Source organism: Hippichthys cyanospilos, chromosome 1 (assembly GCF_059441005.1).
Source record: "Hippichthys cyanospilos isolate Australia breed blue-spotted pipefish chromosome 1, RoL_Hcya_1.0, whole genome shotgun sequence".
Lineage (NCBI taxonomy): Eukaryota > Metazoa > Chordata > Actinopteri > Syngnathiformes > Syngnathidae > Hippichthys > Hippichthys cyanospilos.
The window spans coordinates 4,118,471-4,185,141 of record NC_142369.1 but is presented as its reverse complement, the minus strand read 5'-3'; the positions used below and the strand labels follow the sequence as shown (position 1 = coordinate 4,185,141).

General features: G+C 46.1%; 4 protein-coding genes across 5 annotated transcripts in view; 1 reads left to right on the top strand and 3 right to left on the bottom strand.

Annotated features, from left to right (window-relative positions):
- Positions 1-16,997: 16,997 nt before the first annotated feature.
- Positions 16,998-26,653, bottom strand: LOC148428668 (uncharacterized). Its single transcript, XM_088422435.1, has 7 exons — positions 26,519-26,653; positions 22,784-22,846; positions 18,926-19,024; positions 17,876-18,004; positions 17,722-17,786; positions 17,157-17,402; positions 16,998-17,106 (listed from the first exon to the last, which is right to left on the bottom strand). The coding sequence occupies exons 1-7, from the start codon at positions 26,651-26,653 to the stop codon at positions 16,998-17,000; spliced, it is 846 nt and encodes a 281-aa protein (XP_088278561.1).
- A 5,413-nt stretch (positions 26,654-32,066) lies between these two features.
- LOC148428667 (uncharacterized) lies at positions 32,067-57,996 on the bottom strand. Its single transcript, XM_088422339.1, has 68 exons — positions 57,966-57,996; positions 57,711-57,877; positions 57,578-57,642; positions 57,338-57,504; positions 57,019-57,245; positions 56,876-56,940; positions 56,623-56,792; positions 56,207-56,430; positions 56,064-56,128; positions 55,811-55,980; positions 55,395-55,618; positions 55,252-55,316; positions 54,999-55,168; positions 54,583-54,806; positions 54,440-54,504; positions 54,187-54,356; positions 53,771-53,994; positions 53,628-53,692; positions 53,375-53,544; positions 52,959-53,182; positions 52,816-52,880; positions 52,563-52,732; positions 52,147-52,370; positions 52,004-52,068; positions 51,751-51,920; positions 51,335-51,558; positions 51,192-51,256; positions 50,939-51,108; positions 50,523-50,746; positions 50,380-50,444; positions 50,127-50,296; positions 49,711-49,934; positions 49,568-49,632; positions 49,315-49,484; positions 48,899-49,122; positions 48,756-48,820; positions 48,503-48,672; positions 48,088-48,311; positions 47,945-48,009; positions 47,692-47,861; positions 47,276-47,499; positions 47,133-47,197; positions 46,880-47,049; positions 46,464-46,687; positions 46,321-46,385; positions 46,068-46,237; positions 45,652-45,875; positions 45,509-45,573; positions 45,256-45,425; positions 44,840-45,063; positions 44,697-44,761; positions 44,444-44,613; positions 44,160-44,251; positions 43,700-43,834; positions 43,023-43,087; positions 42,776-42,945; positions 41,096-41,218; positions 40,642-40,828; positions 38,853-39,405; positions 38,387-38,451; positions 38,143-38,312; positions 36,951-38,050; positions 36,805-36,869; positions 36,556-36,731; positions 35,233-35,447; positions 33,778-33,839; positions 33,561-33,709; positions 32,067-33,491 (listed from the first exon to the last, which is right to left on the bottom strand). The coding sequence occupies exons 1-68, from the start codon at positions 57,994-57,996 to the stop codon at positions 33,403-33,405; spliced, it is 11,193 nt and encodes a 3,730-aa protein (XP_088278465.1). The 3' UTR covers positions 32,067-33,402.
- Positions 57,997-62,191: 4,195 nt separating this feature from the next.
- The window catches only part of zcchc4 (zinc finger, CCHC domain containing 4), a 6,300-nt gene continuing 1,820 nt past the window's right edge, over positions 62,192-66,671 (bottom strand). For both annotated transcript variants that reach the window (XM_088416448.1, XM_088416438.1), the window contains 10 exons: positions 66,486-66,671; positions 66,269-66,343; positions 66,089-66,161; positions 64,742-64,892; positions 64,549-64,649; positions 63,563-63,684; positions 63,412-63,487; positions 62,777-62,828; positions 62,454-62,592; positions 62,192-62,298 (listed from right to left, as the gene is read on the bottom strand). The exon at positions 66,486-66,671 is cut by the window's right edge and continues 87 nt beyond it. In XM_088416448.1, the coding sequence (XP_088272574.1) occupies positions 62,199-62,298; positions 62,454-62,592; positions 62,777-62,828; positions 63,412-63,487; positions 63,563-63,684; positions 64,549-64,649; positions 64,742-64,892; positions 66,089-66,161; positions 66,269-66,343; positions 66,486-66,671 (1,075 nt within the window). In that variant the 3' untranslated portion in view covers positions 62,192-62,198. The remainder of the gene's footprint in view (positions 62,299-62,453; positions 62,593-62,776; positions 62,829-63,411; positions 63,488-63,562; positions 63,685-64,548; positions 64,650-64,741; positions 64,893-66,088; positions 66,162-66,268; positions 66,344-66,485) is intronic.
- Positions 63,339-66,671, top strand: part of ablim2 (actin binding LIM protein family, member 2) — a 33,366-nt gene continuing 30,033 nt past the window's right edge. Inside the window, exons 1-2 of the mRNA XM_088416409.1 lie at positions 63,339-63,519; positions 64,699-64,902. The gene's annotated coding sequence lies outside the window, so the exon portion shown is untranslated. The remainder of the gene's footprint in view (positions 63,520-64,698; positions 64,903-66,671) is intronic.

The following is a 66,671-nucleotide window of genomic DNA, read 5'->3' as shown; positions in this document are numbered from 1 at the left end:
GCGTCGTGGCTGCTGTTGTGGTTTCAACAGGTTTCGTGGCTGCTGTTGTGGTTTCAGCAGGTATGGTGGCTGCTGTTGTCGTTTCAACAGGTGCCGTGACTGCTGTTGTCGTTATAACAGATGTTGTGACTGCTGTTGTCGTTTCAACAGGCATCATGGCTGCTGCTGTATTTTCAACAGAGATCATGGCTGCTGTTGTCGTTTGATCAAGTGTCATTGCTTCTGTTGTCGTTTCAACAGTTGTCACAGCGGCTGTTGTCGTTTCAACAGGTGTGATGGCGGCTGTTGTCGTTTCAACAGGTGTGACGGCGGCTGTTGTCGTTACAACAGGCGTCATGGCTGCTGTTGTCGATTCAACAGGTGTTGTGGCTGTTGTTGTCGTTTCAGTAGGTGTGGTGGCTGCTGTTGTCGTTTCAACAGGTGCCATGACTGCTTTTGTCGTTATAACAGATGTTGTGGCTTTTGTTGTTTCAACAGGTGTCGTTAACACTACTGTTGTTTCAGCTGGTGCCGTGATTGCTGTTGTTGTTTCAACAGGCATCGTGGCTGCTGCTGTATTTTCAATTGAGATCATGACTGCTGTTGTCATTTCAGCAAGTGTCATTGCTTCTGTTGTCGTTTCAACAGGTGTCATGGCGGCTGTTGTCGTTTCAACAGGCGTCGTGGCTGCTGTTGTCGTTTCAACAGGCGTCGTGCCTAGTGTTATTGTTTTGATAGGTGTTGTGGCTGCTGTTGTTGTTTCAGCGAGATTTGTTGCTTTTGCTGTCGTTTCAACAAGTATCGTGGCTGCTGTTGTCGTTTTGAAGGGCGTCATTGCTGCTGTTGTCGTTTCGACAGGTGTCGTGGCGAATGTTGTTTCGACAGGCATCGTGCCTGCTGCTGTAGTTTTAGCAGTCGTTGTGACAGCATTTGTTGTTTTGACAGGTGTAGTTTCTTTTGTTGTTGTTTCAAGAGGTGTCATGGCTGTTGTCATTTCAACAGGCGTTGTGACTGCTGTTGTTGTTTTGGCATGTGTAGTTACTATTGTCGTTTCAATGGGTGTTTTGGCTGCTGTTGTCGTTTCGAGAGGCGTCATGCCTGTTGTTGTCTCGAGAGGCGTCTTGCCTGCTTCTGTCGTTTCGAGAGGCGTCATGCCTGCTGTTGTCATTTCGAAAGGTGTCATGACTGCTGTTGTCGTTTCGAGAGGCGTCGTGCCTGCTGTTGTCGTTTTGACAGGTGTAGTTACTTTTGTTGTCCTTTCAATAGGCGTCGTGCCTGCTGTTGTCGTTTCGACAGGCATCGTGGCTGCTATTGTCGTTTCTACAGGCGTCGTGACTGCTGTTGTCGTTTTGGCAGGTGTTGTTAGTTTTGTTGTCGTTTCAATGGTCGTCGTGCCTGCTGTTGTCGTTTCGTCAGGCGTCGTGACTGCTGTTGTCGTCTCAGCAGGTGTAGTTACTTTTGTTGTTTCAAGAGGTGTCGTGGCTGCTATTGTTGTTTCTACAGGCATCGTGACTGCTGTTGTCGTTTTGGCAGGTGTTGTTAGTTTTGTTGTCGTTTCAATGGGCGTTGTGGCTGCTGTTGTTGTTTCGAGAGGGGTCATGCCTGCTGTTGTTGTTTCCAAAGGCGTCATGCCTGCTGTTGTTGTTTCCAGAGGCGTCGTGCCTTCTGCTGTCGTTTCGAGAGACATTGTGCCTGCTGTTGTCGTTTCAAAAGGCGTCGTGGCTGTTGTCGTTTCAAGAGGTGTCGTGGCTCCAGTTGTTGTTTCAAGAGGTGTTCTGGCTGTTGTCGTTTCAAGAGGCGTCGTGGCTGCTGTTGTGTTTTCGATGAGTGTCGTGGCTTCTGTATTTGTTTCTTCAGTCTTGGCTGCTGTTGTCGATTCAACATGCGTCGTGCCTGCTGTTGTCGTTTCGACCGGTGTCGCGATTGCTGTTGTTGTTTCGGCATGTGTAGTTACTTTTATTGTCGTTTCATTGGGCGTTTTGGCAGCTGTTGTTGTTTCAAGAGGCGTCATGTCTGCTGTTGTTGTTTGCAGAGGCGTCGTGCCTGCTGTTGTCATTTCGAGAGGCATCGTGCTTGCTGTTTTCGTTTCTACAGACGTTGTGACTGCTGTTGTCGTTTTCGCGGGTGTAGTTACTTTTGTTGTCGTTTCAAGAGGTGTCGTGGCTGTTGTCGTTTCAACAGGCGTCGTAGCTGCTATTGTCAAGTCAAAAGGCGTCGTGCCTGCTGTTGTGAGTTCGACAGGTGTCGTAACTGCTGTTGTCGTTTCGATGGGTGTCGTGGCTTCTGTTGTTGTTTCTTCAGGCAACTTGGCTGCTGTTGTCGATTCAACAGGCGTCGTGCCTGCTGTTGTCGTTTCGACAGACGTCGTGAGTGCTGTTGTCGTTTCGGCAGGTGTAGTTACTTTTGTTGTCGTTTCAAGAGGCGCCGTGGCTGTTGTCGTTTCAAGAGGCGTCGTGGCTGCTGTTGTCTTTTCGATGGGTGTCGTGGGTTCTGTTGTTGTTTCTTCAGGCGTCTTGGCTGCTGTTGTCGTTTCGACTGGTGTCGCGATTGCTGTTATCGTTTCGGCATGTGTAGTTACTTTTATTGTCGTTTCAATGGCCATTGTGGCTGCTGTTGTTGTTTCAAGAGGCGTCATGCCTGCTGCTGTTGTTTGCAGAGGCGTTGTGCCTGCTGTTGTCATTTGGAGTGGCGTCGTGTCTGCTGTTGTCGTTTCAGCATGTGTAGTTACTTTTATTGTCATTTCATTGGGCGTTGTGGCTGCTGTTGTTGTTTCAAGAGGCGTCATGCCTGCTGTTGTTGTTTGCAGAGGCTTTGTGCCTGCTGTTGTCATTTCGAGAGGCGTCGTGCCTGCTGTTGTCGTTTCTACAGGCGTCGTGACTGCTGTTGTCGTTTTGACAGGTGTAGTTACTTTTGTTGTTGTTTCAATAGGCGTTGTGCCTGATGTTGTCGTTTTGGGAGGTGTAGTTACTTTTGTTGTCGTTTCAACAGGTGTCGTGGCTGTTGTCGTTTCAAGAGGTTTCGTGGCTGCTGTTGTTGTTTCAACAGGCGTTGTAGCTGCTGTTGTCGTTTCGATGGTTGTCTTGGCTTCTGTTGTTGTTTCTTCAGGCAACTTGGCTGCTGTTGTCGATTCAACAGGCGTCATGCCTGCTGTTGTCGTTTCGACAGACATCGTGAGTGCTGTTGTCGTTTCGGCAGGTGTAGTTACTTTTGTTGTCATTTCAAGAGGCGTCGTGGCTGTTGTCGTTTCAACAGGCGTCGTGCCTGCCGTTGTCGTTTCGACAGACGTTGTGACTGCTGATGTCCTTTCGGCAGGTGTCGTTACTTTTGTTTTCGTTTCAAGAGGCGTCGTGGCTGTTGTCATTCCAACAGGCGTCGTAGCTGCTATTGTCGTTTCAACAGGCGTCGTAGCTGCTGTTGTCAATTCAAAAGGTGTTGTGCCTGCTGTTGTGGGTTCGACAGGTGTAGTTACTTTTATTGTCGTTTCATTGGGCGTTGTGGCTGCTGTTGTCGTTTCATTGGGCGTTGTGGCTGCTGTTGTTGTTTCGACAGACATCGTGAGTGCTGTTGTCGTTTCGGCAGGTGTAGTTACTTTTGTTGTCGTTTCAAGAGGCGTCGTGGCTGTTGTCTTTTCAACAGGCGTCGTGCCTGCTGTTGTCGTTTCGACAGACGTTGTGACTGCTGATGTCCTTTCGGCAGGTGTTGTTTCTTTTGTTTTCGTTTCAAGAGGCATCGTGGCTGTTGTCATTCCAACAGGCGTCGTAGCTGCTATTGTCGTTTCAACAGGCGTCGTAGCTGCTGTTGTCAATTCAAAAGGTGTTGTGCCTGCTGTTGTGGGTTCGACAGGTGTAGTTACTTTTATTGTCGTTTCATTGGGCGTTGTGGCTGCTGTTGTCGTTTCATTGGGCGTTGTGGCTGCTGTTGTTGTTTCGACAGACATCGTGACTGCTGATGTCCTTTCGGAAGGTGTCGTTACTTTTGTTTTCGTTTCAAGAGGCGTCGTGGCTGTTGTCATTCCAACAGGCGTCGTAGCTGCTGTTGTCAATTCAAAAGGTGTTGTGCCTGCTGTTGTGGGTTCGACAGGTGTAGTTACTTTTATTGTCGTTTCATTGGGCGTTGTGGCTGCTGTTGTCGTTTCATTGGGCGTTGTGGCTGCTGTTGTTGTTTCAAGAGGCGTCATGCCTGCTGTTGTTGTTTGCAGAGGCGTCGTGCCTGCTGTTGTCGTTTCTACAGGCGTCGTGACTGCTGTTGTCGTTTTGGCAGGTGTAGTTACTTTAGTTGTCATTTCAAGAGGTGTCGTGGCTGTTGTCGTTTCAACAGGCGTCGTGACTGCTGTTGTCGTTTCGACAGACATTGTGACTGCTGATGTCCTTTCGGCAGGTGTCGTTACTTTTGTTGTCGTTTCAAGAGGCGTCGTGGCTGTTGTCATTCCAACAGGTGTCGTAGCTGCTATTGTCGTTTCAACAGGCGTCGTAGCTGCTGTTGTCAATTCAGAAGGTGTTGTGCCTGCTGTTGTGGGTTCGACAGGTGTCGTGACTGCTGTTGTCGTTTTGGCAGGTGTTGTTACTTTTTTTGTCGTTTCGAGAGACATTGTGCCTGCTGGTGTCGTTTCAAGAGGCGTCATGCCTGCTGTTGTCGTTTTGACAGGTGTAGTCACTTTTGTTGTCGTTTCAATAGGCGTCGTGCCTACTGTTGTAGTTTTGGCAGGCGTCGTGACTGCTGTTGTCGTTTTGGCAGGTGTAGTTACTTTTGTTGTCGTTTCAAGAGGCGTCGTGGCTGTTGTCGTTTCAAGAGGCGTCATAGCTGCTGTTGTCGTTTCGATGGGTGTCCTGGCTGCTGCTGTTGTTTCGACGGGTGTTGTGGCCGCTGTTGTCATTTCAAAAGGCGTCGTGGCACCTGTTGTCGTTTCCACAGGTGTCGGGGCAACTGTTGTAGTCTTGAAAGGCATCGTGACTGCATTTGTCGTTTCAACATGTGTCGTGGCTGCAGTTTTTGTTTCAACAGGTGTCGTGGCTGCTGTTGTCATTTCAACTGGCATGGTTGCTGCTGTTGTCGTTTTGACAGGCGTCGTGCCTGCTGCTGTCGTTTCAATAGGCGTTGTGGCTGCTGTTGTCATGTCAACAGGTGTCGCAGCATCTGTTGTCGTTTCATCAGGCGTTGTGCCTGCTGCTGTTGTTTCAGCTAGCGTCTTGGCGGCTGTTGTCATATGGGCAGGCTTTGTGTCTGCTGTTGTCGTTTCAATACGTGTCGTGCCTGCTGCTGTCGTTTTGACGGGTGTCGTGGCTGCTGCTGTCGTTTCGACAGGCGTCGTGGTTGCTGTTTTCGTTTCGACAGGCGTTGTGGCTGCTGTTGTCGTTTCGACAGGCGTCGTGGGTGCTACTGTCGTTTTGACTGGCGTTGTGCCTGCTGCTGTCATTTCAGCAGTCGTTGTCACTGCTTTTGTCATTTCAACAGGTGTCGTGGCAGCCGATTGTGTCGTTGACGCATCTGTCGCTGTTGAATCAACAGTAATGGAGGCTGTTTCGATGTCAAATCCAGAGACGGTTGTAGCGGCTTGGGCCAAGACGTCCGCAATTTGGGTGTTGCTTGGCGCAGATGTTGCCTTGAAATCCGCATCCATGATATTGATAACTGAGCCACTCCTGCAGAAAATAGTTCCACAAAATTATTTGTAAACTGAAATCCTTTTAAGATTTACTAGGGGCGGCACGGCTTAGTGGTAGAGTGGTCGTCTCCCAGCCGAAAGGCCGTGGGTTCGATCCCCCGACCATCAAGACCATGTCTAAGTGTTCTTGAGCAAGACACTGAACCCCCAGTTGCTCCTGATGCTGCGTCATCAGTAGGTAAATGACTAGTTAGTGTAAAGCGCTTTGAGTACCTAAGGTAGAAAAGCGCTATATAAGTGAAAGTCCATTTACCATTTACTTCACCACTTGTGACAAATTAATGACAGAAAAGTACCTGAATGCGATGATGACCAGGATCAAGAAAGAGGAAGGAAATTCATCCAAAAATCGGCCTGTAATCTGCGTTTGGAAAAAAATTAGTTGGGGTTAGTTGATCATACTGTAACTTTGTTGCAGTACGTTACATTTTTTTAAAAAACATTTCTTACTTGCTCCCTGATCATGGTTGCTCTGTTTCGGAAAGCTGTGGAGGTTGAATCCTCTAAATCACTCGAGAATGTGCTTTGAACAGATCTGAAAGTAATTCGTTTGGTTTTTGTAGCAACTGTTGTTGTAACAGTTGTGACAGCCCTTGTTGTTTCTGCTGCTTCTGTCATTTTGACGGGTGTCGTTGCTTCTGTTGTCGTTCCAACAGTTGTCATGGCTGTTGTTGTCGTTTCAACATGTGTCATTGATGCTGTTGTTGCTTCAGCAAGTGTCGTTGCTCCTGTTGTCATTTCAATGGGTGTTGTGGCTGCTGTTGTGGTTTCAACATGTGTTGTGGCTGCTGTTGTCGTTTTAATTTGTGTCGTGGCTGCTGTTGTTGTTTCTGCTGGTGTTGTTGCTGCTGTTGTCGTTTCAACAGGTATTGTTTCTGATGCTGTTTCAGGAAGTGGTGTTGCTTCTGTTGTCATTTCAACAGTTGTCATGGCTGTTGCTGTCATTTCAATAGGTGTCGTGGCTGCTGTTGTCGTTTCAATAGGTGTCGTGGCTCCTGTTGTCATTTCAATGGTTGTCGTTGCTGCTGTAGTTATTTCAGCCTGTGTTGTTGCTCCTGTTGTCGTTTCAAGAGGTGTCGTGGCTGCTGTTGTCGTTTCAATAGGTGTCGTGGCTCCTGTTGTCGTTTCAAGAGGTATCGTTGCTCCTGTTGTCGTTTCAATAGGTGTCGTGGCTGCTGTTGTCATTTCAAGAGGTGTCGTGGCTTCTGTTGTCGTTTCCAGAGGTGTCGTGGCTGCTGTTGTCGTTTCAATAGGTGTCGTGGCTGATGTTGTCGTTTCAATGGTTGTCGTTGCTGCTGTAGTTATTTCAGCCTGTGTTGTTGCTCCTGTTGTCGTTTCAATAGGTGTCATGCCTCCTGTTGTCGTTTCAATAGGTGTCGTTGCTGCTGTTGTCGTTTCAACTTGTGTCGTGGCTGCTGTTGTCGTTTCAATAGGTGTCGTGGCTCCTGTTGTCGTTTCAATTGGTGTCGTGGCTGCTGTTGTCGTTTCAAGAGGCGTTGTGGCTCCTGTTGTCGTTTCAAGAGGTGTCGTGGCTCCTGTTGTCGTTTCAATAGGTGTCGTGGCTCCTGTTGTCGTTTCAATAGGTGTCGTGGCTGCTGTTGTCGTTTCAATAGGTGTCATGGCTGCTGTTGTCGTTTCATTAGGTGTCGTGGCTGCTGTTGTCGTTTCAATAGGTGTCGTGGCTGATGTTGTCGTTTCAATGGTTGTCGTTGCTGCTGTAGTTATTTCAGCCTGTGTTGTTGCTCCTGTTGTCGTTTCAATAGGTGTCGTGGCTGCTGTTGTCGTTTCAATAGGTGTCGTGGCTGCTGTTGTCGTTTCAATAGGTGTCGTGGCTCCTGTTGTCGTTTCAAGAGGCGTTGTGGCTCCTGTTGTCGTTTCAATAGGTGTCGTGGCTCTTGTTGTCGTTTCAATTGGTGTCGTGGCTGCTGTTGTCGTTTCAATAGGTGTCGTGGCTGCTGTTGTCGTTTCAATAGGTGTCGTGGCTCCTGTTGTCGTTTCAATAGGTGTCGTGGCTCCTGTTGTCGTTTCAAGAGGCGTTGTGGCTCCTGTTGTCGTTTCAATTGGTGTCGTGGCTGCTGTTGTCGTTTGAAGAGGCGTTGTGGCTCCTGTTGTCGTTTCAAGAGGTGTCGTGGCTCCTGTTGTCGTTTCAATAGGTGTCGTGGCTCCTGTTGTCGTTTCAATAGGTGTCGTGGCTCCTGTTGTCGTTTCAATAGGTGTCGTGGGTGCTGTTGTCGTTTCAATAGGTGTCGTGGCTGCTGTTGTCGTTTCAATAGGTGTCATGGCTCCTGTTGTCGTTTCAATAGGTGTCGTGGCTGCTGTTGTCGTTTCAAGAGGTATCGTTGCTCCTGTTGTCGTTTCAATAGGTGTCGTTGCTCCTGTTGTCGTTTCAATAGGTGTCGTGGCTGCTGTTGTCATTTCAAGAGGTGTCGTGGCTTCTGTTGTCGTTTCCAGAGGTGTCGTGGCTGCTGTTGTCATTTCAATAGGTGTCGTGGCTGATGTTGTCGTTTCAATGGTTGTCGTTGCTGCTGTAGTTATTTCAGCCTGTGTTGTTGCTCCTGTTGTCGTTTCAATAGGTGTCATGGCTCCTGTTGTCGTTTCAATAGGTGTCGTTGCTGCTGTTGTCGTTTCAACTTGTGTCGTGGCTGCTGTTGTCGTTTCAATAGGTGTCGTGGCTCCTGTTGTCGTTTCAATTGGTGTCGTGGCTGCTGTTGTCGTTTCAAGAGGCGTTGTGGCTCCTGTTGTCGTTTCAAGAGGTGTCGTGGCTCCTGTTGTCGTTTCAATAGGTGTCGTGGCTCCTGTTGTCGTTTCAATAGGTGTCGTGGCTGCTGTTGTCGTTTCAATAGGTGTCGTGGCTGATGTTGTCGTTTCAATGGTTGTCGTTGCTGCTGTAGTTATTTCAGACTGTGTTGTTGCTCCTGTTGTCGTTTCAATAGGTGTCGTGGCTGCTGTTGTCGTTTCAATAGGTGTCGTGGCTGCTGTTGTCGTTTCAATAGGTGTCGTGGCTCCTGTTGACGTTTCAAGAGGCGTTGTGGCTCCTGTTGTCGTTTCAATAGGTGTCGTGGCTCCTGTTGTCGTTTCAATTGGTGTCGTGGCTGCTTTTGTCGTTTCAATAGGTGCCGTGGCTGCTGTTGTCGTTTCAATAGGTGTCGTGGCTGCTGTTGTCGTTTCAATAGGTGTCGTGGCTGCTGTTGTCGTTTCAATAGGTGTCGTGGTTGCTGTCGTTTCAATCGGTGTCGTGGCTCCTGTTGTCGTTTCAAGAGGCGTTGTGGCTCCTGTTGTCGTTTCAAGAGGTGTCGTGGCTCCTGTTGTCGTTTCAAGAGGTGTCGTGGCTCCTGTTGTCATTTCAATAGGTGTCGTGGCTCCTGTTGTCGTTTCAATGGGTGTCATTGCTGCTCTAGTCATTTCAGCAAATGTTGTTTCTTCTGTTGTCGTTTCAGCCTGTGCTGTTGCTCCAGTTGTAGTATCAATAGATGTCTGAGCTGCTGTTGTCGTTTCAATAGGTGTCGTGTCTGCTGTTGTCGTTTCAATAGGTGTCGTGGCTGCTGTTGTCGTTTCAATGGGTGTCGCTGCTCCTGTTGTCGTTTCAATAGATGTCTGAGCTGCTGTTGTCATTTCAATAGGTGTCGTGGCTTCTGTTGTCGTTTCAATAGGTGTCGTGGCTCCTGTTGTCATTTCAAGAGGTGTCGTGGCTCCTGTTGTCATATCAAGAGGTGTTGTGGCTCCTGTTGTCGTTTCAAGAGGTGTCGTGGCTCCTGTTGTCGTTTCAAGAGGTGTCGTGGCTCCTGTTGTCATTTCAATAGGTGTCGTGGCTCCTGTTGTCGTTTCAATGGGTGTCGTTGCTGCTCTAGTCGTTTCAGCAAATGTTGTTTCTTCTGTTGTCGTTTCAGCCTGTGCTGTTGCTCCAGTTGTAGTATCAATAGATGTCTGAGCTGCTGTTGTCATTTCAATAGGTGTCGTGGCTTCTGTTGTTGTTTCAACGGTTATCGTTGCTGCTGTAGTTATTTCAGCCTGTGTTGTTGCTCCTGTTGTCGTTTCAATAGGTGTCCTGGCTGCTGTTGTCGTTTCAATAGGTGTCGTGGCTGCTGTTGTCGTTTCAATAGGTGTCGTGGCTGCTGTTGTCGTTTCAATAGGTGTCGTGGCTCCTGTTGTCGTTTCAATAGGTGTCGTGGCTGCTGTCGTTTCAATAGGTGTTGTGGCTCCTGTTGTTGTTTCAACGGTTATCGTTGCTGCTGTAGTTATTTCAGCCTGTGTTGTTGCTCCTGTTGTCGTTTCAATAGGTGTCGTGGCTGCTGTTGTCGTTTCAATAGGTGTCGTGGCTGCTGTTGTCGTTTCAATAGGTGTCGTGGCTGCTGTTGTCGTTTCAATAGGTGTCGTGGCTCCTGTTGTCGTTTCAATAGGTGTCGTGGCTGCTGTCGTTTCAATAGGTGTCGTGGCTCCTGTTGTCGTTTCAAGAGGCGTTGTGGCTCCTGTTGTCGTTTCAAGAGGTGTCGTGGCTCCTGTTGTCGTTTCAAGAGGTGTCGTGGCTCCTGTTGTTGTTTCAACGGTTATCGTTGCTGCTGTAGTTATTTCAGCCTGTGTTGTTGCTCCTGTTGTCGTTTCAATAGGTGTCGTGGCTGCTGTTGTCGTTTCAATAGGTGTCGTGGCTCCTGTTGTCATTTCAAGAGGTGTCGTGGCTCCTGTTGTCGTTTCAATAGGTGTCGTGGCTGCTGTTGTCGTTTCAATAGGTGTCGTGGCTGCTGTTGTCGTTTCAATAGGTGTCGTGGCTGCTGTCGTTTCAATAGGTGTCGTGGCTCCTGTTGTCGTTTCAAGAGGCGTCGTTGCTCCTGTTGTCGTTTCAAGAGGCGTCGTGGCTCCTGTTGTCGTTTCAAGAGGTGTCGTGGCTCCTGTTGTCGTTTCAAGAGGTGTCGTGGCTCCTGTTGTCATTTCAATAGGTGTCGTGGCTCCTGTTGTCGTTTCAATGGGTGTCGTTGCTGCTCTAGTCGTTTCAGCAAATGTTGTTTCTTCTGTTGTCGTTTCAGCCTGTGCTGTTGCTCCAGTTGTAGTATCAATAGATGTCTGAGCGGCTGTTGTCGTTTCAATAGGTGTCGTGGCTTCTGTTGTTGTTTCAACGGTTGTCGTTGCTGCTGTAGTTATTTCAGCCTGTGTTGTTGCTCCTGTTGTCGTTTCAATAGGTGTCGCGGCTCCTGTTGTCGTTTCAAGAGGCGTTGTGGCTCCTGTTGTCGTTTCAATAGGTGTCGTGGCTCCTGTTGTCGTTTCAATTGGTGTCGTGGCTGCTGTTGTCATTTCAATAGGTGTCGTGGCTGCTGTTGTCATTTCAATAGGTGTTGTGGCTGCTGTTTTCGTTTCAATAGGTGTCGTGGCTCCTGTTGTCGTTTCAAGAGACGTTGTGGCTCCTGTTGTCGTTTCAAGAGGTGTCGTGGCTCCTGTTGTCATTTCCAGAGGTGTCGTGGCTCCTGTTGTCATTTCAATAGGTGTCGTGGCTGCTGTTGTCGTTTCAATAGGTGTCGTGGCTGCTGTTGTCGTTTCAATAGGTGTCGTGGCTGCTGTTGTCTTTTCAATAGGTGTCGTGGCTCCTGTTGTCATTTCAAGAGGTGTCGTGGCTCCTGTTGTCGTTTCAAGAGGTGTCGTGGCTCCTGTTGTCGTTTCAAGAGGCGTTGTGGCTCCTGTTGTCGTTTCAAGAGGTGTCGTGGCTCCTGTTGTCGTTTCAAGAGGTGTCGTGGCTCCTGTTGTCATTTCAATAGGTGTCGTGGCTCCTGTTGTCGTTTCAATGGGTGTCGTTGCTGCTCTAGTCGTTTCAGCAAATGTTGTTTCTTCTGTTGTCGTTTCAGCCTGTGCTGTTGCTCCAGTTGTAGTATCAATAGATGTCTGAGCGGCTGTTGTCGTTTCAATAGGTGTCGTGGCTTCTGTTGTTGTTTCAACGGTTGTCGTTGCTGCTGTAGTTATTTCAGCCTGTGTTGTTGCTCCTGTTGTCGTTTCAATAGGTGTCGCGGCTCCTGTTGTCGTTTCAAGAGGCGTTGTGGCTCCTGTTGTCGTTTCAATAGGTGTCGTGGCTCCTGTTGTCGTTTCAATTGGTGTCGTGGCTGCTGTTGTCATTTCAATAGGTGTCGTGGCTGCTGTTGTCATTTCAATAGGTGTTGTGGCTGCTGTTTTCGTTTCAATAGGTGTCGTGGCTCCTGTTGTCGTTTCAAGAGACGTTGTGGCTCCTGTTGTCGTTTCAAGAGGTGTCGTGGCTCCTGTTGTCATTTCCAGAGGTGTCGTGGCTCCTGTTGTCATTTCAATAGGTGTCGTGGCTGCTGTTGTCGTTTCAATAGGTGTCGTGGCTGCTGTTGTCGTTTCAATAGGTGTCGTGGCTGCTGTTGTCTTTTCAATAGGTGTCGTGGCTCCTGTTGTCATTTCAAGAGGTGTCGTGGCTCCTGTTGTCGTTTCAAGAGGTGTCGTGGCTCCTGTTGTCGTTTCAAGAGGCGTTGTGGCTCCTGTTGTCGTTTCAAGAGGTGTCGTGGCTCCTGTTGTCGTTTCAAGAGGTGTCGTGGCTCCTGTTGTCATTTCAATAGGTGTCGTGGCTCCTGTTGTCGTTTCAATGGGTGTCGTTGCTGCTCTAGTCGTTTCAGCAAATGTTGTTTCTTCTGTTGTCGTTTCAGCCTGTGCTGTTGCTCCAGTTGTAGTATCAATAGATGTCTGAGCTGCTGTTGTCGTTTCAATAGGTGTCGTGGCTTCTGTTGTTGTTTCAACGGTTATCGTTGCTGCTGTAGTTATCTCAGCCTGTGTTGTTGCTCCTGTTGTCGTTTCAATAGGTGTCGTGTCTGCTGTTGTCGTTTCAATAGGTGTCGTGGCTGCTGTTGTCGTTTCAATGGGTGTCGTTGCTCCTGTTGTCGTTTCAATAGATGTCTGAGCTGCTGTTGTCATTTCAATAGGTGTCGTGGCTTCTGTTGTCGTTTCAATAGGTGTCGTGGCTGCTGTTGTTATTTCAATAGGTGTTGTGGCTGCTGTTGTCGTTTCAATAGATGTCGTGGCTGCTGTTGTCGTTTCAATAGGTGTCGTGGCTGCTGTTGTCGTTTCAATTGGTGTCGTGGCTGCTGTTGTCGTTTCAAGAGGCGTTGTGGCTCCTGTTGTCGTTTCAAGAGGTGTCGTGGCTCCTGTTGTCGTTTCAATAGGTGTCGTGGCTCCTGTTGTCGTTTCAATTGGTGTCGTGGCTGCTGTTGTCGTTTCGAGAGGCGTCATGCCTGTTGTTGTCTCGAGAGGCGTCTTGCCTGCTTCTGTCGTTTCGAGAGGCGTCATGCCTGCTGTTGTCATTTCGAAAGGTGTCATGACTGCTGTTGTCGTTTCGAGAGGCGTCGTGCCTGCTGTTGTCGTTTTGACAGGTGTAGTTACTTTTGTTGTCCTTTCAATAGGCGTCGTGCCTGCTGTTGTCGTTTCGACAGGCATCGTGGCTGCTATTGTCGTTTCTACAGGCGTCGTGACTGCTGTTGTCGTTTTGGCAGGTGTTGTTAGTTTTGTTGTCGTTTCAATGGTCGTCGTGCCTGCTGTTGTCGTTTCGTCAGGCGTCGTGACTGCTGTTGTCGTCTCAGCAGGTGTAGTTACTTTTGTTGTTTCAAGAGGTGTCGTGGCTGCTATTGTTGTTTCTACAGGCATCGTGACTGCTGTTGTCGTTTTGGCAGGTGTTGTTAGTTTTGTTGTCGTTTCAATGGGCGTTGTGGCTGCTGTTGTTGTTTCGAGAGGGGTCATGCCTGCTGTTGTTGTTTCCAAAGGCGTCATGCCTGCTGTTGTTGTTTCCAGAGGCGTCGTGCCTTCTGCTGTCGTTTCGAGAGACATTGTGCCTGCTGTTGTCGTTTCAAAAGGCGTCGTGGCTGTTGTCGTTTCAAGAGGTGTCGTGGCTCCAGTTGTTGTTTCAAGAGGTGTTCTGGCTGTTGTCGTTTCAAGAGGCGTCGTGGCTGCTGTTGTGTTTTCGATGAGTGTCGTGGCTTCTGTATTTGTTTCTTCAGTCTTGGCTGCTGTTGTCGATTCAACATGCGTCGTGCCTGCTGTTGTCGTTTCGACCGGTGTCGCGATTGCTGTTGTTGTTTCGGCATGTGTAGTTACTTTTATTGTCGTTTCATTGGGCGTTTTGGCAGCTGTTGTTGTTTCAAGAGGCGTCATGTCTGCTGTTGTTGTTTGCAGAGGCGTCGTGCCTGCTGTTGTCATTTCGAGAGGCATCGTGCTTGCTGTTTTCGTTTCTACAGACGTTGTGACTGCTGTTGTCGTTTTCGCGGGTGTAGTTACTTTTGTTGTCGTTTCAAGAGGTGTCGTGGCTGTTGTCGTTTCAACAGGCGTCGTAGCTGCTATTGTCAAGTCAAAAGGCGTCGTGCCTGCTGTTGTGAGTTCGACAGGTGTCGTAACTGCTGTTGTCGTTTCGATGGGTGTCGTGGCTTCTGTTGTTGTTTCTTCAGGCAACTTGGCTGCTGTTGTCGATTCAACAGGCGTCGTGCCTGCTGTTGTCGTTTCGACAGACGTCGTGAGTGCTGTTGTCGTTTCGGCAGGTGTAGTTACTTTTGTTGTCGTTTCAAGAGGCGCCGTGGCTGTTGTCGTTTCAAGAGGCGTCGTGGCTGCTGTTGTCTTTTCGATGGGTGTCGTGGGTTCTGTTGTTGTTTCTTCAGGCGTCTTGGCTGCTGTTGTCGTTTCGACTGGTGTCGCGATTGCTGTTATCGTTTCGGCATGTGTAGTTACTTTTATTGTCGTTTCAATGGCCATTGTGGCTGCTGTTGTTGTTTCAAGAGGCGTCATGCCTGCTGCTGTTGTTTGCAGAGGCGTTGTGCCTGCTGTTGTCATTTGGAGTGGCGTCGTGTCTGCTGTTGTCGTTTCAGCATGTGTAGTTACTTTTATTGTCATTTCATTGGGCGTTGTGGCTGCTGTTGTTGTTTCAAGAGGCGTCATGCCTGCTGTTGTTGTTTGCAGAGGCTTTGTGCCTGCTGTTGTCATTTCGAGAGGCGTCGTGCCTGCTGTTGTCGTTTCTACAGGCGTCGTGACTGCTGTTGTCGTTTTGACAGGTGTAGTTACTTTTGTTGTTGTTTCAATAGGCGTTGTGCCTGATGTTGTCGTTTTGGGAGGTGTAGTTACTTTTGTTGTCGTTTCAACAGGTGTCGTGGCTGTTGTCGTTTCAAGAGGTTTCGTGGCTGCTGTTGTTGTTTCAACAGGCGTTGTAGCTGCTGTTGTCGTTTCGATGGTTGTCTTGGCTTCTGTTGTTGTTTCTTCAGGCAACTTGGCTGCTGTTGTCGATTCAACAGGCGTCATGCCTGCTGTTGTCGTTTCGACAGACATCGTGAGTGCTGTTGTCGTTTCGGCAGGTGTAGTTACTTTTGTTGTCATTTCAAGAGGCGTCGTGGCTGTTGTCGTTTCAACAGGCGTCGTGCCTGCCGTTGTCGTTTCGACAGACGTTGTGACTGCTGATGTCCTTTCGGCAGGTGTCGTTACTTTTGTTTTCGTTTCAAGAGGCGTCGTGGCTGTTGTCATTCCAACAGGCGTCGTAGCTGCTATTGTCGTTTCAACAGGCGTCGTAGCTGCTGTTGTCAATTCAAAAGGTGTTGTGCCTGCTGTTGTGGGTTCGACAGGTGTAGTTACTTTTATTGTCGTTTCATTGGGCGTTGTGGCTGCTGTTGTCGTTTCATTGGGCGTTGTGGCTGCTGTTGTTGTTTCGACAGACATCGTGAGTGCTGTTGTCGTTTCGGCAGGTGTAGTTACTTTTGTTGTCGTTTCAAGAGGCGTCGTGGCTGTTGTCTTTTCAACAGGCGTCGTGCCTGCTGTTGTCGTTTCGACAGACGTTGTGACTGCTGATGTCCTTTCGGCAGGTGTTGTTTCTTTTGTTTTCGTTTCAAGAGGCATCGTGGCTGTTGTCATTCCAACAGGCGTCGTAGCTGCTATTGTCGTTTCAACAGGCGTCGTAGCTGCTGTTGTCAATTCAAAAGGTGTTGTGCCTGCTGTTGTGGGTTCGACAGGTGTAGTTACTTTTATTGTCGTTTCATTGGGCGTTGTGGCTGCTGTTGTCGTTTCATTGGGCGTTGTGGCTGCTGTTGTTGTTTCGACAGACATCGTGACTGCTGATGTCCTTTCGGAAGGTGTCGTTACTTTTGTTTTCGTTTCAAGAGGCGTCGTGGCTGTTGTCATTCCAACAGGCGTCGTAGCTGCTGTTGTCAATTCAAAAGGTGTTGTGCCTGCTGTTGTGGGTTCGACAGGTGTAGTTACTTTTATTGTCGTTTCATTGGGCGTTGTGGCTGCTGTTGTCGTTTCATTGGGCGTTGTGGCTGCTGTTGTTGTTTCAAGAGGCGTCATGCCTGCTGTTGTTGTTTGCAGAGGCGTCGTGCCTGCTGTTGTCGTTTCTACAGGCGTCGTGACTGCTGTTGTCGTTTTGGCAGGTGTAGTTACTTTAGTTGTCATTTCAAGAGGTGTCGTGGCTGTTGTCGTTTCAACAGGCGTCGTGACTGCTGTTGTCGTTTCGACAGACATTGTGACTGCTGATGTCCTTTCGGCAGGTGTCGTTACTTTTGTTGTCGTTTCAAGAGGCGTCGTGGCTGTTGTCATTCCAACAGGTGTCGTAGCTGCTATTGTCGTTTCAACAGGCGTCGTAGCTGCTGTTGTCAATTCAGAAGGTGTTGTGCCTGCTGTTGTGGGTTCGACAGGTGTCGTGACTGCTGTTGTCGTTTTGGCAGGTGTTGTTACTTTTTTTGTCGTTTCGAGAGACATTGTGCCTGCTGGTGTCGTTTCAAGAGGCGTCATGCCTGCTGTTGTCGTTTTGACAGGTGTAGTCACTTTTGTTGTCGTTTCAATAGGCGTCGTGCCTACTGTTGTAGTTTTGGCAGGCGTCGTGACTGCTGTTGTCGTTTTGGCAGGTGTAGTTACTTTTGTTGTCGTTTCAAGAGGCGTCGTGGCTGTTGTCGTTTCAAGAGGCGTCATAGCTGCTGTTGTCGTTTCGATGGGTGTCCTGGCTGCTGCTGTTGTTTCGACGGGTGTTGTGGCCGCTGTTGTCATTTCAAAAGGCGTCGTGGCACCTGTTGTCGTTTCCACAGGTGTCGGGGCAACTGTTGTAGTCTTGAAAGGCATCGTGACTGCATTTGTCGTTTCAACATGTGTCGTGGCTGCAGTTTTTGTTTCAACAGGTGTCGTGGCTGCTGTTGTCATTTCAACTGGCATGGTTGCTGCTGTTGTCGTTTTGACAGGCGTCGTGCCTGCTGCTGTCGTTTCAATAGGCGTTGTGGCTGCTGTTGTCATGTCAACAGGTGTCGCAGCATCTGTTGTCGTTTCATCAGGCGTTGTGCCTGCTGCTGTTGTTTCAGCTAGCGTCTTGGCGGCTGTTGTCATATGGGCAGGCTTTGTGTCTGCTGTTGTCGTTTCAATACGTGTCGTGCCTGCTGCTGTCGTTTTGACGGGTGTCGTGGCTGCTGCTGTCGTTTCGACAGGCGTCGTGGTTGCTGTTTTCGTTTCGACAGGCGTTGTGGCTGCTGTTGTCGTTTCGACAGGCGTCGTGGGTGCTACTGTCGTTTTGACTGGCGTTGTGCCTGCTGCTGTCATTTCAGCAGTCGTTGTCACTGCTTTTGTCATTTCAACAGGTGTCGTGGCAGCCGATTGTGTCGTTGACGCATCTGTCGCTGTTGAATCAACAGTAATGGAGGCTGTTTCGATGTCAAATCCAGAGACGGTTGTAGCGGCTTGGGCCAAGACGTCCGCAATTTGGGTGTTGCTTGGCGCAGATGTTGCCTTGAAATCCGCATCCATGATATTGATAACTGAGCCACTCCTGCAGAAAATAGTTCCACAAAATTATTTGTAAACTGAAATCCTTTTAAGATTTACTAGGGGCGGCACGGCTTAGTGGTAGAGTGGTCGTCTCCCAGCCGAAAGGCCGTGGGTTCGATCCCCCGACCATCAAGACCATGTCTAAGTGTTCTTGAGCAAGACACTGAACCCCCAGTTGCTCCTGATGCTGCGTCATCAGTAGGTAAATGACTAGTTAGTGTAAAGCGCTTTGAGTACCTAAGGTAGAAAAGCGCTATATAAGTGAAAGTCCATTTACCATTTACTTCACCACTTGTGACAAATTAATGACAGAAAAGTACCTGAATGCGATGATGACCAGGATCAAGAAAGAGGAAGGAAATTCATCCAAAAATCGGCCTGTAATCTGCGTTTGGAAAAAAATTAGTTGGGGTTAGTTGATCATACTGTAACTTTGTTGCAGTACGTTACATTTTTTTAAAAAACATTTCTTACTTGCTCCCTGATCATGGTTGCTCTGTTTCGGAAAGCTGTGGAGGTTGAATCCTCTAAATCACTCGAGAATGTGCTTTGAACAGATCTGAAAGTAATTCGTTTGGTTTTTGTAGCAACTGTTGTTGTAACAGTTGTGACAGCCCTTGTTGTTTCTGCTGCTTCTGTCATTTTGACGGGTGTCGTTGCTTCTGTTGTCGTTCCAACAGTTGTCATGGCTGTTGTTGTCGTTTCAACATGTGTCATTGATGCTGTTGTTGCTTCAGCAAGTGTCGTTGCTCCTGTTGTCATTTCAATGGGTGTTGTGGCTGCTGTTGTGGTTTCAACATGTGTTGTGGCTGCTGTTGTCGTTTTAATTTGTGTCGTGGCTGCTGTTGTTGTTTCTGCTGGTGTTGTTGCTGCTGTTGTCGTTTCAACAGGTATTGTTTCTGATGCTGTTTCAGGAAGTGGTGTTGCTTCTGTTGTCATTTCAACAGTTGTCATGGCTGTTGCTGTCATTTCAATAGGTGTCGTGGCTGCTGTTGTCGTTTCAATAGGTGTCGTGGCTCCTGTTGTCATTTCAATGGTTGTCGTTGCTGCTGTAGTTATTTCAGCCTGTGTTGTTGCTCCTGTTGTCGTTTCAAGAGGTGTCGTGGCTGCTGTTGTCGTTTCAATAGGTGTCGTGGCTCCTGTTGTCGTTTCAAGAGGTATCGTTGCTCCTGTTGTCGTTTCAATAGGTGTCGTGGCTGCTGTTGTCATTTCAAGAGGTGTCGTGGCTTCTGTTGTCGTTTCCAGAGGTGTCGTGGCTGCTGTTGTCGTTTCAATAGGTGTCGTGGCTGATGTTGTCGTTTCAATGGTTGTCGTTGCTGCTGTAGTTATTTCAGCCTGTGTTGTTGCTCCTGTTGTCGTTTCAATAGGTGTCATGCCTCCTGTTGTCGTTTCAATAGGTGTCGTTGCTGCTGTTGTCGTTTCAACTTGTGTCGTGGCTGCTGTTGTCGTTTCAATAGGTGTCGTGGCTCCTGTTGTCGTTTCAATTGGTGTCGTGGCTGCTGTTGTCGTTTCAAGAGGCGTTGTGGCTCCTGTTGTCGTTTCAAGAGGTGTCGTGGCTCCTGTTGTCGTTTCAATAGGTGTCGTGGCTCCTGTTGTCGTTTCAATAGGTGTCGTGGCTGCTGTTGTCGTTTCAATAGGTGTCATGGCTGCTGTTGTCGTTTCATTAGGTGTCGTGGCTGCTGTTGTCGTTTCAATAGGTGTCGTGGCTGATGTTGTCGTTTCAATGGTTGTCGTTGCTGCTGTAGTTATTTCAGCCTGTGTTGTTGCTCCTGTTGTCGTTTCAATAGGTGTCGTGGCTGCTGTTGTCGTTTCAATAGGTGTCGTGGCTGCTGTTGTCGTTTCAATAGGTGTCGTGGCTCCTGTTGTCGTTTCAAGAGGCGTTGTGGCTCCTGTTGTCGTTTCAATAGGTGTCGTGGCTCTTGTTGTCGTTTCAATTGGTGTCGTGGCTGCTGTTGTCGTTTCAATAGGTGTCGTGGCTGCTGTTGTCGTTTCAATAGGTGTCGTGGCTCCTGTTGTCGTTTCAATAGGTGTCGTGGCTCCTGTTGTCGTTTCAAGAGGCGTTGTGGCTCCTGTTGTCGTTTCAATTGGTGTCGTGGCTGCTGTTGTCGTTTGAAGAGGCGTTGTGGCTCCTGTTGTCGTTTCAAGAGGTGTCGTGGCTCCTGTTGTCGTTTCAATAGGTGTCGTGGCTCCTGTTGTCGTTTCAATAGGTGTCGTGGCTCCTGTTGTCGTTTCAATAGGTGTCGTGGGTGCTGTTGTCGTTTCAATAGGTGTCGTGGCTGCTGTTGTCGTTTCAATAGGTGTCATGGCTCCTGTTGTCGTTTCAATAGGTGTCGTGGCTGCTGTTGTCGTTTCAAGAGGTATCGTTGCTCCTGTTGTCGTTTCAATAGGTGTCGTTGCTCCTGTTGTCGTTTCAATAGGTGTCGTGGCTGCTGTTGTCATTTCAAGAGGTGTCGTGGCTTCTGTTGTCGTTTCCAGAGGTGTCGTGGCTGCTGTTGTCATTTCAATAGGTGTCGTGGCTGATGTTGTCGTTTCAATGGTTGTCGTTGCTGCTGTAGTTATTTCAGCCTGTGTTGTTGCTCCTGTTGTCGTTTCAATAGGTGTCATGGCTCCTGTTGTCGTTTCAATAGGTGTCGTTGCTGCTGTTGTCGTTTCAACTTGTGTCGTGGCTGCTGTTGTCGTTTCAATAGGTGTCGTGGCTCCTGTTGTCGTTTCAATTGGTGTCGTGGCTGCTGTTGTCGTTTCAAGAGGCGTTGTGGCTCCTGTTGTCGTTTCAAGAGGTGTCGTGGCTCCTGTTGTCGTTTCAATAGGTGTCGTGGCTCCTGTTGTCGTTTCAATAGGTGTCGTGGCTGCTGTTGTCGTTTCAATAGGTGTCGTGGCTGATGTTGTCGTTTCAATGGTTGTCGTTGCTGCTGTAGTTATTTCAGACTGTGTTGTTGCTCCTGTTGTCGTTTCAATAGGTGTCGTGGCTGCTGTTGTCGTTTCAATAGGTGTCGTGGCTGCTGTTGTCGTTTCAATAGGTGTCGTGGCTCCTGTTGACGTTTCAAGAGGCGTTGTGGCTCCTGTTGTCGTTTCAATAGGTGTCGTGGCTCCTGTTGTCGTTTCAATTGGTGTCGTGGCTGCTTTTGTCGTTTCAATAGGTGCCGTGGCTGCTGTTGTCGTTTCAATAGGTGTCGTGGCTGCTGTTGTCGTTTCAATAGGTGTCGTGGCTGCTGTTGTCGTTTCAATAGGTGTCGTGGTTGCTGTCGTTTCAATCGGTGTCGTGGCTCCTGTTGTCGTTTCAAGAGGCGTTGTGGCTCCTGTTGTCGTTTCAAGAGGTGTCGTGGCTCCTGTTGTCGTTTCAAGAGGTGTCGTGGCTCCTGTTGTCATTTCAATAGGTGTCGTGGCTCCTGTTGTCGTTTCAATGGGTGTCATTGCTGCTCTAGTCATTTCAGCAAATGTTGTTTCTTCTGTTGTCGTTTCAGCCTGTGCTGTTGCTCCAGTTGTAGTATCAATAGATGTCTGAGCTGCTGTTGTCGTTTCAATAGGTGTCGTGTCTGCTGTTGTCGTTTCAATAGGTGTCGTGGCTGCTGTTGTCGTTTCAATGGGTGTCGCTGCTCCTGTTGTCGTTTCAATAGATGTCTGAGCTGCTGTTGTCATTTCAATAGGTGTCGTGGCTTCTGTTGTCGTTTCAATAGGTGTCGTGGCTCCTGTTGTCATTTCAAGAGGTGTCGTGGCTCCTGTTGTCATATCAAGAGGTGTTGTGGCTCCTGTTGTCGTTTCAAGAGGTGTCGTGGCTCCTGTTGTCGTTTCAAGAGGTGTCGTGGCTCCTGTTGTCATTTCAATAGGTGTCGTGGCTCCTGTTGTCGTTTCAATGGGTGTCGTTGCTGCTCTAGTCGTTTCAGCAAATGTTGTTTCTTCTGTTGTCGTTTCAGCCTGTGCTGTTGCTCCAGTTGTAGTATCAATAGATGTCTGAGCTGCTGTTGTCATTTCAATAGGTGTCGTGGCTTCTGTTGTTGTTTCAACGGTTATCGTTGCTGCTGTAGTTATTTCAGCCTGTGTTGTTGCTCCTGTTGTCGTTTCAATAGGTGTCCTGGCTGCTGTTGTCGTTTCAATAGGTGTCGTGGCTGCTGTTGTCGTTTCAATAGGTGTCGTGGCTGCTGTTGTCGTTTCAATAGGTGTCGTGGCTCCTGTTGTCGTTTCAATAGGTGTCGTGGCTGCTGTCGTTTCAATAGGTGTTGTGGCTCCTGTTGTTGTTTCAACGGTTATCGTTGCTGCTGTAGTTATTTCAGCCTGTGTTGTTGCTCCTGTTGTCGTTTCAATAGGTGTCGTGGCTGCTGTTGTCGTTTCAATAGGTGTCGTGGCTGCTGTTGTCGTTTCAATAGGTGTCGTGGCTGCTGTTGTCGTTTCAATAGGTGTCGTGGCTCCTGTTGTCGTTTCAATAGGTGTCGTGGCTGCTGTCGTTTCAATAGGTGTCGTGGCTCCTGTTGTCGTTTCAAGAGGCGTTGTGGCTCCTGTTGTCGTTTCAAGAGGTGTCGTGGCTCCTGTTGTCGTTTCAAGAGGTGTCGTGGCTCCTGTTGTTGTTTCAACGGTTATCGTTGCTGCTGTAGTTATTTCAGCCTGTGTTGTTGCTCCTGTTGTCGTTTCAATAGGTGTCGTGGCTGCTGTTGTCGTTTCAATAGGTGTCGTGGCTCCTGTTGTCATTTCAAGAGGTGTCGTGGCTCCTGTTGTCGTTTCAATAGGTGTCGTGGCTGCTGTTGTCGTTTCAATAGGTGTCGTGGCTGCTGTTGTCGTTTCAATAGGTGTCGTGGCTGCTGTCGTTTCAATAGGTGTCGTGGCTCCTGTTGTCGTTTCAAGAGGCGTCGTTGCTCCTGTTGTCGTTTCAAGAGGCGTCGTGGCTCCTGTTGTCGTTTCAAGAGGTGTCGTGGCTCCTGTTGTCGTTTCAAGAGGTGTCGTGGCTCCTGTTGTCATTTCAATAGGTGTCGTGGCTCCTGTTGTCGTTTCAATGGGTGTCGTTGCTGCTCTAGTCGTTTCAGCAAATGTTGTTTCTTCTGTTGTCGTTTCAGCCTGTGCTGTTGCTCCAGTTGTAGTATCAATAGATGTCTGAGCGGCTGTTGTCGTTTCAATAGGTGTCGTGGCTTCTGTTGTTGTTTCAACGGTTGTCGTTGCTGCTGTAGTTATTTCAGCCTGTGTTGTTGCTCCTGTTGTCGTTTCAATAGGTGTCGCGGCTCCTGTTGTCGTTTCAAGAGGCGTTGTGGCTCCTGTTGTCGTTTCAATAGGTGTCGTGGCTCCTGTTGTCGTTTCAATTGGTGTCGTGGCTGCTGTTGTCATTTCAATAGGTGTCGTGGCTGCTGTTGTCATTTCAATAGGTGTTGTGGCTGCTGTTTTCGTTTCAATAGGTGTCGTGGCTCCTGTTGTCGTTTCAAGAGACGTTGTGGCTCCTGTTGTCGTTTCAAGAGGTGTCGTGGCTCCTGTTGTCATTTCCAGAGGTGTCGTGGCTCCTGTTGTCATTTCAATAGGTGTCGTGGCTGCTGTTGTCGTTTCAATAGGTGTCGTGGCTGCTGTTGTCGTTTCAATAGGTGTCGTGGCTGCTGTTGTCTTTTCAATAGGTGTCGTGGCTCCTGTTGTCATTTCAAGAGGTGTCGTGGCTCCTGTTGTCGTTTCAAGAGGTGTCGTGGCTCCTGTTGTCGTTTCAAGAGGCGTTGTGGCTCCTGTTGTCGTTTCAAGAGGTGTCGTGGCTCCTGTTGTCGTTTCAAGAGGTGTCGTGGCTCCTGTTGTCATTTCAATAGGTGTCGTGGCTCCTGTTGTCGTTTCAATGGGTGTCGTTGCTGCTCTAGTCGTTTCAGCAAATGTTGTTTCTTCTGTTGTCGTTTCAGCCTGTGCTGTTGCTCCAGTTGTAGTATCAATAGATGTCTGAGCGGCTGTTGTCGTTTCAATAGGTGTCGTGGCTTCTGTTGTTGTTTCAACGGTTGTCGTTGCTGCTGTAGTTATTTCAGCCTGTGTTGTTGCTCCTGTTGTCGTTTCAATAGGTGTCGCGGCTCCTGTTGTCGTTTCAAGAGGCGTTGTGGCTCCTGTTGTCGTTTCAATAGGTGTCGTGGCTCCTGTTGTCGTTTCAATTGGTGTCGTGGCTGCTGTTGTCATTTCAATAGGTGTCGTGGCTGCTGTTGTCATTTCAATAGGTGTTGTGGCTGCTGTTTTCGTTTCAATAGGTGTCGTGGCTCCTGTTGTCGTTTCAAGAGACGTTGTGGCTCCTGTTGTCGTTTCAAGAGGTGTCGTGGCTCCTGTTGTCATTTCCAGAGGTGTCGTGGCTCCTGTTGTCATTTCAATAGGTGTCGTGGCTGCTGTTGTCGTTTCAATAGGTGTCGTGGCTGCTGTTGTCGTTTCAATAGGTGTCGTGGCTGCTGTTGTCTTTTCAATAGGTGTCGTGGCTCCTGTTGTCATTTCAAGAGGTGTCGTGGCTCCTGTTGTCGTTTCAAGAGGTGTCGTGGCTCCTGTTGTCGTTTCAAGAGGCGTTGTGGCTCCTGTTGTCGTTTCAAGAGGTGTCGTGGCTCCTGTTGTCGTTTCAAGAGGTGTCGTGGCTCCTGTTGTCATTTCAATAGGTGTCGTGGCTCCTGTTGTCGTTTCAATGGGTGTCGTTGCTGCTCTAGTCGTTTCAGCAAATGTTGTTTCTTCTGTTGTCGTTTCAGCCTGTGCTGTTGCTCCAGTTGTAGTATCAATAGATGTCTGAGCTGCTGTTGTCGTTTCAATAGGTGTCGTGGCTTCTGTTGTTGTTTCAACGGTTATCGTTGCTGCTGTAGTTATCTCAGCCTGTGTTGTTGCTCCTGTTGTCGTTTCAATAGGTGTCGTGTCTGCTGTTGTCGTTTCAATAGGTGTCGTGGCTGCTGTTGTCGTTTCAATGGGTGTCGTTGCTCCTGTTGTCGTTTCAATAGATGTCTGAGCTGCTGTTGTCATTTCAATAGGTGTCGTGGCTTCTGTTGTCGTTTCAATAGGTGTCGTGGCTGCTGTTGTTATTTCAATAGGTGTTGTGGCTGCTGTTGTCGTTTCAATAGATGTCGTGGCTGCTGTTGTCGTTTCAATAGGTGTCGTGGCTGCTGTTGTCGTTTCAATTGGTGTCGTGGCTGCTGTTGTCGTTTCAAGAGGCGTTGTGGCTCCTGTTGTCGTTTCAAGAGGTGTCGTGGCTCCTGTTGTCGTTTCAATAGGTGTCGTGGCTCCTGTTGTCGTTTCAATTGGTGTCGTGGCTGCTGTTGTCGTTTCAATAGGTGTCGTGGCTGCTGTTGTCGTTTCAATAGGTGTCGTGGCTGCTGTCGTTTCAATAGGTGTCGTGGCTCCTGTTGTCGTTTCAATAGGTGTCGTGGCTGCTGTCGTTTCAATAGGTGTCGTGGCTCCTGTTGTCGTTTCAATAGGTGTCGTGGCTGCTGTTGTCGTTTCAATAGGTGTCGTGGCTGCTGTTGTCGTTTCAATAGGTGTCGTGGCTGCTGTTGTCGTTTCAATAGGTGTCGTGGCTGCTGTCGTTTCAATAGGTGTCGTGGCTCCTGTTGTCGTTTCAAGAGGCGTCGTTGCTCCTGTTGTCGTTTCAAGAGGCGTCGTGGCTCCTGTTGTTGTTTCAAGAGGTGTCGTGGCTCCTGTTGTCGTTTCAAGAGGTGTCGTGGCTCCTGTTGTCATTTCAATAGGTGTCGTGGCTCCTGTTGTCGTTTCAATGGGTGTCGTTGCTGCTCTAGTCGTTTCAGCAAATGTTGTTTCTTCTGTTGTCGTTTCAGCCTGTGCTGTTGCTCCAGTTGTAGTATCAATAGATGTCTGAGCGGCTGTTGTCGTTTCAATAGGTGTCGTGGCTTCTGTTGTTGTTTCAACGGTTGTCGTTGCTGCTGTAGTTATTTCAGCCTGTGTTGTTGCTCCTGTTGTCGTTTCAATAGGTGTTGTGGCTGCTGTTGTCGTTTCAATAGGTGTCGCGGCTCCTGTTGTCGTTTCAAGAGGCGTTGTGGCTCCTGTTGTCGTTTCAAGAGGTGTCGTGGCTCCTGTTGTCATTTCCAGAGGTGTCGTGGCTCCTGTTGTCATTTCAATAGGTGTCGTGGCTGCTGTTGTCGTTTCAATAGGTGTCGTGGCTGCTGTTGTCGTTTCAATAGGTGTCGTGGCTCCTATTGTCATTTCAAGAGGTGTCGTGGCTCCTGTTGTCGTTTCAAGAGGTGTCGTGGCTCCTGTTGTCGTTTCAAGAGGCGTCGTGGCTCCTGTTGTCGTTTCAAGAGGTGTCGTGGCTCCTGTTGTCGTTTCAAGAGGTGTCGTGGCTCCTGTTGTCATTTCAATAGGTGTCGTGGCTCCTGTTGTCGTTTCAATGGGTGTCGTTGCTGCTCTAGTCGTTTCAGCAAATGTTGTTTCTTCTGTTGTCGTTTCAGCCTGTGCTGTTGCTCCAGTTGTAGTATCAATAGATGTCTGAGCTGCTGTTGTCGTTTCAATAGGTGTCGTGGCTTCTGTTGTTGTTTCAACGGTTATCGTTGCTGCTGTAGTTATCTCAGCCTGTGTTGTTGCTCCTGTTGTCGTTTCAATAGGTGTCGTGTCTGCTGTTGTCGTTTCAATAGGTGTCGTGGCTGCTGTTGTCGTTTCAATGGGTGTCGTTGCTCCTGTTGTCGTTTCAATAGATGTCTGAGCTGCTGTTGTCATTTCAATAGGTGTCGTGGCTTCTGTTGTCGTTTCAATAGGTGTCGTGGCTGCTGTTGTTATTTCAATAGGTGTTGTGGCTGCTGTTGTCGTTTCAATAGGTGTCGTGGCTGCTGTTGTCGTTTCAATAGGTGTCGTGGCTGCTGTTGTCGTTTCAATTGGTGTCGTGGCTGCTGTTGTCGTTTCAAGAGGCGTTGTGGCTCCTGTTGTCGTTTCAAGAGGTGTCGTGGCTGCTGTTGTCGTTTCAATAGGTGTCGTGGCTCCTGTTGTCGTTTCAATTGGTGTCGTGGCTGCTGTTGTCGTTTCAATAGGTGTCGTGGCTGCTGTTGTCGTTTCAATAGGTGTCGTGGCTGCTGTCGTTTCAATAGGTGTCGTGGCTCCTGTTGTCGTTTCAATAGGTGTCGTGGCTGCTGTTGTCGTTTCAATAGGTGTCGTGGCTGCTGTTGTCGTTTCAATAGGTGTCGTGGCTGCTGTCGTTTCAATAGGTGTCGTGGCTCCTGTTGTCGTTTCAAGAGGCGTCGTTGCTCCTGTTGTCGTTTCAAGAGGCGTCGTGGCTCCTGTTGTTGTTTCAAGAGGTGTCGTGGCTCCTGTTGTCGTTTCAAGAGGTGTCGTGGCTCCTGTTGTCATTTCAATAGGTGTCGTGGCTCCTGTTGTCGTTTCAATGGGTGTCGTTGCTGCTCTAGTCGTTTCAGCAAATGTTGTTTCTTCTGTTGTCGTTTCAGCCTGTGCTGTTGCTCCAGTTGTAGTATCAATAGATGTCTGAGCGGCTGTTGTCGTTTCAATAGGTGTCGTGGCTTCTGTTGTTGTTTCAACGGTTGTCGTTGCTGCTGTAGTTATTTCAGCCTGTGTTGTTGCTCCTGTTGTCGTTTCAATAGGTGTTGTGGCTGCTGTTGTCGTTTCAATAGGTGTCGCGGCTCCTGTTGTCGTTTCAAGAGGCGTTGTGGCTCCTGTTGTCGTTTCAATAGGTGTCGTGGCTCCTGTTGTCGTTTCAATTGGTGTCGTGGCTGCTGTTGTCGTTTCAATAGGTGTCGTGGCTGCTGTTGTCGTTTCAATAGATGTCTGAGCTGCTGTTGTCATTTCAATAGGTGTCGTGGCTGCTGTTGTCATTTCAATAGGTGTTGTGGCTGCTGTTTTCGTTTCAATAGGTGTCGTGGCTCCTGTTGTCGTTTCAAGAGACGTTGTGGCTCCTGTTGTCGTTTCAAGAGGTGTCGTGGCTCCTGTTGTCATTTCCAGAGGTGTCGTGGCTCCTGTTGTCATTTCAATAGGTGTCGTGGCTGCTGTTGTCGTTTCAATAGGTGTCGTGGCTGCTGTTGTCGTTTCAATAGGTGTCGTGGCTGCTGTTGTCGTTTCAATAGGTGTCGTGGCAGCTGTTGTCTTTTCAATAGGTGTCGTGGCTCCTGTTGTCATTTCAAGAGGTGTCGTGGCTCCTGTTGTCGTTTCAAGAGGCGTTGTGGCTCCTGTTGTCGTTTCAAGAGGTGTCGTGGCTCCTGTTGTCGTTTCAAGAGGTGTCGTGGCTCCTGTTGTCATTTCAATAGGTGTCGTGGCTCCTGTTGTCGTTTCAATGGGTGTCGTTGCTGCTCTAGTCGTTTCAGCAAATGTTGTTTCTTCTGTTGTCGTTTCAGCCTGTGCTGTTGCTCCAGTTGTAGTATCAATAGATGTCTGAGCTGCTGTTGTCGTTTCAATAGGTGTCGTGGCTTCTGTTGTTGTTTCAACGGTTATCGTTGCTGCTGTAGTTATCTCAGCCTGTGTTGTTGCTCCTGTTGTCGTTTCAATAGGTGTCGTGTCTGCTGTTGTCGTTTCAATAGGTGTCGTGGCTGCTGTTGTCGTTTCAATGGGTGTCGTTGCTCCTGTTGTCGTTTCAATAGATGTCTGAGCTGCTGTTGTCATTTCAATAGGTGTCGTGGCTTCTCTTGTCGTTTCAATAGGTGTCGTGGCTGCTGTTGTTATTTCAATAGGTGTCGTGGCTGCTGTTGTCGTTTCAATAGGTGTCGTGGCTGCTGTTGTCGTTTCAATTGGTGTCGTGGCTGCTGTTGTCGTTTCAAGAGGCGTTGTGGCTCCTGTTGTCGTTTCAAGAGGTGTCGTGGCTCCTGTTGTCGTTTCAATAGGTGTCGTGGCTCCTGTTGTCGTTTCAATTGGTGTCGTGGCTGCTGTTGTCGTTTCAATAGGTGTCGTGGCTGCTGTTGTCGTTTCAATAGGTGTCGTGGCTGCTGTCGTTTCAATAGGTGTCGTGGCTGCTGTTGTCGTTGCAATAGGTGTCGTGGCTGCTGTTGTCGTTGCTGCTGTAGTTATTTCAGCTTGTGTTGTTGCTCCTGTTGTTTTTTCAGTGGGTGTCCTGGCTGCTGTTGTCATTTCGACAGGTGTCGTTGCTGATGTTGTTGTTTCAGCAAGTGTTGTTGCTTCTTTTGTCGTTTCAGCCTGTGCCGTTGTCGTTTCAATTGGTGTTGTGACTGCTGTTGTTTCTTCAGCAAGTGTCGTCTCTTCTGCTCTCGTTTCAACAGGTGTTGTGGCTGCTCTGGTCGTTTCAACAGGTGTCGTGGCTTCTCTTGTGTTAGTGTCTGTTGTTGTGGGTTCTGTTATTGTTTTTGCGAGTGTTGTCACTACTGTTGTAGAAACTGGATTAGCGGCAAACGCTGTTACTTCTGTTTGTGTCACTGCAGTTTTCCCTTCTGGTGTAGTTGGATCAGGCGTTGCCGAATTGGTTGGCCTCAAACCTTTGTTTTTAGGAAAGAAATGCCTTTTTTAAGATTTTTTTATTTGTGTACAAGTGTACAATATGTTTGACGGACGGTATTTTAACTGTTCAAGTTACCTGTTAGAATCACGAACGTTGCCATCATCCGTCGAATGAGCATCCTGTTTGGTTTGCTCTATACGATGGTAGAAATGAATTAAACAAACATGTAGATGGATCGCAACTTTGTGTCTCCTTATAATCAAGTCTTAGCTTTGCCTACTTGAAAGGACTTTTTAATAAACTAATGTATTACCTGGTTGATTAAATTACAGTTTTTAAACAGGAATTTTACAATTTCCAACACACACTTTTTTTCATTTCCGTAATTGTTTTACACTAACTTTTTATCACAAGGGTTAGGGTTAGGGTCATCATCACAAACATATTATGACCATTACAATTCATAAATAAAATCAATTTTCAGTTTTGAGAACATTGATAAGTTAGCTAAAATGATTATTGCAAAAATATATTTCATAAAAAATAATAATTCATTTTCACCTCAGTTTTGTTATTTAAAATGTATTAATACAATTTTGAAACATATTTTAATTGTTTTAAAAACACAAATCAAAATATTTCAGATTAATACATTAAAATAATAAATACTCCACTTTTCATTTATTCTATTTCTAAAATTGCTTAAAATGGTAACATTTACATTAAAAATGTCAACTAAATCACCAAAACCAGTGAAAATACTACAACCAGAAATCTAAAGTTTGAAATTTTCAAAATGTATTTTAGAGTAGAGGGGTTAAGAATAAGAAAAAAATTACACATACCTTAAAGTGATAAATAAAAGCAACGCTGAAATGTATCTTGCGGTCCCCTGATTTTCCTTTTTTGTATATCGGTATTTCCAGTGTGCAACTTCAACTTGTTGAATGTCAGCCCGCATCTTTCCCACCGGCTTTTATAAAGCCACGCTACAAAAGGCATTTGCCGTGATACATTTGACTGCAATGTTGTAAAACATTATTGAACAACTCCTGGATCAGTGCTGTCACCCGTCATTCACACCCTCCATTCTTTTGACGCTATGCATTCTGCCTGATTTTTTTTTTTTTTCCGATGTGACATAAAGCAAATAAAGAATGAGCAACCTGGATGGAACTCCATGCATCTCTCATTTGTTTCAAATAAAAAACGAAAAACACGACTGAATTTTCATACAATATATGCAGTCGCCGGATTACTACACTTAGTTTGATTTTTCAGGTATCTGTGTTTGAGTACATATATATATATATATATATATATATATATATATATATATATATATATATATATATATATATATATATATATAGGGGTCTTTTTTTCTATTAATTTTGAATTGTCAGGAACGTGCTTTATTTCTACAAAAATAACATCTGAACCATTACAGCTACTCTTTGAAGCGAGCTATAAATGTCATATTCTTCCGACTAAATTTGAAATTTTTAAAAATATAAAATCGCTTCGGAACATTTGAATTAATTCCGAATTGTGGTAAATGAGAATAAGGATTCTTGGATAAATCGATTTTTAGCACACCCCTAATAATTCTAATTATAAGTTTGTTTGAAGTTAGAGTACATCTGGACGGGAAATACGTTTTTAACTTTTTATAAAATTTACATGAATATGTTTATACCTCTTGAAGCTCAATGCCAAGAATGGGCAAAGCAGTAATTATAGCAAATATACCGTATAAGTAAAGGAGTCAATATTGAAAATTGGTGTCTAATTTTAGTGTGAAGACTCCACTCCCAAGGCTTGTATTGTTGTGCAGCAATAGCAAAGATAATCCCCATGACGTCTCTTTTCATCCATGTGAGACTGTTGTTATTTTAACATTTCTAATGTCGCACATTTGGAAACAAAACAAATTCAAGTGACGCCTCGTTTTCTTTTTTGCACAACGCGGGCTTGCCGATGAGAACGCCACCGATTCCGTGATTCATCCATTATTATGTCATATGAAGGCGCATCATGCACACAAGATATTCATCAAGTAAATCGAGTTTATGGTGCCGTATTTTTTGGACTATAAGGGGCAAGGCTCAAATCATGAAAATCCCTGCTCTGTATTATATATTAGGGGCTCTCAAACGTTTTAGTGCCAGGGGACCCTATTTGGAAATACATTTTTCCAAACACCCCATTGCAAATATTTGCAGAATCAAAACAAAAAAATAATTTCAGCAAAACTGGAGTGGCCTTTTTATTCATCGACAACTGAAACAAAATAAAAATTGCAAATTGCATGCCTCTTCGTAACAAACTGGGTCAATTTCCCCCAGAGGTGGCTGCCAATTATTTAATGACTGAATAATCAAGCTCTTTCAAATTGATGTTGATTGCATGGGTTTATTCACCAAATAACAAAATCATTACATTTTAAAAAATATATTAAAGTGATTGAATTGATCGCTGTATCGAAAAGTCATAAATGCATTCACAATTTAAAACATAAAATAAAATGAAGTTAACTTCAATCTAAATTTATTATTAAAAACCCAAATGATTTCACAGTCCCCATGCAGGGAGGCCACGGACCTCCGGGAGACCGCAGACCCCACTTTGCGACCACTGTTCTTTTTAATGTCCATAGGAGACAGGAAGAATCAGTGCCATCTAGTGGTGGAACGCAAAATCACTGGACGCAGAGCATTATATTCGTACCACCTACAATAACTTTATTTCCCTGAATTTTATTCGGATTAGTGTCCAAAACATCAACTCTCATACTATGGATACAGTCACCCATTTGAAAATATCCATCCATTCGTCCATTTTTTGGAGCCGCTTCCCCTTACCCTCACCTCACCATCAACTGGTTGCCAGCCAATTGCAGGGCACACAGAAACAAACAATCACTCACGCACCCAATCACAAATAAATAAAGACTTTTTTTTTAATGGAGGATGGTGTTAAAACTGGGTTTATGTATAAACACACACATACCCACACACGCCATACACACGCACACACACACATAGAGAGAGAGAGAGAGAGAGAGATGTTTTTCCATGAAATATTTTTTTCCTGTTTTTCAGAATTCCTTTCCCATTTTTTAGATTTTTTTTCAGTTTATTTTTCTTATTTTATACGAGAAACGAAAAAATAAAATTTACACAAAAGTTTTTTTTAAATATAAAATATATATATATATATATATATATATATATATATATATATATATATATATATATATATATATATATATATATATATATATCCCGCCATTTTTTTTAAATAGTGTGCAAAGGCTTGATCATTGATGACACTACTCAAACAACAAATAATAGACAAGAGCACTGTAAATCCAGAAAAATATATTTATTACTGTATCTGTTTTTCACATCAATTTCAATGTTTCCCTATTTTTACCTTCACCTTGTATATAGTGACCATCAGTTTGAATAAGTATAGCACGTCTAAAGATTTACATTTTCATTCAGTGAACAAAACCTTATGTGAACAGACTTTAAAACTTACAGAGGCTTCAATATTAAACAGTGTGCAAAGATTCTAATTTGTATACAGCGTACAAAGGCCGTAGTCTAAACAAACTTCAATTCTTCATTGTGCAAATACTTTAATTAATGCTTAGTGTACAAAGGCTGTCATCAGTGTTTCAAGATTTCAATGACAGTGTGCAAAGACTTTAATTAGTATACAGTGTACAAAGGCTTTAATTCCTGCAGTTTGAAGGCTTCAGTGCTTATACAGTGCACAGAGTCTTTAATTAGTGTACAAACAGTGTCAAAAGGAGTAAATTCTAAGACAGTGTACAAAAGGTTTTACTATGTAAACAGCGTGCATTAAGTCCCAGAAATTATGTCATTTAACATTAGCATCCAGTATATAAATAGCTGAACTCATTCAGACCCAAACATATATGTCTGTTTTTACGATGTTTTTATTTTTCTGTACAGCTGTGGTTGTTTTAAAGTGCTTAACAAATAAAGTTGGATTGAATTGGAAAGCTTCAAAGCTTGATACTTACAAGCAATAATAATAATAAACTATATACGAATCCATAACAAAATACTGATAAACTTGGCACACAGGGCAACACAGCTAACTTACTTGCTGAGTGCAAACCAAGGAAAAAAAATAAGCCTACTTAGAACCAATCACATTACTTACTTTGAAGCAAATTTGAATCAATTAGCAGTCAAAATGTCATTTTCGGTCATTTCAAACCAAATTTATTCCAATTTTTTTGAATTTTTCAAAACAGGTCTCAATTGACAGTTAGCACTGTATACATTAGGAATCAGGTGAGAAACTCGACGCCATTTCACACTGGTAAATATTAGGGTGATAAAAGTTGAGACCTTTTTCATGCAAACATGTGGTGAAACATTGCCTCCTGGTGGTAGGATGACAAAGTACTTGATTTGACATGTAGTGTAAGCTGGCTTTTTAAATGTTAATATCGCAGAGGAGCATCTTAATTAATTGTGGCAGCCAATATCGTTATCGCAATTAAAATTCGATTAATTGTGCAGCCCTACCTGGGATTGAATGTTCTGGACTCTCGACAAAACGTACAAATATGTCTTTGGGATTGAATGAGTTATTGATACAGCAGGAACCAGTTTACGCTCCCCCCTTGCTTGTTGTTTGGCAAACAGGTCCAAAGATGCTACTGCTGGCTGGCCAGTAACCATGACAACAGCACCATGGCAGATGCAGTGATGAGGCTCATCTTATGGTTGGCTCCACTTGAAATCACTATTCCGAAAAGATATTAATGAGTAAACATCTTGTAATCGTGCAAAAAGTCCCCCCCCCATTACTTACGCGTGCCATCAACAAGAATGGATGAGGGGTCCACGTCGAAGGTGTTGATGTTGGGCACGGCGTTGATCAAAACGTTACCAATGGCGGTATTGCTGGGGACGAGGCTCGAAGCAAATCTCAGGTTCATGGTATTGACGATAGAGCCGTTCCTGCGGGGGGCGGAGTCATGAAAACCCAGCAAGACATGCAGTTCTACTTGTAATCTTTTGTACAATACCTGAAAGACGTTACTGTCAGGTCTTTAAATGAAGAGAAGGTGACTCTGTAGAGTGGTTCAAGCTGTGGAGAGTGCATCATATTAGCGTTATTTATTTATTTTATTTATTTATTTTTTTTTGGGGGGGGGGTTGCTGGGAACCAATAATTAGAATATGTAAAGGAACATCAACGCCAACTGAGCATTCATGCATATTAAGAAATAAGAGCAATACCACCCCCTGGTGGCTAGTTAGAAAAACTGCACATACCCCACACTCAACTATAAGACACAGGGTTCAAAGCATGAGAAAAAAGTCGTGGATTATGGTCTGAAATTTACGGTAGTCGTAGTCACAGTGAAAATAGATCTTTGATGTCTATAGCCGCCAATGGCAGTGAATGAGTTTTAATATAAAGTGTGAATGCCAAAGGTCTCGTATATTTAGCGTTTATTTAGCTTAACACCTGAATGGTGAGAATTAAGCATTCTGGTAAATCATCATGATTAATAAGAAAAGTTTTGTGCTTGCAACTAAATTAGTATAAAGAGTTCAATTTTGTAAACTGTAAACTAACACCTTTGTAAGCTCCGTAACCTTATTTTTGTTCTTGTTGTAGAAACAGGGCTGTAGAACTCATGTCTGTTATTTGACTTGAGTTAGACTGCATGTTTTTGTCAACTTCGACTTGACTCAGACTTGGCATTTGACTTGGACTGTTTTACAGTTGATCATTGGACTTGCAAAATATTTTCCCTCAGCAACCTTCGTTCCCTTCAATCAGTCCAATTACCACCATGTGCACACAATTGTCTGCCCATGATTTCCAGCCCGCCTCTTCCTGTCAGTCCCCACCAGATCGTCTTTGCCACGTCAAGCCTTCTTGAGTTCCCTGTCATTTTGCTCACTTAGAATCTGCCCTTGACTACACGCATGTCTACCATCCTGTTTTGCCTACCTGGCTTCTGACCCTGCCTGGCCCTGACTCCCTGAATGCCTGCTCTCCTGATCTGTCTGCCCAGCTTCTGACTACCCTAACACATGACACCAGGGGAAGAAGACTTAATCTGCCTGTCTGATCACGCTTCTAGCTGCCACTGACAGGATCTTATTGGAAAGCTGAATATTTATATGTCTTTAGGTTTACTCTTGATCTTGTCTGGACTTGGACTTAAGACTCATATCTTATGGAGTTGGACTTGACCTGAATTCGGACCTTTGTGACATGAACTTGACTGGGACTCAATAAAGGTGGATTTGACTAAGTCCCAGTGTGCAAGTGTTAAGAAACAAGTGTTCATGTAATGTGGGTTTTATAAGACAAAACAAGCAGTCACGATATCTTTTTCTGATTGTTTGGGAATCCAAAAACATTTTTCTACTATTGCTTCAATTCTGAGATTCAAGCATAGTTGTAGCATTGTGTTCCTTTTTTCTTCTTTAAATTGGACGAGAGAGGATTCTGAGTTGCTCACCGTATTCTTGATGAGCGCTGCTCGTGTGATAAAGGCGGTAGACGACTGATTTAGCAAGTCACTGGTGAAGGTCTCATCGACAGACGTAAATGTCAAAGTCCGTGTGGTGAGTGACAAGGCGCTAGTTGTGAGATTCTTGGTGGCCGTCATTGCTGGAGCAGCAGTAGCGTTGGGTTTTGCTGTCGTCGCTGGAGCAGCAGTAGCGTTGGGTTTTGCTGTTGTCGCTGGAGCAGCAGTGGCGTTGGGTTTTGCTGTCGTTGCTGGAGCAGCAGTGGCGTTGGGTTTTGCTGTTGTTGCTGGATCAGCAGTAGCATTCGGTTTTATTGTCGTTGCTGGAGCAGCAGTGGCGTTGGGTTTTGCTGTCGTTGCTGGAGCAGCAGTGGCGTTTGGTTTTGCTGTTGTTACTGGATCAGCAGTAGCATTCGGTTTTATTGTCGTCGCTGGAGCAGCAGTAGCGTTGGGTTTTGCTGTCGTCGCTGGAGCAGCAGTAGCGTTGGGTTTTGCTGTTGTCGCTGGAGCAGCAGTGGCGTTGGGTTTTGCTGTCGTTGCTGGAGCAGCAGTGGCATTGGGTTTTGCTGTTGTTGCTGGATCAGCAGTAGCATTTGGTTTTATTGTCGTTGCTGGAGCAGCAGTGGCGTTGGGTTTTGCTGTTGTTGCTGGAGCAGCAGTAGCATTCGGTTTTATTGTCGTTGCTGGAGCAGCAGTAGCGTTGGGTTTTGCTGTCGTCGCTGGAGCAGCAGTAGCGTTGGGTTTTGCTGTTGTCGTTGGAGCAGCAGTGGCGTTGGGTTTTGCTGTCGTTGCTGGAGCAGCAGTGGCGTTGGGTTTTATTGTCGTTGCCGGAGCAGCAGTGGCGTTGGGTTTTGCTGTCGTCGCTGGAGCAGCAGTAGCGTTGGGTTTTGCTGTAGTCACCGGAGCAGCAGTAGCGTTGGGTTTTGCTGTAGTCACCGGAGCAGCAGTAGCGTTGGGTTTTGCTGTAGTCACCGGAGCAGCAGTAGCGTTGGGTTTTGCTGTCACTGCTGGAGCAGTAGTGGCGTTGGGTTTTGCCATCGTTGCTTGTGCAGTAGTGGCATCGGGATTCACAGTTGTTGCTGGGGTAGCAGTGGCGTTGGGTCTTGCTGTCGTTGAATTGGTTTGCAGAGATTCTGCCAACACAGTTGCTTGGTTAACCTTTGTCCCTACAACTACTTTACACCAACCACAATTAATGAATAAAAACTCCTGCCCACGCTAGTTAAAACACAGAAAATGATGACACGAAAACACCATGACACTGATGGCACTAAAACACCACGAAGGCTGACATGATCATGGCGGTAGACTCACGAATGACTTGAATTGTTTCGTTGACAATGGTGATGTTGAAGGTGTTGCTGGGCTGACCAAGCGATTCCTCTAAGGTGGCGACAACAACCTCGTCCTCGGGAGTCGAAGATGTGTTTCTGAACTCCAATCTCAGTTCTACTTGTGTGTTGTCCATTCGCGTCACAACCACAGCGCGGCTGCATTGAAAAAATGCAAATATGTTAGTTGGACACATCCTTGTACATTCTTAAAATAATTTTATAAACTTACAAAAAACGAATAACAATTGTGCGGATGAAGAAAAAACCAAATCTTCGCCTGTAGATGGTGTCACACTGTAACAAAGAGGAAAGGGTTACAAATTAGAAGCCAGAAAAAAAGATGAAAAGCAGAGTGAAAATAACATCAGAACTCACTGTTGTGACAACTCTGTTTTCAAGGGCTCTGTATTGTGCACTGTTGTTATTAGTGAGTTCTTCCACAAACGGTTCTTCCAAAGTCGCCGACAGGACTACAGCTGATTCGGATGCTACTGGAGTTGTTGGATTTGGAGCAGGCCCTTGAGTTGCAGGGACCTGTATAGTGTTTGGCCCATTAGAGGGGTTTAGCCCTTGAGTTGTGGTTGGCCCTTCAGTTGAAGGGAGATGAGAGATGGTTGGGCCTTGAGTAATCCTTGGCTTTTCAGTCGAAAAGACGTGAGTGGTAGTTGGCTTTTGAGTTGTAGGGACATGGGTGGTGATTGGCCCATCAGTGCGCGTTAGCCCTTGAGTGGTGGTTGGCCCTAGAGTTGGAGGAAGTTGAGTTGTGGTTGGCTTTTCCATGGGGGATGACCCTTGAGCTGTAGGGACATGGGTAGTGGTTGGGCCTTGACTTGAAGGGACATGTGTGATGATTGGTCCTTGAGATGTTGGGAAATGTGTGGTGGTTGACCCTTGAGATGTCGGGGTTGGCCCTTTAGTTGAAGGGACATGAGAGGTGGTTGGTCCTTGTGTAATGGTTGGCTTTTCAGTTGAAGAGACATGAGTGGCAGTTGGCCCTTGAGTTGTGGGGACATGTGTGGAGGTTGGGCCTTGACTTGAGACAAAATGTGTGATATTTATTCCTTGAGTTTTAGGGACATGGGTGGTGGTTGGCCCTTGAGTTGTAGGGACATGGGTGGTGGTCGGCGCTTGAGTTGTTAAGACCTGGGTGGTTGTTGGCCCTTGGTTTGTAGTAACATGTGTGGTGATTGGTCCATCGGTATGAGTTGGCCTTTCTGTTGAAGGGACATGAGAGGTGGTTGGCCCTTGAATAATGGTTGGCTTTTGAGTTGTTGGGACATGGGTAGTGCTTGGCCCTTGAGTTGCAGCGACCTGGGTGGTGGTCAGGCCTTGAGTTGTCAGGATATGAGTGGTGGTTTGCCTTTGAGTTGTGAGGACATAGGTGGTGCGTGGGCCATGAGTGACGGGTACATGGGGGGCAGATGACTCTTGTGTAGGCAAAGGTCCTTCAGTTGTTGTAGTTTCAGATGCTTCAGCTGTTTAAATGAAAAAAAAAATAACAACAAAAAACTATAACTTTAGCATCTAACATGAAAATATGGTGGCTGGGACAGAAAGCTAAACTTACAAATGACTGCAATTGAGTCTGGAACAACAGTGAGTGGGAAATTGTTGGTGGTACTATTCACAGCTTCTACCAATGTCTCAACGACCATATCAGGTGCTGGGATCTGATCAACAGTTACTGAATTGTTGAACTCCAGGTCCATTTCCACTTTTGTGTTTCCCTGTTGTGGACTAAAAATAAGTTATGTATTTAGTTTAGTGAGTGAGTTGAAACTGTGGGATGTGTCCTCCATTTTAAATACTACCTGAATCCATTAACGATGGTGCGGATGAAAATGGTTTGATATTCTTGGAAGAGGATCGAGTCACACTGCAAGAATGAAACTTGACTTCAGTAAAAGTAAGCAGTGAAAAGAAACATCAATATCTCATGAAATCATCTATTCATCCATCCATCCAAGTACATCTGACTGCGGGTGACGGTCTGCAGTCTTTGCATAAAGGAATAAACTTCCTTGACTCCTGCCTAACTGAGAGGACCCCAGCACCAAGCCCCCTCCTTGTTGGACATGCCAGGACCACAAGACCAGTGAGCGGACCCGTGGGCAGACTTACAAACTACCCGAGTTACCTTAGCCTTCTTTAGATGGAAAGACAGAGTGGACAAACTAGGCATCTGTACACAGTGGACTTGGTCACTCTCTCCATGAAGATACAGAACCCACAACAGAGGTCAACCTGAAAACTCCCAAAACTTAAATATTTACGCACCATTGATACCACTTGTGTTTCAAGTTCTTTGTATTGTTCACTGCTGCGATTTTTCAATTCTTCCACAAAAGTTTCTTCCAGGGTTGCTTCAATAGACACCACTTGTGAGATGACTGCAATTGTCTCTTGAGTTGTTATTGCTGATTCATCAGTGGGTGTTAATTCAGCAGTAGTTGTAAATTTCTCAACAGGGGTTGATTTGTCAGTAGAAGTTGTTGATTCATCAATTGGTGTCGTTGGTCCATCAGAAGTTGTTGTTGGTTTGTCAATAGTTTCTGCCGAGTTGCCTATCGTAGCTGTGGATTCAGTAATTGTTTCTGTTGATTTGTCGATATTTGTTTGGTCATTCGTAGCTGTTAATACAGTAATAGTCTTTGTCGATTTCTCAGTGGTTGTCAATTCACTGTCAGTAGCTGTCGATTCATCAATATTTGTTGATTTGTCAGTAGTTGACGATTTATCAAGAGTTGTTGATTTGTTTGATTCATCAACAGTTGTAACTTCATCAGTAGTTGTTGATTTGTCAACAGTTGGTGTTAATAATCCTTCACCTCTTGTCGATCCATCAATGTCAATAGTTGATACAAAAAAAGTTGTTGATTTAGCAGCAGTCATTGTTGATGTGTCAGTAGTTGTTGATTCGTCATTAGCTGTCAATTCGTCAACCTTTGTTGATTCGTCAGCAGTTGTCGATTCGTTGAGAGTTTTTGATTCATTTGGTTCATCAACAGTAGTCAATTTGTCAACAGTAATTGGTTCGTCAGTTGTCGATTCATCAACAGTTGTCGATTCATTAGCAGTTGCTGCTTCATCAGTAGTTGTTGTTGATTTGCCAACAGTTGTAGTTGATATTACTTCACCTATTGTTGATCCATCAATATCAATTGTTGATACAACAAAAATTGATTTATCAGCAGTAGTAGTTGATTTGTCATTAGCTGTCGATTTGTCAACATTTGTTGATTTGTCAATAGTTGTCAATTCGTCAAGAGTTGTTAATTCATTTGATTCATCAACAATAGTTGATTTGTCAACTGTAATTGGTTCGTTAGTTGTCAATTCATCATCTGTTCTCAATTTATCAGTTGTCATTTCGTCAGTAGTTGTCATTAACTCATCAAAATTTGTTGATTTATTAGTAGTCATTGTTGATGTGTCAGTAGATGTTGATTCGTCATCTGCAATTGTTGAGCCAACAACAGCTGTTGGTTCAGCAAACAAGCTTGTTGATTCAACAATTGTTGATCCATCAACACCAATAGTTGATGCACTGGTGGAAATTGTTGATACATCAGCAAAAAGTGTTGATTGAACAACCTTAGCTGTTGATTTGTCAACCGTTGTTGTTGATTTAATCACTGTTGTTGAATTGCCAGTAGTAGTTGATGATTCATCAGGATTAGTTGTTGATTCATAAAGTGTTGACTCATCAAGAACAGCTGCTGTGGCAGCAGAAATTGTTGATGAATCAATAAGATGTGTAGATTTGCCAATTGTTAATTTATCAATCATTGCTGTTGATTTGTCTATAGTTTGGCTTGGTTCCTCAATAGTAGTTGATTCGTCAGTAGTTCTTGATCCGTCACCTAGCGTTGTTGATCCCGCAGTAGTTGCCGATTTGTCAATAATTGCTGTTGATCCATCAACAGTTGCTAATGATTCTGTATTAGTAGCTATGATCATAGTTGTTGATATATCAACAAATGTTGACCTATCAGAAGCCGTTGTTGAATTGTCAATAGTAGTTGTTGATTCATCAGGATTAGTTGTTGACTCATCAAGTGTTGACTCATCAAGAACAGCTGCTGTGGCATCAGAAATTGTTGATGAATCAATAAGACGTGTAGATTTGCCAATAGTAGCAGTTGATTCTTCAACAGTTATTGTTGATTCATCAATCATTGCTGTTGATTTGTCTATAGTTTGTGTTGGTTCCTCAATAGAAGTTGATTCGTCAGTAGTTCTTGATCCGTCACCTAGCGTTGTTGATCCCGCAGTAGTTGCCGATTTGTCAATAATTGCTGTTGATCCATCAACAGTTGCTAATGATTCTGTATTAGTAGCTATGATCATAGTTGTTGATATATCAACAAATGTTGACCTATCAGAAGCCGTTGTTGAATTGTCAATAGTAGTTGTTGATTCATCAGGATTAGTTGTTGACTCATCAAGTGTTGACTCATCAAGAACAGCTGCTGTGGCATCAGAAATTGTTGATGAATCAATAAGACGTGTAGATTTGCCAATAGTAGCAGTTGATTCTTCAACAGTTATTGTTGATTCATCAATCATTGCTGTTGATTTGTCTATAGTTTGTGTTGGTTCCTCAATAGAAGTTGATTCGTCAGTAGTTCTTGATCCGTCACCTAGCGTTGTTGATCCCGCAGTAGTTGCCGATTTGTCAATAATTGCTGTTGATCCATCAACAGTTGCTAATGATTCTGTATTAGTAGCTATGATCATAGTTGTTGATATATCAACAAATGTTGACCTATCAGAAGCCGTTGTTGAATTGTCAATAGTAGTTGTTGATTCATCAGGATTAGTTGTTGACTCATCAAGTGTTGACTCATCAAGAACAGCTGCTGTGGCATCAGAAATTGTTAATGAATCAATAAGACGTGTAGATTTGCCAATAGTAGCAGTTGATTCTTCAACAGTTATTGTTGATTCATCAATCATTGCTGTTGATTTGTCTATAGTTTGTGTTGGTTCCTCAATAGAAGTTGATTCGTCAGTAGTTCTTGATCCGTCACCTAGCGTTGTTGATCCCGCAGTAGTTGCCGATTTGTCAATAATTGCTGTTGATCCATCAACAGTTGCTAATGATTCTGTATTAGTAGCTATGATCATAGTTGTTGATATATCAACAAATGTTGATCTATCAGAAGCCGTTGTTGAATTGTCAATAGTAGTTGTTGATTCATCAGGATTAGTTGTTGACTCATCAAGTGTTGACTCATCAAGAACAGCTGCTGTGGCATCAGAAATTGTTGATGAATCAATAAGACGTGTAGATTTGCCAATAGTAGCAGTTGATTCTTCAACAGTAATTGTTGATTTATCAATCATTGCTGTTGATTCGTCAGTAGTCCTTGATCTGTCACCTAGCATTGTTGATCCCGCAGTAGTTGACGATTTGTCAATAATTGCTGTTGATCCATCAGTAGTTGCCAATGATTCTGTATTAGTAGCTATGCCCATAGTTGTTGATATATCAATAAATGTTGATCTATCAGAAGCTTTTGTTGATTTGTCAATGGTATTTGTTGATCCATCAGGATTAGTTGTTGATTCATCAAGCGTTGACTCATCAAGAACAGCTGCTGTGGCAGCAGAAATTGTTGATGAATCAATAAGACGTGTAGATTTCCCAATAGTAGCAGTTGATTCTTCAACAGTAATTGTTGATACATCAATCATTGCTGTTGATTTGTCTATAGTTTGTGTTGGTTCCTCAATAGTAGTTGATTCGTCAGTAGTTCTTGATCCGTCACCTAGCGTTGTTGATCCTGCAGTAGTTGCCAATTTGTCAATAATTGTTGTTGATCCATCAATAGTTGCTAATGATTCTGTATTAGTAGCTATGACCATAGTTGTTGATATATCAACAAATGTTGATCTATCAGAAGCCGTTGTTGATTCATCAGCAGCAGTTGTTGATTGCCCGACGGTCTTTGTTGATGCATCAACAAGTGTTGATTCGTCAATACTAGATGATTTGTCTGTAGTTGTACTGTCAAAACGTGTTAGTTCATTAGTTGTTAGTCCGTAAGTTGTTGATCTAGGCCTGTTTGTTATTGGAGAACCATGAGTTGTGCTAGTTGTTGTTTCTGCAGCTAAATTGAAAACAAAAGGAAAGATTAGTTTCTAACCACTGAATCATTAATGGTAATAGAAGATAAGGTGAAATCTTGACTTACAAATGACTATAATTGAGTCTGGGTCAAAAGTAAGGGGGAAATTGGTGTTGGGACTATTCACAGCTTGAACCAATGTGTCTACGATCACATCAGCTTCTGGGATTTGATCAGATGTGATTGTATTGCTGAACTCCAGGTCCACTTCAACCTTAGTGTTTTCAATTCGTTGACTTAAATTGAAAAAGTAAGAAGTTAATAACAAGTCTGGATCGTGTAAACTGACATATATGCAGAATTCCAACATTACCTGAATCCAATAACAATTGTGCGGATGAAAATAGTCTCAAATGCTTGGAGGAAGATAAAGTCACACTGGAAGGAGAACCAAAGTTCACAACAAATGAACAAAATCTAATCGTTTCATACTGGCATAACTGCATTGGTATGTTCGATCAGTAATACCCATCCAAGAATAACCACCTTCATGTGGTCAATCGGTGTAATTAGCAACTTGATCCTAGGACCAACACATGTTTTTGAGGGCAATATACCCCTAGTTCTTTCTCTCAAGTTAAATGTGTCTATGGTGACCGGCAGGCAAAAAGCTTTACATGAGGGTTATACACTCAACTTCACAGATTTTACCCTATCCAGACATGGGACAATCAACACCCCATACTGGAAAAAGGCTAGGAAATCACATCCCCGCAGAGGATCCTCGGTCTGCTCCAGCTGCGAGGAACATTCAAATGAAATGTACGACACTAGAAAAGAACAATGTCTTAGACTGGGCCTGAAAAGAACTCAATATGACCCACTTGGACATAGTGATATATACTGGGAACAAGAAAGACTTGGCAATCACTCTTATTTTGTTGCCCCCACAGCCCGGTCTTGCAAATGTTGAGGAAAACTGCTTGATGGATGAATGAATAAACAATTTCATGACCATTCAATACTGTAATCATTCAAATGTAAACCCACCATTGTTACCACTTGTGTTTCAAGTTCGTTGTATTGTTGGCTGCTGCGATTGTTAAATGCTTCCACAAAAGGTTCCAAAAGAATGGCTTGAAGAGACACAACTGGTCGGGAAATTGTGATGGTAGTTGCCGTTGTCTCTTGGGTCATAGCCAATGATGAGTCAATAGTGGTTGTTGAAAAGTCATGCGAAGATGTTGGTCCATGTGTAGTTGTTGAATCCTTTGCTGTTTTGGGAAATGCAAATAAAACAAATTCATCAAAAACATTTTTTTTGACAAAGCCCTGTTTCTGTCTTCACAAGCAAAACAAAAGAAAGCAGTGTTAAGTGTCCCTTAAGAATAAGTAAGAAACAAAAAGGGCCCCAGAGCAGAATCCAGAGTATCACATGCTGTGATTGAAGTGGATTTTAACACGTTAAATATAATATAATAAAATCAAGTTAACTACTGGCAGGAGATGCTGTCCCCCGCGTCCCTGCTGAGGTTGGGTCTTTTTCGGTGCTTGTTAAGCCAAGAGACGACGTCGGTCCTCGGGTGGTTGTTGGTTCTTTTGCTGTTGATGTGGGCGAGAAAGTATCAGAGCGTTATTTGCCCGTGGAGGCGAGCAGAAGCAAGCCAATGAACGACTGGGGCCCCAGGACGGAACCCCGGGGAACGCCAAAAGTCACGGCGGTGGCTCCGAGTGGTTCCACGTGATTCCAGTGAAATTGGTTGACATCCGGAGAGAGGAAGTTGCGATACTTACCACTGGCTACAATGGAGTCCGGGTCAAGAGTGAGGTTGAAAGTGCTGTTGGAACTAGACACTGCTTCTACCAAGACTTCCACCACCGCTTGGGGTTCGGGGATAGCTTCAGCCGGTACGGAACTGTTGAACAGCAGTTCCACGTCTACTTTGGTGTTGCCCATTTGGGGCCTTCGGTGTAAAGAAAGTGCCGTTTTATTCACTTGCAACGTCGCCTCGGTCGTGGTACTTGAGTCGTATGGGTCAAGGCTTACCGGAATCCAATGACAATAGTGCGAATGAAAATGAAGCCAAACTCTTGGAAGAAGATGAAGTCACACTGCAAGAGGAATGGGACTTTAGCGCACCGTAGTGAAGTTCCCCAAATTGCTAACGTTTAAAGGTGTCCTGTACCCACCATTGACACCACTTGTGTTTCGAGTTCTTTGTATTCCTCGCTGCTGCGATTGTTCAACGCCTCCACAAACGGTTCTAGCAGAATGGCCTCGACAAGCACGGCCGGTGGCGCGGCTGTACTGGCAGGAGATGCTGTCCCTCGCGTCCCTGCCGAGGTTGGGCCTTTTTCGGTGCTTGTTAAGCCAAGAGACGACGTCGGTCCTCGGGTGGTTGTTGGTTCTTTTGCTGTTGATGTGGGCGAGAAAGTATCAGAGCGTTATTTGCCCGTGGAGGCGAGCAGAAGCAAGCCAATGAACGACTGGGGCCCCAGGACGGAACCCTGGGGAACGCCAAAAGTCACGACGGTGGCGCCGAGTGGTTCCATGTGATTCCAATGAAATTGGTTGACATCCGGAGAGAGGAAGTTGCGATACTTACCACTGGCTACAATGGAGTCCGGGTCAAGAGTGAGGTTGAAAGTGCTGTTGGAACTAGACACTGCTTCTACCAAGACTTCCACCACCGCTTGGGGTTCGGGGATAGCTTCAGCCGGTACGGAACTGTTGAACAGCAGTTCCACGTCTACTTTGGTGTTGCCCATTTGGGGCCTTCGGTGTAAAGAAAGTGCCGTTTTATTCACTTGCAACGTCGCCCCGGCCGTGGTACTTGAGTCGTATGGGTCAAGGCTTACCGGAATCCAATGACAATAGTGCGAATGAAAATGAAGCCAAACTCTTGGAAGAAGATGAAATCACACTGCAAGAGGAATGGGACTTTAGCGCACCGTAGCGAAGTTCCCCAAATTGCTAACGTTTAAAGGTGTCCTGTACCCACCATTGACACCACTTGTGTTTCGAGTTCTTTGTATTCCTCGCTGCTGCGATTGTTCAACGCCTCCACAAACGGTTCTAGCAGAATGGCCTCGACAAGCACGGCCGGTGGCGCGGCTGTACTGGCAGGAGATGCTGTCCCTCGCGTCCCTGCCGAGGTTGGGCCTTTTTCGGTGCTTGTTAAGCCAAGAGACGACGTCGGTCCTCGGGTGGTTGTTGGTTCTTTTGCTGTTGATGTGGGCGAGAAAGTATCAGAGCGTTATTTGCCCGTGGAGGCGAGCAGAAGCAAGCCAATGAACGACTGGGGCCCCAGGACGGAACCCCGGGCAACGCCAAAAGTCACGGCGGTGGCTCCGAGTGGTTCCACGTGATTCCAGTGAAATTGGTTGACATCCGGAGAGAGGAAGTTGCGATACTTACCACTGGCTACAATGGAGTCCGGGTCAAGAGTGAGGTTGAAAGTGCTGTTGGAACTAGACACTGCTTCTACCAAGACTTCCACCACCGCTTGGGGTTCGGGGATAGCTTCAGCCGGTACGGAACTGTTGAACAGCAGTTCCACGTCTACTTTGGTGTTGCCCATTTGGGGCCTTCGGTGTAAAGAAAGTGCCGTTTTATTCACTTGCAACGTCGCCTCGGTCGTGGTACTTGAGTCGTATGGGTCAAGGCTTACCGGAATCCAATGACAATAGTGCGAATGAAAATGAAGCCAAACTCTTGGAAGAAGATGAAGTCACACTGCAAGAGGAATGGGACTTTAGCGCACCGTAGCGAAGTTCCCCAAATTGCTAACGTTTAAAGGTGTCCTGTACCCACCATTGACACCACTTGTGTTTCGAGTTCTTTGTATTCCTCGCTGCTGCGATTGTTCAACGCCTCCACAAACGGTTCTAGCAGAATGGCCTCGACAAGCACGGCCGGTGGCGCGGCTGTACTGGCAGGAGATGCTGTCCCTCGCGTCCCTGCCGAGGTTGGGCCTTTTTCGGTGCTTGTTAAGCCAAGAGATGACGTCGGTCCTCGGGTGGTTGTTGGTTCTTTTGCTGTTGATGTGGGCGAGAAAGTATCAGAGCGTTATTTGCCCGTGGAGGCGAGCAGAAGCAAGCCAATGAACGACTGGGGCCCCAGGACGGAACCCCGGGCAACGCCAAAAGTCACGGCGGTGGCTCCGAGTGGTTCCACGTGATTCCAGTGAAATTGGTTGACATCCGGAGAGAGGAAGTTGCGATACTTACCACTGGCTACAATGGAGTCCGGGTCAAGAGTGAGGTTGAAAGTGCTGTTGGAACTAGACACTGCTTCTACCAAGACTTCCACCACCGCTTGGGGTTCGGGGATAGCTTCAGCCGGTACCGAACTGTTGAACAACAGCTCCACGTCTACTTTGGTGTTGCCCATTTGGGGCCTTCGGTGTAAAGAAAGTGCCGTTTTATTCACTTGCAACGTCGCCTCGGTCGTGGTACTTGAGTCGTATGGGTCAAGGCTTACCGGAATCCAATGACAATAGTGCGAATGAAAATGAAGCCAAACTCTTGGAAGAAGATGAAGTCACACTGCAAGAGGAATGGGACTTTAGCGCACCGTAGCGAAGTTCCCCAAATTGCTAACGTTTAAAGGTGTCCTGTACCCACCATTGACACCACTTGTGTTTCGAGTTCTTTGTATTCCTCGCTGCTGCGATTGTTCAACGCCTCCACAAACGGTTCTAGCAGAATGGCCTCGACAAGCACGGCCGGTGGCGCGGCTGTACTGGCAGGAGATGCTGTCCCTCGCGTCCCTGCCGAGGTTGGGCCTTTTTCGGTGCTTGTTAAGCCAAGAGACGACGTCGGTCCTCGGGTGGTTGTTGGTTCTTTTGCTGTTGATGTGGGCGAGAAAGTATCAGAGCGTTATTTGCCCGTGGAGGCGAGCAGAAGCAAGCCAATGAACGACTGGGGCCCCAGGACGGAACCCTGGGGAACGCCAAAAGTCACGACGGTGGCGCCGAGTGGTTCCATGTGATTCCAATGAAATTGGTTGACATCCGGAGAGAGGAAGTTGCGATACTTACCACTGGCTACAATGGAGTCCGGGTCAAGAGTGAGGTTGAAAGTGCTGTTGGAACTAGACACTGCTTCTACCAAGACTTCCACCACCGCTTGGGGTTCGGGGATAGCTTCAGCCGGTACGGAACTGTTGAACAGCAGTTCCACGTCTACTTTGGTGTTGCCCATTTGGGGCCTTCGGTGTAAAGAAAGTGCCGTTTTATTCACTTGCAACGTCGCCCCGGCCGTGGTACTTGAGTCGTATGGGTCAAGGCTTACCGGAATCCAATGACAATAGTGCGAATGAAAATGAAGCCAAACTCTTGGAAGAAGATGAAATCACACTGCAAGAGGAATCGGACTTTAGCGCACCGTAGCGAAGTTCCCCAAATTGCTAACGTTTAAAGGTGTCCTGTACCCACCATTGACACCACTTGTGTTTCGAGTTCTTTGTATTCCTCGCTGCTGCGATTGTTCAACGCCTCCACAAACGGTTCTAGCAGAATGGCCTCGACAAGCACGGCCGGTGGCGCGGCTGTACTGGCAGGAGATGCTGTCCCTCGCGTCCCTGCCGAGGTTGGGCCTTTTTCGGTGCTTGTTAAGCCAAGAGACGACGTCGGTCCTCGGGTGGTTGTTGGTTCTTTTGCTGTTGATGTGGGCGAGAAAGTATCAGAGCGTTATTTGCCCGTGGAGGCGAGCAGAAGCAAGCCAATGACGACTGGGGCCCCAGGACGGAACCCCGGGCAACGCCAAAAGTCACGGCGGTGGCTCCGAGTGGTTCCACGTGATTCCAGTGAAATTGGTTGACATCCGGAGAGAGGAAGTTGCGATACTTACCACTGGCTACAATGGAGTCCGGGTCAAGAGTGAGGTTGAAAGTGCTGTTGGAACTAGACACTGCTTCTACCAAGACTTCCACCACCGCTTGGGGTTCGGGGATAGCTTCAGCCGGTACCGAACTGTTGAACAACAGCTCCACGTCTACTTTGGTGTTGCCCATTTGGGGCCTTCGGTGTAAAGAAAGTGCCGTTTTATTCACTTGCAACGTCGCCTCGGTCGTGGTACTTGAGTCGTATGGGTCAAGGCTTACCGGAATCCAATGACAATAGTGCGAATGAAAATGAAGCCAAACTCTTGGAAGAAGATGAAGTCACACTGCAAGAGGAATGGGACTTGAGCGCACCGTAGCGAAGTTCCCCAAATTGCTAACGTTTAAAGGTGTCCTGTACCCACCATTGACACCACTTGTGTTTCGAGTTCTTTGTATTCCTCGCTGCTGCGATTGTTCAACGCCTCCACAAACGGTTCTAGCAGAATGGCCTCGACAAGCACGGCCGGTGGCGCGGCTGTACTGGCAGGAGATGCTGTCCCTCGCGTCCCTGCCGAGGTTGGGCCTTTTTCGGTGCTTGTTAAGCCAAGAGACGACGTCGGTCCTCGGGTGGTTGTTGGTTCTTTTGCTGTTGATGCGGGCGAGAAAGTATCAGAGCGTTATTTGCCCGTGGAGGCGAGCAGAAGCAAGCCAATGAACGACTGGGGCCCCAGGACGGAACCCCGGGGAACGCCAAAAGTCACGGCGGTGGCTCCGAGTGGTTCCACGTGATTCCAGTGAAATTGGTTGACATCCGGAGAGAGGAAGTTGCGATACTTACCACTGGCTACAATGGAGTCCGGGTCAAGAGTGAGGTTGAAAGTGCTGTTGGAACTAGACACTGCTTCTACCAAGACTTCCACCACCGCTTGGGCTTCGGGGATAGCTTCAGCCGGTACGGAACTGTTGAACAGCAGTTCCACGTCTACTTTGGTGTTGCCCATTTGGGGCCTTCGGTGTAAAGAAAGTGCCGTTTTATTCACTTGCAACGTCGCCTCGGTCGTGGTACTTGAGTCGTATGGGTCAAGGCTTACCGGAATCCAATGACAATAGTGCGAATGAAAATGAAGCCAAACTCTTGGAAGAAGATGAAGTCACACTGCAAGAGGAATGGGACTTTAGCGCACCGTAGCGAAGTTCCCCAAATTGCTAACGTTTAAAGGTGTCCTGTACCCACCATTGACACCACTTGTGTTTCGAGTTCTTTGTATTCCTCGCTGCTGCGATTGTTCAACGCCTCCACAAACGGTTCTAGCAGAATGGCCTCGACAAGCACGGCCGGTGGCGCGGATGTACTGGCAGGAGATGCTGTCCCTCGCGTCCCTGCCGAGGTTGGGCCTTTTTCGGTGCTTGTTAAGCCAAGAGACGACGTCGGTCCTCGGGTGGTTGTTGGTTCTTTTGCTGTTGATGTGGGCGAGAAAGTATCAGAGCGTTATTTGCCCGTGGAGGCGAGCAGAAGCAAGCCAATGAACGACTGGGGCCCCAGGACGGAACCCCGGGCAACGCCAAAAGTCACGGCGGTGGCTCCGAGTGGTTCCACGTGATTCCAGTGAAATTGGTTGACATCCGGAGAGAGGAAGTTGCGATACTTACCACTGGCTACAATGGAGTCCGGGTCAAGAGTGAGGTTGAAAGTGCTGTTGGAACTAGACACTGCTTCTACCAAGACTTCCACCACCGCTTGGGCTTCGGGGATAGCTTCAGCCGGTACGGAACTGTTGAACAGCAGTTCCACGTCTACTTTGGTGTTGCCCATTTGGGGCCTTCGGTGTAAAGAAAGTGCCGTTTTATTCACTTGCAACGTCGCCTCGGTCGTGGTACTTGAGTCGTATGGGTCAAGGCTTACCGGAATCCAATGACAATAGTGCGAATGAAAATGAAGCCAAACTCTTGGAAGAAGATGAAGTCACACTGCAAGAGGAATGGGACTTTAGCGCACCGTAGCGAAGTTCCCCAAATTGCTAACGTTTAAAGGTGTCCTGTACCCACCATTGACACCACTTGTGTTTCGAGTTCTTTGTATTCCTCGCTGCTGCGATTGTTCAACGCCTCCACAAACGGTTCTAGCAGAATGGCCTCGACAAGCACGGCCGGTGGCGCGGCTGTACTGGCAGGAGATGCTGTCCCTCGCGTCCCTGCCGAGGTTGGGCCTTTTTCGGTGCTTGTTAAGCCAAGAGACGACGTCGGTCCTCGGGTGGTTGTTGGTTCTTTTGCTGTTGATGCGGGCGAGAAAGTATCAGAGCGTTATTTGCCCGTGGAGGCGAGCAGAAGCAAGCCAATGAACGACTGGGGCCCCAGGACGGAACCCCGGGGAACGCCAAAAGTCACGGCGGTGGCTCCGAGTGGTTCCACGTGATTCCAGTGAAATTGGTTGACATCCGGAGAGAGGAAGTTGCGATACTTACCACTGGCTACAATGGAGTCCGGGTCAAGAGTGAGGTTGAAAGTGCTGTTGGAACTAGACACTGCTTCTACCAAGACTTCCACCACCGCTTGGGGTTCGGGGATAGCTTCAGCCGGTACGGAACTGTTGAACAGCAGTTCCACGTCTACTTTGGTGTTGCCCATTTGGGGCCTTCGGTGTAAAGAAAGTGCCGTTTTATTCACTTGCAACGTCGCCTCGGTCGTGGTACTTGAGTCGTATGGGTCAAGGCTTACCGGAATCCAATGACAATAGTGCGAATGAAAATGAAGCCAAACTCTTGGAAGAAGATGAAGTCACACTGCAAGAGGAATGGGACTTTAGCGCACCGTAGCGAAGTTCCCCAAATTGCTAACGTTTAAAGGTGTCCTGTACCCACCATTGACACCACTTGTGTTTCGAGTTCTTTGTATTCCTCGCTGCTGCGATTGTTCAACGCCTCCACAAACGGTTCTAGCAGAATGGCCTCGACAAGCACGGCCGGTGGCGCGGCTGTACTGGCAGGAGATGCTGTCCCTCGCGTCCCTGCCGAGGTTGGGCCTTTTTCGGTGCTTGTTAAGCCAAGAGACGACGTCGGTCCTCGGGTGGTTGTTGGTTCTTTTGCTGTTGATGCGGGCGAGAAAGTATCAGAGCGTTATTTGCCCGTGGAGGCGAGCAGAAGCAAGCCAATGAACGACTGGGGCCCCAGGACGGAACCCCGGGGAACGCCAAAAGTCACGGCGGTGGCTCCGAGTGGTTCCACGTGATTCCAGTGAAATTGGTTGACATCCGGAGAGAGGAAGTTGCGATACTTACCACTGGCTACAATGGAGTCCGGGTCAAGAGTGAGGTTGAAAGTGCTGTTGGAACTAGACACTGCTTCTACCAAGACTTCCACCACCGCTTGGGCTTCGGGGATAGCTTCAGCCGGTACGGAACTGTTGAACAGCAGTTCCACGTCTACTTTGGTGTTGCCCATTTGGGGCCTTCGGTGTAAAGAAAGTGCCGTTTTATTCACTTGCAACGTCGCCTCGGTCGTGGTACTTGAGTCGTATGGGTCAAGGCTTACCGGAATCCAATGACAATAGTGCGAATGAAAATGAAGCCAAACTCTTGGAAGAAGATGAAGTCACACTGCAAGAGGAATGGGACTTTAGCGCACCGTAGCGAAGTTCCCCAAATTGCTAACGTTTAAAGGTGTCCTGTACCCACCATTGACACCACTTGTGTTTCGAGTTCTTTGTATTCCTCGCTGCTGCGATTGTTCAACGCCTCCACAAACGGTTCTAGCAGAATGGCCTCGACAAGCACGGCCGGTGGCGCGGCTGTACTGGCAGGAGATGCTGTCCCTCGCGTCCCTGCCGAGGTTGGGCCTTTTTCGGTGCTTGTTAAGCCAAGAGACGACGTCGGTCCTCGGGTGGTTGTTGGTTCTTTTGCTGTTGATGCGGGCGAGAAAGTATCAGAGCGTTATTTGCCCGTGGAGGCGAGCAGAAGCAAGCCAATGAACGACTGGGGCCCCAGGACGGAACCCCGGGGAACGCCAAAAGTCACGGCGGTGGCTCCGAGTGGTTCCACGTGATTCCAGTGAAATTGGTTGACATCCGGAGAGAGGAAGTTGCGATACTTACCACTGGCTACAATGGAGTCCGGGTCAAGAGTGAGGTTGAAAGTGCTGTTGGAACTAGACACTGCTTCTACCAAGACTTCCACCACCGCTTGGGCTTCGGGGATAGCTTCAGCCGGTACGGAACTGTTGAACAGCAGTTCCACGTCTACTTTGGTGTTGCCCATTTGGGGCCTTCGGTGTAAAGAAAGTGCCGTTTTATTCACTTGCAACGTCGCCTCGGTCGTGGTACTTGAGTCGTATGGGTCAAGGCTTACCGGAATCCAATGACAATAGTGCGAATGAAAATGAAGCCAAACTCTTGGAAGAAGATGAAGTCACACTGCAAGAGGAATGGGACTTTAGCGCACCGTAGCGAAGTTCCCCAAATTGCTAACGTTTAAAGGTGTCCTGTACCCACCATTGACACCACTTGTGTTTCGAGTTCTTTGTATTCCTCGCTGCTGCGATTGTTCAACGCCTCCACAAACGGTTCTAGCAGAATGGCCTCGACAAGCACGGCCGGTGGCGCGGCTGTACTGGCAGGAGATGCTGTCCCTCGCGTCCCTGCCGAGGTTGGGCCTTTTTCGGTGCTTGTTAAGCCAAGAGACGACGTCGGTCCTCGGGTGGTTGTTGGTTCTTTTGCTGTTGATGCGGGCGAGAAAGTATCAGAGCGTTATTTGCCCGTGGAGGCGAGCAGAAGCAAGCCAATGAACGACTGGGGCCCCAGGACGGAACCCCGGGCAACGCCAAAAGTCACGGCGGTGGCTCCGAGTGGTTCCACGTGATTCCAGTGAAATTGGTTGACATCCGGAGAGAGGAAGTTGCGATACTTACCACTGGCTACAATGGAGTCCGGGTCAAGAGTGAGGTTGAAAGTGCTGTTGGAACTAGACACTGCTTCTACCAAGACTTCCACCACCGCTTGGGGTTCGGGGATAGCTTCAGCCGGTACGGAACTGTTGAACAGCAGTTCCACGTCTACTTTGGTGTTGCCCATTTGGGGCCTTCGGTGTAAAGAAAGTGCCGTTTTATTCACTTGCAACGTCGCCTCGGTCGTGGTACTTGAGTCGTATGGGTCAAGGCTTACCGGAATCCAATGACAATAGTGCGAATGAAAATGAAGCCAAACTCTTGGAAGAAGATGAAGTCACACTGCAAGAGGAATGGGACTTTAGCGCACCGTAGCGAAGTTCCCCAAATTGCTAACGTTTAAAGGTGTCCTGTACCCACCATTGACACCACTTGTGTTTCGAGTTCTTTGTATTCCTCGCTGCTGCGATTGTTCAACGCCTCCACAAACGGTTCTAGCAGAATGGCCTCGACAAGCACGGCCGGTGGCGCGGCTGTACTGGCAGGAGATGCTGTCCCTCGCGTCCCTGCCGAGGTTGGGCCTTTTTCGGTGCTTGTTAAGCCAAGAGACGACGTCGGTCCTCGGGTGGTTGTTGGTTCTTTTGCTGTTGATGCGGGCGAGAAAGTATCAGAGCGTTATTTGCCCGTGGAGGCGAGCAGAAGCAAGCCAATGAACGACTGGGGCCCCAGGACGGAACCCCGGGCAACGCCAAAAGTCACGGCGGTGGCTCCGAGTGGTTCCACGTGATTCCAGTGAAATTGGTTGACATCCGGAGAGAGGAAGTTGCGATACTTACCACTGGCTACAATGGAGTCCGGGTCAAGAGTGAGGTTGAAAGTGCTGTTGGAACTAGACACTGCTTCTACCAAGACTTCCACCACCGCTTGGGGTTCGGGGATAGCTTCAGCCGGTACCGAACTGTTGAACAACAGCTCCACGTCTACTTTGGTGTTGCCCATTTGGGGCCTTCGGTGTAAAGAAAATGCCGTTATATTCACTTGCAACGTCGCCTCGGTCGTGGTACTTGAGTCGTATGGGTCAAGGCTTACCGGAATCCAATGACAATAGTGCGAATGAAAATGAAGCCAAACTCTTGGAAGAAGATGAAGTCACACTGCAAGAGGAATGGGACTTTAGCGCACCGTAGCGAAGTTCCCCAAATTGCTAACGTTTAAAGGTGTCCTGTACCCACCATTGACACCACTTGTGTTTCGAGTTCTTTGTATTCCTCGCTGCTGCGATTGTTCAACGCCTCCACAAACGGTTCTAGCAGAATGGCCTCGACAAGCACGGCCGGTGGCGCGGCTGTACTGGCAGGAGATGCTGTCCCTCGCGTCCCTGCCGAGGTTGGGCCTTTTTCGGTGCTTGTTAAGCCAAGAGACGACGTCGGTCCTCGGGTGGTTGTTGGTTCTTTTGCTGTTGATGCGGGCGAGAAAGTATCAGAGCGTTATTTGCCCGTGGAGGCGAGCAGAAGCAAGCCAATGAACGACTGGGGCCCCAGGACGGAACCCCGGGGAACGCCAAAAGTCACGGCGGTGGCTCCGAGTGGTTCCACGTGATTCCAGTGAAATTGGTTGACATCCGGAGAGAGGAAGTTGCGATACTTACCACTGGCTACAATGGAGTCCGGGTCAAGAGTGAGGTTGAAAGTGCTGTTGGAACTAGACACTGCTTCTACCAAGACTTCCACCACCGCTTGGGGTTCGGGGATAGCTTCAGCCGGTACGGAACTGTTGAACAGCAGTTCCACGTCTACTTTGGTGTTGCCCATTTGGGGCCTTCGGTGTAAAGAAAGTGCCGTTTTATTCACTTGCAACGTCGCCTCGGTCGTGGTACTTGAGTCGTATGGGTCAAGGCTTACCGGAATCCAATGACAATAGTGCGAATGAAAATGAAGCCAAACTCTTGGAAGAAGATGAAGTCACACTGCAAGAGGAATGGGACTTTAGCGCACCGTAGCGAAGTTCCCCAAATTGCTAACGTTTAAAGGTGTCCTGTACCCACCATTGACACCACTTGTGTTTCGAGTTCTTTGTATTCCTCGCTGCTGCGATTGTTCAACGCCTCCACAAACGGTTCTAGCAGAATGGCCTCGACAAGCACGGCCGGTGGCGCGGCTGTACTGGCAGGAGATGCTGTCCCTCGCGTCCCTGCCGAGGTTGGGCCTTTTTCGGTGCTTGTTAAGCCAAGAGACGACGTCGGTCCTCGGGTGGTTGTTGGTTCTTTTGCTGTTGATGCGGGCGAGAAAGTATCAGAGCGTTATTTGCCCGTGGAGGCGAGCAGAAGCAAGCCAATGAACGACTGGGGCCCCAGGACGGAACCCCGGGCAACGCCAAAAGTCACGGCGGTGGCTCCGAGTGGTTCCACGTGATTCCAGTGAAATTGGTTGACATCCGGAGAGAGGAAGTTGCGATACTTACCACTGGCTACAATGGAGTCCGGGTCAAGAGTGAGGTTGAAAGTGCTGTTGGAACTAGACACTGCTTCTACCAAGACTTCCACCACCGCTTGGGGTTCGGGGATAGCTTCAGCCGGTACCGAACTGTTGAACAACAGCTCCACGTCTACTTTGGTGTTGCCCATTTGGGGCCTTCGGTGTAAAGAAAATGCCGTTATATTCACTTGCAACGTCGCCTCGGTCGTGGTACTTGAGTCGTATGGGTCAAGGCTTACCGGAATCCAATGACAATAGTGCGAATGAAAATGAAGCCAAACTCTTGGAAGAAGATGAAGTCACACTGCAAGAGGAATGGGACTTTAGCGCACCGTAGCGAAGTTCCCCAAATTGCTAACGTTTAAAGGTGTCCTGTACCCACCATTGACACCACTTGTGTTTCGAGTTCTTTGTATTCCTCGCTGCTGCGATTGTTCAACGCCTCCACAAACGGTTCTAGCAGAATGGCCTCGACAAGCACGGCCGGTGGCGCGGCTGTACTGGCAGGAGATGCTGTCCCTCGCGTCCCTACCGAGGTTGGGCCTTTTTCGGTGCTTGTTAAGCCAAGAGACGACGTCGGTCCTCGGGTGGTTGTTGGTTCTTTTGCTGTTGATGTGGGCGAGAAAGTATCAGAGCGTTATTTGCCCGTGGAGGCGAGCAGAAGCAAGCCAATGAACGACTGGGGCCCCAGGACGGAACCCCGGGCAACGCCAAAAGTCACGGCGGTGGCTCCGAGTGGTTCCACGTGATTCCAGTGAAATTGGTTGACATCCGGAGAGAGGAAGTTGCGATACTTACCACTGGCTACAATGGAGTCCGGGTCAAGAGTGAGGTTGAAAGTGCTGTTGGAACTAGACACTGCTTCTACCAAGACTTCCACCACCGCTTGGGCTTCGGGGATAGCTTCAGCCGGTACGGAACTGTTGAACAGCAGTTCCACGTCTACTTTGGTGTTGCCCATTTGGGGCCTTCGGTGTAAAGAAAGTGCCGTTTTATTCACTTGCAACGTCGCCTCGGTCGTGGTACTTGAGTCGTATGGGTCAAGGCTTACCGGAATCCAATGACAATAGTGCGAATGAAAATGAAGCCAAACTCTTGGAAGAAGATGAAGTCACACTGCAAGAGGAATGGGACTTTAGCGCACCGTAGCGAAGTTCCCCAAATTGCTAACGTTTAAAGGTGTCCTGTACCCACCATTGACACCACTTGTGTTTCGAGTTCTTTGTATTCCTCGCTGCTGCGATTGTTCAACGCCTCCACAAACGGTTCTAGCAGAATGGCCTCGACAAGCACGGCCGGTGGCGCGGCTGTACTGGCAGGAGATGCTGTCCCTCGCGTCCCTGCCGAGGTTGGGCCTTTTTCGGTGCTTGTTAAGCCAAGAGACGACGTCGGTCCTCGGGTGGTTGTTGGTTCTTTGGGTGCTGTAAATTGCACATGGATCAGAAAGTCTTATCTTAGTCATTATGTTGTTAATAGTTTATGCTAGTTGAAAACATTTTCAAAATGTGCTTACAAATGACTGCAATAGATCCTGGAATTATTGTGAATTTGAAAGGGTTGCTGGTGCTGTTCACAACATCGAGCATTATGTCTACTACTTGATGGTCTTTTGGGACATCAATATCTGATGTATTTTGGAACTTGAGTCCCACTTCCACTTGTGTGTTTTCCATTTGCGGACTTAAAAATGGAAACAAAAACAAAGCTCATTATTTGAATTGCTCTCCATTTGGAATTATCCATAAAATTTTACCTAAACCCAATGAAGACGGTGTTCATGAAGTTAGTCCTACATGCTTTGATGAAAATGAAGTCGCACTGTCAGAAGAATCAAAGTTTAGTATTTAAGTCTTAAAATATGTTTTTCATTGTAAACTCGTACGTACCATTAACACCACTTGTGCTTCAAGACGTTTGTGTTGTTCACTGCTTAGATTATTCAACTCGTCCACAAAGGATTCTTCCAGCGTCATCACAAGAGGCACTTCGGTGGTTGTCCCGTTCTGAATTCCAACATACCCACCAAAAGAAATTCCACATATTGCCAAGGTCCCTACAATTTGGAAGTCGTGGTTTTAATTGTGGAGGTTTTTCTCTTGTCACAGAAGAACATTGAACGTTGAACATTTTTTTCCACTCACCCAGAAGGACTGAGACAGTCCCGGCAAACATTGCGTCCCCTTTACACCTGCTGAATCTTTCACACCCTACATTAATTTACAACAGTAATTAGCAGAAAGAATAATGCAGAAACTTGTCTTTTTCAAATTGCTGAAATAATGTTTGCCCAAATTCTTGCCCAAAAAATAATGAGGAAAAATAACCAAAAAATACGAGTTTTCAAAAATGGACAAATACAACAGGAGGCTTCATACCTACAAATGGGTTGGTTTTACTCCAACTCTTTTTAGAGTGTACTAATTTTCTAATGTAATGAATGTTCTTTGAAAATCTTCACATTTTTACAGAAAAAAAGAAAAAAAATCCTACAAAAATCTAAATGTTTTTGCTATTTTGAGCTTTTGTTATGTATTATATTGTTATGTGTAAAACAATCTAGAAAGTTGGTTTAAGTCAACAGAAATACTGGAACAGTCATTTTTGGATCCAGGTGCGAGGTAATTTTTTCAACCCAACTGTTGTTTTGTTGTGTGGGACTTTGAAAAATCAATAATTATACTTTCAAAAGAAAATACAAACGTTAGCAAAACTTAAGTAAAATAGAAAAATCTAACAAAAATGAACACTGAAAAATATTATTGAACAGAAGCCTTGAAGTACAACAAATGTATGATTCTTAAAACTTGCTGAAAAATTTTCAATGCCCAATAAAATCTTGAATTTTACCCCCTAAATTTTTAGCATTCATTTTCCTCCAGGTTAGATCATCACTCAAAATCTGAAAAATGTTTCTGGATCATTAATTTCCATTCCGTGTATATATCATTTAAAATACAAACATGATTTTATTTTCATTTGAGTCGTGCAAACCAAATGTACGCAATGTTTGCAATTGAACTAACCAATGGTCAGTTTTTCATATATCATACAATATTTCTCGCATGAACTGCATAATTGACGATAAAATCATTAGTCAAGCAGCCAATGGTGCACTCAGGGCTCAACTTACCCCAACTGGAAGACAGTCAAAATTGCGTCTTTTTGGAAATGAATCCCGTCCAAGCGGTCGAAGCCACGAACCCGTCCTTTTGTGTACACGTCGTTGTTTTATCGAGTTATGCGCTGACCATGAGACACGTTTCAAAAATGTGGGCTGTTAATCCAACAACAATATGTTAGCCTTGAATATGACAGTAACTTGGCTAGCTGCACTGCGCCGTCCTCCCGCCCTTTGTTCAACAATAACATTTAAAACAACTTCTTGAGATAGCCTGTCAATCAAAATGCCACTTTCATGATCAGGCTATTTGCTGACGTGCGTCCTGGTCAAAAAATGACACGTGACCCCATGAGAAATACGAGTAAGTCAAAAAAGCACTTCCCAGAAAGAATGAAAAGGAAGTTCGGTTTGCACTTGCTGCCCATTGAAAACGCCGATTCCACAAGCTCATTACGTGATGCGTTTTCACAAAAACAGGCTAAAATTAGTCAAAAATTATCCACAAAATTCCCTTTGGATTACATTCATTTATTTTTACTGCCATTAGGACAGCGTTTACACCAGAGGTCCCTAACCACTGGTATTATTTTTGCTGAGAAAGGCTCAGTTTGCGTCCTGAGGGTAGTGGAAGGAAATTATTGTGGAATGGATGACTGACGTCTTTTGAATTTTGCCATTTACTAGGTGGGTAATGGACCTGTTGTAGAGCTCTGTAAGATTTGGTTGGGGGGAGCCCAATGATTTTGGAAGCCATTGTTCTCCATGCATCCATCCAGCTATCCATCTGTCTGTCCATCTTATACCGCCTTATTCTGGAGTCTGATCAGGGGAGGAGCAGCTTGAGCAGGGAAGCTCAGACTTTCCTCTCCCTAGCCACTTCATTCCACTCCTCCGGGAGGATCTTCAGGTGTTCAAGGCCAGCTGAGGGATATATTCCTTCCGGCATGTCCTGGATCACCCCCGGGGCCTGTGGGACATGCCCGGAACACCTCACCAAGGAGGGGTGCGGGAGGCGTCCTAACCAGATGCCCGAACCGCCTCAACTGAAGCTTGGTTTATGTTTGACACGGCTGCAAGCTCGGCGCGGCTCCGCGCATCAAAATGACATAATTTTGGCCAGACTTTCCGCAACGCGTACTGCGTGCGGGTAAGCCATACTAGCCTGTTAGCCGCAGGCCTCAAATCATAAGAAAAAATTGCGGCTTGTAGTCCGAAATTTACGGTATTTAAATGTTTCGACTGTTTGAGTGTTTATGATGGTGGGATTGAACATTAATCCCCTTTGTGTTGTTGTGTCTGAAGCTGGAAAAAAAAAATATATATATATATATTTTATTGCAAGTACACTTGACAAAAACCTTTCCTCTGAGCCGCCTATTTGAGATGCACTGTTTTAGGGGGAATTAATTGGTGATTTTACAAGAGAAATGTCATTTCGGTGGGAATCAAGTGGGAATATTGTGGAAACTAAAACTTGGGAGAAACGTTCTCATTTACTCGTCTGTGTTTGAAAATGAGCAAACGTGATGTGAAACGAAAGTTGCTCCATCTTGCATAACGCTGAAAAAGCCAAACACGGTTTGTGTCATTCCTCCACCGATTCCTGACGCGTTTTATTTTCTTTTCCACTAGTTCCACCGGTTCACTCGCAATCTGCCGGCTTAGGCCTTTTTAAAACAATACGCGACAATATCTCAGTTGCGCATGGGAGGAATGTGAAGGCAAATTACGATGCGTCACAATACTGTATCAATATTTGGACTGACTCAAGCGATCTGCCGCAGTATCGCGTCATTTCAATATTTTGTTGCCAATACTTTGATGCAGCGATTGTGTGTTAAAACCACGTTTTGGAGGAGATTGTGATACAAGACGATTGTGATGCGTTTTCACAAAATCAGGCACAAAAACTAAGATGCAGCGGACCCCCGGTTTACGACATCCTCGCCTTACATTTATTTCGCCTTACGACGTGGCCCGTGACGTTTTTTTGTCCTCTCTTTTCACCATTTCTTTCACCTTGAGACACATCTAACATGGCAGTCAGTATGTGCGACACACCCAACATGGCGGTCAGTGTGCGCTCATATGTCTCTACGCGCGTCACCGCTACCATCAGTACAATGCTGGTCTGCTATTGGTCGGCGCATGGGGTCACAAATTGGGCTGCCGAAAGACTTGATCATGTTTGAGAGTGCTTTCAATATGGTGTTTATTATGCATCGTAGTGTTTAATTCAAAGTTGAATTGTTTAGCCACGGGTCCCAAGATTGCTAGTGATGTTAAAGAGAGAAGTAAGAAGGTGATTTATATGGAAACGAAGCTGGAGATAATCAAGAACTACAAAGAAGGCTAGGCTACCCTCACTAGGGAATCTGGCCATAATAAGCTAGTCACGTCGCTCAAAGGTAAATAATTCCTTTACATTTTTTTTTATTTATTATGTTATTTAATTGTATACATGTATATTATATATACGTTGCACTTAGTATATAATATTTTGGAAACACTTTTTAAAATGTGTGTACAATTTTGATGTTACCTGGCGTTTTGCACGCATTAGGTTTTTAACATAGGCTTGGTTTGCCCGCCATTACGATCCCAACCGCGGAAAGGATTAATCTCGTAAAGTGGGGGCCCATTGTATTGGTAATTGCGTTTGGAGAATATAAATTAGGCGGCTGACGGCCATTTGGCCAATTGTTGTCGCCTGGAAATGACATCACAGTTGCTCAGGTAACGGCCATTCACGGCTTGACTGGTTTCTGAGTTTGGTCATGTGACGTTCACAAGCTGAGCCATGATTTGCCCTTAGCTTGGCATCTTCATTTTTACTTAACATCAAGTAACAAAATGGATGCCCCCTGATGTCAGATTCAAGACCAGGGACCTAATCCGGTCAACATTTTTTATGTGGCCCACATAAAACCTAACCCAACTTGTATGGTCCTTATTTAGCAGTTTTAAATTCATGTTTAAATTCAAGTCACGTGTAGTAAATAATAATGCCGCGATTTTACTTTTTTGTTACTTAAACTGAATTCATTATGAGCCTTGGCTTTTGTTCCAAAACTTTTGTCCCAAACTCATTTGTGTCATGGCCCACTTTGTAATTAAACAGAAAAAAAGGATGGATAGCAAATCTTGTGATCTCTTGCTTGGCTTTGTGAAGTCTTGCTTCCTGTAATAAGTCGTGCACTGCCCTCTCCTGGTCAGATCCAAAAATACAACTTGACAAAAACGAGATGTTTTCTCACAACTTTTTATTCTTTACGAAATGCTTGCTCTTTTTTATCCTTTCATTTCTTTGCTTGTTCTTGATACCGCGTCCTCTCTTGGACGTGGTCCCACCGCTGTAGGACACAAAATGCAAAAAGGACAAAAAATGAAAAGCTATCCACAATTCACCAAGTGATTGAAATGCATTGCACGTAAAAGTTCAAGACAACTGAAGTGTATCCATAAATTTAGCCGATGTAATGTGACGCCCACTCGGATTCTGACTTGCCTGCCGATACGTTTATGCGGGCACGCCTTGCGTTTGTGCCCCAGACCGGCACAATTGAAGCAAGCGTCTGGGCTTGGTTTTTGCTGGCACGGGTGGTCCGGCAGTGCGCAGCGCCCGCATGTCTGGCAGTGTCGCCATGCTTCCACAAGGGCGGGGACAAAACAAAAGTCAGCACAAAAATTAGGCACTCTGCATTGTGGGGCTGATTTTCACTAGGTTTTATTTATTTATTTATTTATTTGTATTGAAATATGTTACATGGCTAACTACTTATTTTGGGGTTAAAAATGGGAATCTGAATGTCATGTACAAGGTGAACTTACATGGTTTCACACATCGCCCGCACACAGAGCAGTGCTTCCATTCACGTCCATCCTGTAAATGGGGGGGAGGGGGGGGGGGGGGGGAGACCATTCACAATTAGAACTTGTTCCTCCAATTGCTGTTTTGAAAATGACCATAATTCCCCAAATCTTTGACACACTTTTTTTCCCCAAAAAATGAAGGCCAAAGTATGGGTGCATTCTATAAATGGTGACTTAAACATTCAATTTTTTTTCTATTCAACGCCATTCGAGGAAGATTGATCCTTCTGCCACATAAGCAGAGTTTTGAAGCACAAATGTGCATTTTTATATTGCCCGTGTTCTTATTTACAATAATTACTGGAATGGGACGAACCAGAAGGCGGAAGTCGCTTGGCTGTTAGCAGCCAGTGCCTGCTGCAGCTAACAGCAGCTCGTGTTAGCTGAGCTTTTTACGGCATGTTTTTTCATCAAAGAAGCGAGCAGACCGAACCACCGCCCGAGTCCATCCTTGTTCACGCACAGGAATAGTACTAAAACGGAGAGGATCACGTCAAAGTTATGAGGTCCTATATTTGGGGAATTACGGTATTTTCTTACCAATACTATTTTTTTTCCGCAGCAGTGGCAAACGTGACGGAGCTTCACGTTACCTTGGACGGGCAGACGTTGCATTTGGCACAATGCTTGTTGAGGGACCACACGAATCTTTGACAAATGCCGCAAAATCTAGTGGGGAGAACGAGCGTAAGCTTTGTCGGGTAGGTCACAAAATCTTTCAGGAAGGGGACCATTTGGGAGTACCTGTAACCCTCGTCCTTGGGGAGGACGACTTGAGCGGGGGGGATATTGGTGAACAATCGGACCGGTGTCTGCTTCCTTCCCGTCTTCCCGTGCTTGTACAGGGAATGGTTGTCATAGTCCACCTGCCAACGACAAAAAAGTTCACCAAAAATATGCAAACACAACATAAATAGAAAATAATGAGTATTATTATTATATAGGTAGAGGTGCTTTTTACATATAAATAGCCTAATCTGTTCCAAAAATGTTCCTAAACCCTTTAAATGAAACCAAAATATTTACTTCAGAAATCAATCTGTTCCAGAACTAATTTTGTAACGTTACTTTCATAAGTAGAGGCGCTTTTTACATGTAAATAGGCTAGTCTGTTCCAAAAATGTTCCTAAACCCTTTAAATGAAACAAAAATATTTACTTACGAAATTATTCTGTTCCAGAACTAATGTTGTAACGTTACTTTCATAAGTAGAGGCGCTTTTTACATGTAAATAGGCTAATCTGTTCCAAAAATGTTCCTAAACCCTTTAAATGAAACAAAAATATTTACTTACGAAATTAATCTGTTCCAGAACTAATTTTGTAACGTTACGTTCATAAGTAGAGGCGCTTTTTACATGTAAATAGGCTAATCTGTTCCAAAAATGTTCCTAAACCCTTTAAATGAAACAAAAATACATCAAATATATTGAAATTGGACAAATGTGGAATAAATGTGGTGGACTCATGACTAATATAACGGTTTCCTTTTGGGAATCAAGTAACTGAGTGCCTAAATTAACCAATTACTTTTGTACTTATTAACTAAAGTAATTGATTTCTTTAGCACTACAATTAAAATAAAACATATATATTTTTTTTTTTCCAAAAATATAAACAAACTTGCTCTAAAAACAAAGTAAGTTTCTTTTTTTTTTTAATGAAACAATCAGAACCCAACTTGTCAGCAATATGCCACAAGATGGTGGCCAAGCTTTTTCCCGCCCTTACCTGGTAGTCCAGCATGGTTAGAGAAGGCAAGCAATCCAGCATGCGGGCTTCCAAGAAATACGGAAAGATCCAGAACACGGGCATGTGGACCTGACTGCTTTCTACACGCACAAATGAAAGGCAATCAAATAACTACGTCGCTATCCTCAGGATGTTCTGGATGCCGAATCAAAAAAGGGGGCGGGGCACGGACCCGAGCACCGCTGATCGGCCCATGCCTGCGAGATGCGAGCGAAGCTGTTGGCCAGCGCTTTCACCAGTCCCCCGAAGGGCGGGTCGGCCACCATCGCCACCTTCTCCCCATTGGATTCTCGTAGGAAGGCCTGGACCGCCGCGCTGGAAGCCTAATTACCGGTACATTCCTTTTCAATATAACTGTTTGGGATTTTTTCAGGATTCAGGCAAGATCAGTCAAATAGTCTGGAAAACAAAGAGTCTTTTTTGGCTTCCTTAATAGCAGGGGTGTCAAACTCATTTTTATTGTGGGCCACATTGTAGTTTTAGTTTCTGTCAGAAAAAAGATTTGACTTCACAGTCATACCGGCCGTATGACTGTGAAGTCAAATCTTTTTTAAATGCTTTTGTAAAACACGCACCAAGTTTTGAAATCAGAGGCCGGCAAAAACTGATTGTGAATTAAAACATGCTTGCCTTTTCTCCCCAGATTTTTAAAAGTAGAAGACAACTTACAAATTTGCTATTTCAGCCAGAAACTTGAAGTCAAATCAGCATTTCGCGGGCCACATAAAATGATGTGGAGGGCCGAATCTGGCCCCCGGGCCTTGAGTTTGACACCTGTGCTTTATAGCGAAGCTTCGAAGACAAGTCTGGTGGTCTGTGAGAGTGTGGAGGGACACCTGATAGGAACATTCTTCTGGTTGAGAAAGTGAGGACAAGACAAGAAAATACTATAGGTCCGTTAGTTTTAATCGCGATATTGGCCGCCGCGATTAATTAAGCTGAGCCACGGCGTCATTAATATTTAAAAAGGCAAGCGACCGACGTCCGGCCTCTAGCTTGCGCATACGGTAACGATAATTACTGTAAGTAAGAATACATCCCATATAAAAATGCACATCTGTGCGTCAAAACCCAAGTGCCTGACGAAAAAAATGTAAATCTTCAAGCTACAGTTAATAGGACACGCCATATTTTCTGCCTTCATTTTTTGGGGGGAAGAAAAAACAAAGTGTCTTATATTTGGCGAATTATGATTCCCATTTTCCGTAAATTTGGACCAAAACATCAACATTAGCATCATGGGAAAAATGCATCTACCACAGTGTTTCTCAATTATTATCAGCAAAGTTCCCCCTTGGAAAGTGAAAACATTTTGTGCCCTCCCCACTACAATATATAATGTGGTATTAATATAGTGCAATAAAATAATTATGATATCTGTTGGCATGGGGAATCAATGAATTACTAGCAATCGGATACTGTCGTATATTTTTGCCAATTTTATGACAGATGAGTAACGATATATATATATATATATATATATATATATATATATATATATATATATTAGGGATATTACCTGACTATCAAAGAAGTGATGATTGAACATGTTGTAGCGGCAGAACTCATCTTGGTGGTAGAACTGGGCGTATCTGCCACAGAAAGGATCTTTTGTCACGCATCAATGTAATACTTTTGTATTAAGTATAAAATACTTATAGTCAGATTTGTCCATTTTTTGGCTGTTCATGTTTCTGACCTGAAGTCGATATCCAGCAAAAGGCTCTTCATTTCCTTTGTCTTTAGGTTTTCCAACTTTATCAGCTCGTGGAGTCTTGGGGGTGGGGTGGGGGGTGGGGTTAATTACCTATTCATGAATTACCCCAAAAAAACCATCGCGTCTCACTTGTATATTTTGAGTGTTTATGTGACTTAAAGCTTGGGGCGACTGGCAACTTGGGAGGGCGGTGGCTGACCTGGGCGTGCCCACGCACAGAATCTTGTTGAAGCGCAGGGCGCGCAGCGTGTCCAGCAGGAAGCGGGCCGTGCGCTCCGTGAACAGATACTGCGCGTTGCTCTTCTTGTTGTCCAGGGGGCGCAGCAGCTCGCTGGGCCGCCTCAACTGGGCGGCGGCCACGGGGACGCAGGCGTGGCCGGCGTGC

What these genes read in the sequence shown, in the direction of transcription:
- LOC148428667 (XM_088422339.1), bottom strand. Translation starts at nt 57,996, where the DNA reads ATGTTTGCCGGGACTGTCTCAGTCCTTCTGG. An exon ending in AAACACAAGTGGTGTCAATG is followed by an intron (nt 48,821 to 48,898) that starts GTGGGTACAGGA and finishes TTCCTCTTGCAG; the next exon opens with TGTGACTTCATCTTCTTCCA. An exon ending in ACTATTGTCATTGGATTCCG is followed by an intron (nt 46,238 to 46,320) that starts GTAAGCCTTGAC and finishes TTTACACCGAAG; the next exon opens with GCCCCAAATGGGCAACACCA.
- LOC148428668 (XM_088422435.1), bottom strand. Translation starts at nt 26,653, where the DNA reads ATGACAACAGGAGCCACGACACCTCTTGAAACGACAACAGGAGCCACG. An exon ending in TTGAAACGACAACAGGAGCC is followed by an intron (nt 19,025 to 22,783) that starts ACGACACCTATT and finishes ATTGAAACGACA; the next exon opens with ACAGCAGCCACGACACCTAT. An exon ending in TTGAAACGACAACAGGAGCC is followed by an intron (nt 18,005 to 18,925) that starts ACAACGCCTCTT and finishes GCTGTCACAACT; the next exon opens with GTTACAACAACAGTTGCTAC.